This window comes from Oryx dammah, unplaced genomic scaffold (genome assembly GCF_014754425.2).
Source record: "Oryx dammah isolate SB20612 unplaced genomic scaffold, SCBI_Odam_1.1 HiC_scaffold_8, whole genome shotgun sequence".
Taxonomy (NCBI): Eukaryota; Metazoa; Chordata; class Mammalia; order Artiodactyla; family Bovidae; genus Oryx; species Oryx dammah.
The window spans coordinates 12,316,290-12,386,086 of NW_024070192.1; the positions used below are offsets into that span (position 1 = coordinate 12,316,290).

Sequence of the window (69,797 nt, forward strand, 5' to 3'; positions counted from 1 at the left end):
GCCATGGCCCAGGCCTGACGCGCTGCAGGACTTACCCGGGCCCAGGTATTGGAGTGGGGGAAAGAGGGTCTCCAGGGGGAGGCCCACTGTGCAAGTGGCCCAGGGCATGGAGGGTCCTCAGGGAGCCTGGGAAGCAAGTGTGCCTTGGGGTCACGAACAGAAGGATTGTCTCGGGGGCCCTGAGAGGGGACAGAGCTACCCCAAGATGGCCAGAGAAAGAGTATGGGGTCTAAGAAAGCACCACTGCACTTGGGGTTCAGGAACTCGACAAGGAGTGTGGAATATAAGCGTTTGCCAGGTGCCCCCTGGGCAAGGTGCCCCCTAGGCAAGGTACCCAAGTGAGTGGGAGTCTGTGCTGTGTTGGGCTCAGCCAGCCTCCTCAGCTGCCCCGACCTGGGAAGGGACCTCATGCCCCACCTGGAGAGCGGGTGCAGTCGCAGGTTAGCCTGGCCATGTAAGCAGCTGCTGCCAGCACAGGTTGTGTGATTGCCAGCTCTGTTCCAAGCCCCTGGCTGAGACGGCTGTGCCAGACCCACCAGCAGAGGGACCCCCTCCGCCAGCCCCCAGTGGTCTTCCAGCCCCCAGTCCTTCCCTGGCTGGCCACTCCACCGCTCTTAGCCACGCCTCACTCAGGCCCCAGGTCGGAGCAAACAGCAACAGGTGAGGCAGGCGGGGCTACAGGGAGGTGACGTCCCACAGCAGCAACCCCTGAGCCTTCAGGACCCGGAGGGAGGTCTGCAAGCAGCAGATAGAGGAGCTGTCCATCGGGTCCCTGGACTGAGTGGCCTCCAGGAGGAAAGGAGGGAGGAATGGGTAGCGGGGACCAAGGTTGGAAGGGCTGCCTGTGGGGCCTGGAGGGCACAGGTCTGGGAGGACCCAGGGAGAGGGCAGTGTGCGGATACAAGGAGCAAATAGGGAGATGGGGGGGTGGGCTCCAGCCAGTAGGGAGCACAAAGTGACAGTTCCAACCCCAGGACCTAGATTGGCTCCAAGAAGGGCCACAGGGAGCCCTGACCCCCTTCCTGCCCCCAGCCCACAGCCCAGGATGGGGCAGAGATGGCAGAGCCCCAGTGGCTACCTGTGGGACAGGTGGAATGAAGCAAGTGGGAGGAAAAGTGGGGGTGGTGGTGACTGGATCCAAAGGGGTGGGGAAGCAGATGGGGGCAGGGAGAGCGCAAACCCGAGGAGCCATGCCCTACCCAGCCTCCAGACCAAAAGGCTGAACTAAGAGTGGAAGGTTGTACCCCCATCCACTGGTTCCCGATCCCAGGGAGAGATGGGTCTCTCTGACGGCCTTGCCTGACCTGGTCTGTCTTCCCCAGGCTGGATCAGCCCGGCAGAGCCAGTGGCCTTTGCTGTGGTCAAGGCTGCAGACAACCCACACCCTTTATGCCAGGCGGGCTGCTCTTCCCGCAGCACCCAGGTGAGCCTGCCTCCTGCTCCATGCCCATCACTAAGGCCTTCGGCTTGAGGCTGATGATCTGCCCACTGAGGTGCAAGTGCTGGAAGCGACAAAGAACTGGGGCAGGGCTTTACTGCCCCAGGAGTAGGAAGGGGAGACCAGGACAGTCTCTAGACCCAAAGGGATGTCCTTGCTCAGCAATATCTACTCCAGTTTAAACACAAGAGCAGGCTTATTTTTTTTAATCTATTATTGTAATTACGAAAGTAATAGATCAACAAGTGGTGCTGGGACAACTGGATCTTCGTGTACAAAATAATAGTCTAATCCCCATCTCACACCATATACAAAATCCACTCAGCACTCAATAGCCAACACCTAAGAGCTAAAGCCATAAAATTCTTGGAAGAAAACATAGGGGTACATCTTCATAGCAATGAATTATTAGCTATGACACCAAAAACACAACAACCCAAGAAACAAATATAAGACTTCTCTGTATCAAAAGACTATATAAGAGAGTGAAGAGACAACCCGGGAAATAGGAGAAGCATATATATGCTAAGGCTCTAGAACATGTAAAGAATTCTTACGACTCAACCAAAAGAGACAATCCACTTTAAAAAATGGTACAAGACTTGAATAGATGTTTCTCCAAAGAAGATATACAAATGGCTAATAAACTCATGAAAAGTTGTTCACTGTCCTTAGTCATTGTTGTTGTTCAGTGGCCCAGTTGGGTCTGACTCTGTAGCTTCCTGGACTGCAGCACACCAGGCTTCCCTGTCCTTCACCATCTCCCAGAGTTTGCTTGAACTCATGAGTCAGTGATGCCATCCAACCATCTCATCCTCTGTCACCCCCTTCTTATCCTGCCCTCAATCTTTCCCAGCATCAGGGTCTTTTCCAATAAGTTGGCTCTTCAAATCAGGGGGCCAAAATATTGGACATTCAGTTTCAGCATCAGTCCTTCAAATGAATATTCAGGGTTGATTTCCTTTAGGACTGACTGGTTTGATCACCTTGCTGTCTAAAGGACTCTTAAGAGTCTTCTCTAGCCTCACAGTTCAAAAGCATCAATTCTTTGGCCCTCAACCTTCTTTATGGTCCAGCTCTCACATCTGTACATGACTATTGGAAAAACCATAGCTTTGACTATACGAACCTTTGTCAGCAAAGTGATGTCTCTGCTTTGTAATATGCTGTCTAGGTTTGTCATAGCTTTTCTTCCAAGGAGCAAGCATTTTTTAATTTCATGGCTGCAGTCACCATCCATAGTGATTTTGGAGCCCCCCAAAATAAAATCTTTCACTGTTTCCATTTTCCCTCCCATCTATCTGCTGTGAAGTGATGGGACCTGATGCCATGATCTTAGTTTTTTTTAATGTTGAGTTTGAAGCCAGCTTTTTCACCCTCCTCTTTCACTTTCATCAAGAGGCTCTTTAGTTCCTCTTGGTTTTCTGCCATTAGAGTCGTGTCATCTACATATCTGAGGTTATTGACACTTCTCCTGGCAATCTTGATTCTAGCTTGTGTTTCATCCAGCCCAGCATTTCGCATGATGTCTTCAGTCATAGGGAAATGCAAATCAAAACAATATGACACCACTTCCATAAGATACCACTTCACACTTACTAAGATGACTTTGAGTTTTTAAACATGAAAACTAACAAGAGTTGGTAAGGATGTAGAAAAATAAGAACTCTTATATATTGCTGGTGGGAATGTAGAATGGAATGGTTAGAAAACAATTTGGCAGCTCCTTAAATAGTTAAACATAGAATTATCATATGATCCAGCAACTCCACTCCTAGGTATATGCCCAAGAGAAACGAAAACATAGGTCCACACAGAAACTTTATCGGAAAGTTCATAGTGGCATTACTCACAACCTCCAAAGGCTGGAAATGACTCAAATGTCCATTGACAGATGAATGGGCAACCAAATGTAGGTTATTATTCACTCAAAAACGGGAATGAAGTTATAAAGACAACAATGTGGATGGACCTTGAAAACACTGTGCCAAATGAAAGAAACCAGACACAAAGGCCACATACCCTGTGATGCTTTTTACGTAATAGATGTGAAATAGGCAAATTCACAGAGACACAATGCAGGTTAGCAGTTCCCAGAAGATGGAGGAGGAAGAAATAAGAAATGATGACTTAATGAGTACTGGATGGGTTTTTTATGGGATTTTATAGGTTGATGACCCCTAGAGTAGGGAATGGCACCCCACTCCAGTATTCTTGCCTGGAAAATTCCATGGGCAGAGGAGCCTGGCAGGCCACAGTCTATGGGGTTGCAAAGAGTTGGACACGACTGAGCGACTAACACACAGATGAGCCACAGAATTAAAAGATGCCTGCTGCTTGGAAGAAAAGCTATGACCAACCTAGACAGTGTATTAAAAAGTAGAGACATTATTTTGCCAACAAAGATCTGTATAGTCAAAACTGGTTTTTCCAGTAGTCATGTACGGATGTGAGAGTTGGGACTATAAAGAAAGCTGAGTGCCAAAGAATTGATGTCTTTGAACTGTGGGGCTGGAGAAGACTCTTAAGAGTATCCTTGGACAGCGAGGAGATCAAACTAGTTGATCCTAAAGGAAATCAACCCTGAATATTCATTGGAAGGACTAATGTTAAAACTGAATGTCCAAATACTTTGGGCCCTGATTTGAAGAGCCAACTCATTGGAAAAGACCCCGATGCTGGGAAAGATTGAGGGCAGGAGAAGAGGGTAACAGAGGATGAGATGGTTGTATGGCGTCCTCGACTCAGTGGACATGAGTTTGAGCAAACTCCGGGAGACAGTGAAGGACAGGGAAGCCTGGCGTGCTGCAGTCCCTGGGGTCACAAAGAGTCAGATACGACTTAGCAACGGAACAACGACAATAACATCTCTCACCTATGGTATAGAGGGGACCTCAACACCAGGCTCCTTGTCTTCTCTTGTTGAGATCTACCCTGGAGCTGAGTCTCCACATGTATATATATATATAGAGAGAGATGTGGGCAGAGGGAGGCAGGGCATTTTGACACCAGTGTTTTGACAGAGTCCTGCAGAAGGGAAGGCATGGCTAAGTACCCGACGCTTTGAGACAGCTCAGATCTGCCTCCTGTGGCCAGGATCCTCCTGCACTCACCTGGGCCCTGAGCTCTGGCCCCAGTCCCACCTGGGGAGGAGCCACATTCCAGGTAACAGATCCACAGCAGGCTCACTGCTCTCCCCTGGGAAGAGGGCACAGACAGCACACGCAGAGGTACAGAGGCCTGGAGGAGAGCCTGGACAGAAGAGTCCCGGGAGCCTCTCAGTCTGGCAGGCTCGGGGCGGGCGCTGCTCTGCCACATCCCTGGTCTCTACCTCTCACAGACATGCCATCCATACCTGGCCAGGCCAGTGGCCTTGTGCCCACTCCCCATGCCCTGCCTCTGCCTGCGCTGCTTCCTCTCTTCCACATCCGGGCTCAGGTCTGCACTTGAGTCCTTCCTCCCCCAGGGCCAAGCCCGTTTCCTCATCTATGATGGGGGAAGGGGAGAGGAGAGCTCCTGAAAATATCACAGGGTACCACAGGGTGTGACAGTGGCCTCAAGGCTGAGACTACTGTCCTCAGAGCCCATGGCCTTAAGAATTCCCCGTTTGCCCCCTGTGTGTGCCCCAACCTCGATGCCCTCACTGGCTGCCCAAGGCAGAGCTCAGTTGAGACGGGGGTGGGAATCAGGGGTACAGGGTGATGGATAGCTTTGGGAAGAATGGAGGGAGATGCCAGGCTGCGACAGGCCTCGACCTGAAAGCCAGCAGATAGATGTTGGTGCGTGAGGGGGCGGGGCAGGCTTGTCCCCATGGGAGCCCCAGCCTGGACCCAACCAATCCCGCTGCACGACAAGGCAGGAGGGGGATGTCCCTGACAGGTGAACTGGGTGAGCTCTCAAGCCCTGCCAAGAGTGGTCACTTTACAGGCAGGACATGGAGGCCAGAGCGTGTCAGGGTTGACCTGGACCACCTGCATGGCTCCCTCTCTGCTGGGCCCCTTCACCCCACGAGAAGAGTCTTGGGCACCACCTGCCCAGTGGCCCCACTGACCTTGGGTTCTGAATGCTCTGGGAGCAGCATCTACCCCATCTCAGTCCTTTCTCTTAATGGCATGGGCACTGTGGCCACCGAGGAGAGGGGCCATTGGCCTGCCCAAGCCTGCTACCCCTGCCTGGACCCAGCCCCCCACAATGCACTGCTGTTCCTCACCTCTCAGGTGATACCCTCCCTTCAGGGCTGTTGAAGGGTCAGGAGGAGTAGGCAACTGGGGCAGCCCCTCTTGGGACTGAGCTTGGCCCAAGGAACAACAACCAGCCAGGTCTACAGGAGAAAGTCAATGGCTATCAGGGGGATCACCCACCAGGACCCAAGGCAGAGCCCACCTGACCCCCAGTCACAACCCCCAACTCAAATTCCTGCTACGGACACCCAAATTTCCCCATAGAACCCCACTTCAGAAATTCCCACCCCATTTGTTGTGGTTCCGTTGCTAAGTCATGTCCAACTCTTTGCGACCCCATGGACTGCAGCATGCCAGGCTCCCCTGTCCTTCACTATTTCCCAGAGTTTGCCCAAGTTCATGTCCATTGAGTTGGTGATACTATCCAACCATCTCATCCTCTGTTGCCCTCTTCTCCTTTTGCCTTCTGTCTTTTCCAGCATCAGGGTCTTTTCCAGTAAGTTGGCTATTCCCACCCCCACAGACACCTCCAAACCCTACCCATACCCTCACCCCCATGCCCAGCACTGGGTGGGGAGGGCAGATGAATCAGGCTGGACTGGGCAGGGATCTGGCCTCTGTAGCCTGTTTCTATCTCTGCCCACAGCCTGGGTCAGCCAAGTGGTCAACAGGTTAGTTTTTCAGGGCTCTTGTTCTGAGAAAAAGCCGAGGGGCAAGCAAGGAGGAAGGGGAATGGCCGGCCTCAAGGAGGGGCCCATGCACCGCTGGCCTCGAGTCTTCTGGAAAGGTGGGCTCCCCACCCTGCATCGTGGAAGGTGTGGCCCAGGGGCGCTCTGAGTGAGGACGGGCTGTGACAGTCCTGTCTCCAGGTCCCTAAGGACGGTGCGGTACAGGAGTTAGAGCCCACAACAGGGAGCCCTGGCTCAGCCATCAAGCCTGTCCCATGACTTGGCTTTCTTCAACTGAGCCAGCCTACACTGGCCCTGATCCTGACCACAGGGTGGTGGCAGCCAGTGCTGGGTGGCACAGGCAGGCCTGGGGCAGGACGAATGGACTGGGTGGGGCCTGGAGTCGGGTGGGGAGCATCCAGGGCTCAAGGGTGGGCCATCTGTATGGCCCCATCAGGCCCAGGAAGGCTTCCCCTCGCCTACAGTCAGGCTCTGTGTAGGAGCAGGGGGCCTGTCCCACACCCTCCCTGGGGGTGCTGCTGCTAAGACCCTCAGAAGTCTCTCCAGGTTTCAAAGATCATTTTCAGAGATAATGGCACAGTGGAGCCTGGTTCCCACCCACTCAGACTCCGGGATGAGGATGGGCCTGGTGGACTTATTCTCGCCTCGGGGATGGTGGAGCACAGCCCACCCCGCAGGAGCTGCAGCAGCTGGGGAGGGGGTGCAGGCAGCCCTGGATGCTCCTCGGTGCATGTTCCAGGGCCTGATGGGACCTGCAGCTGTGATTTGGAACAACTGGAAGAATCAGAATCCAGGAGACGGGGCAGGTGGGGGCACTGGCAGGGGCGTGGTGGGCCGCGGGGGAGGGCACAGGTTGGGTCATGAGGGAGAGTGTCCCCCCACCTCACCGGAAGCGGCTGCACCTCCCCAGGTCACCTACCCACTTCGCTTTCCACCCACTCCTTTCTCAGAAAGGGGCAGCCTGGTGTGGGGGCTAGCCCAGGGTGACTGTGCGGGGCCAGGTGCTGGAGGAGGCCTGGGGCGGGTTGCCACTGGCCTTTTCTGCTCCTCCACTGCACTGCAGAATGGCACCCACTCCTTCCCTCCTGCGCTTAAGGCTCCTGGTCCCGGAAAGAAGACTGAAGCATGCAGGGGGAGGTTGGGGCTTGGAAGGCCGAGGGTCTCAGGTGGTGGAGGTTCCTGGCCCTCCGTTCCAGGGCCCCGGTCCAAGGGAGGGCCTGGGAGGAGTCTGCTCTGCCCTTCCACTGACTGGCAGCAGGTTGGTTTCCCACGCAGAGCCACACACAGCAGCCATCACTGCTACCCGGCTTTGGTCTTCCTTCACATTCCCTGTCAAAGCTAGGGGGACTTCCAACCTCTGGGCGAGACAATCCCTCTACTTCTAGCGGGTAGGGGGCGGGGGCTGGTAAGCAGGTGCTTGATCAGCCTGCCCCCTCTCGCCCCTCTGGTCTTCCATGTCTGAGGGGCCCTGGGTCTGGGAAACTGTTCTCTCCCTCCTTGGGGCTCCTGCAGGACCACAGTGTCCCTGAATAACCATCCCCAGCCCTCCCAGATGGACCCTTGGGGTCTCTCTCCTTCTGCAGGAGCAAGGGTGGACCCCAGGAACTCTCTCAGAGCACTGGGTGGGGGATCTCCCTGGTCTCAGATTTCAGAGAAGACCCAGCCCTAGTCTAAGGGGCGCTGGGAGCAGTCAGGAGGACCCCAGCCACCCCACATCTGTCTCCCTTCATTGGCCACTCTGAGCTCTTCCATTTGGGGGCAGGAGTCGGGGGTTGGGGGCTGTAGGCCTGGGGCTCTGGTCCCTGTGGTGGTGGTGGGGCATCAGCTCCCAAGTCTTATGAAGATGGGGTAAGGCATACAGGTGATGGCAGGAGGGGCCCACGCAGGGCAGGGTGTGGGTCTAAATGATCTGAGGCAGAGCAGGGAGGTGCCCCACCCCAAAGGTTGGCGTCTCAGTACGGGGGTGGGATTCTCTTCTGTAGCTCTGCCCTGCACCCCACAGATGCCCTCCCAGGTTGGTGTACCTTCTACCTCCAGCTGTGAGGAAGCCAGGGATCGTTGTTGGTTGGCGCAGGCAAGTGGGGGTATCACCTGAGACCCTATGGGGACCCCCTTCCTTCCCAAGGGCCCCTACAGACACCCAGGGTCCAGGCCAACTCAGTGGGGCTTCTCCTGGGAGGGCTAGCAGAGCTGCTGCTGGAGGGCTTGGGCTGGGCTCCCTGCTGTCTTGTATACGCATGCCTATGTGGCAACCTCTCTAGCATGTGGGGGTGAGGGTGGTTGGGCCCCAGGCCAGGGTGGCAGCAACACCTGGCCCAGCCTCTGTGATTGCCAGGGCTCTTTGGACAGGGGATGGTGGTGGGGTGGTCTCCCAGCATTTGGAAAAAAAAAAAAAAAAAAGATCAGAAGTCCTCAGTGGACTTGGTGTCTCCGGAGGAGTGGTTGGATGGTGAACTCTGGGCTAGAAGGCCCACACCACCCTCTGCCCACCCTTCTTTACTGTGCCAAGGGGGGTTAGCCACCCCACTGGCCTCTGGAGGGGGTAATCCTCCAGAGGAAGCATCCAGGGATGCTCACTCTGTCACCCTGTCCAGGATGAACAGGAATCTTTGAGATAAACCCCAGAGACACCATTGCTTGGCCTCCTGAAGTCCCTGAACACTTGGGTGTCTCAGTGGAAAGTGTCCTGTGACTTGAGACCAGTCACCAAGCAGTGTCCTGGGCCCAGGCCACTCTGGTTCCTCTTTAAACCTTAGTTCTTTCCATGTTGCAGATGAGAAAAAGCAGGTTTGAAGCACCTTGCCTAGGACCGGCTGCGATTAAATCTCCCCTTAAGTGAGGGTCTGCGGAGTATGGCAAGGGGGACCACGCCTTGGGGCCCCACCATCCCCCAGCACAGCCAGCTTCTGGGAGCTCGAGAGGAGGAGCAGCGGTTGTATTTGACTCCACAGGGGAAACGGAAGTCAGAGAGGATGACATCTTTGACCAAGATCACTCAGGCGGGGTTGGGGGACGGGCGATGTTCGTCTTCTCCCTCCTCCCCAGCCCAGGAAAAGGGGCGCCGCCCGCCTTGGAGAAAGCAGAGGTTTCGATGGGGGCGCAGATCCCAGGGGGCTTGGCTAGGGTGGGCTGCAAAGTCTCAGAGCTGAGTTGAGAGGTGAGAGTCCCACGGGTTCCGCGTGCTCTTGGTGGCGTGGGGTGTGGCTGGGTGCGCACGCTCACTTGTCAGCGCGGCCCCGGGCTCGGGGGGCGACAGGGGTCGGTGCCTCGGAGAACGCGGGACCCAGTGCGCTCGGTACTAGCCCGGGCAGAGAGAGGCGAGATCGCACAGAGTGGGAGACGAAGGGACGGGAGGGGGCTGCGGGCCAGGGCTCTCAGCTCAGCGCCAGGGGTTGGCGAGGTTGGGGGGCCGGTCTGAGGGCGCGCAGCAGCGGAACTGATCCGGCGAGAAGGCTCGGCCCGCGCTGCTGTCTGCGCCGTCGGGGAGCACTGGGTAGCCCCTCCCGCGGGGTCCCGGCGGGGCGGCGCCAGGCAGCGGTGACGTGCACTGGGGAAGTGCCGCGCGAGCGGCCGGAGCATTGAGTCGCCCCCGGCGCGGCGCCTGGCAGCGAGGCGGGCAGAGGCGCGCGGCGACCGAGCGGCAGCAGGTAGGCATGTCCCGATGCTCCGCGACTCCGGGACCGGGACTCTCCCAGCCGCCCCGGTGCTGAGTCTGCGTCCGGACTGGGGGCGACCTGGGGGTCCGCGCTTTTTGCCTTTCACCCTTCTGGTTCGGGGACACGCCGGGCACATACGAGCTCCCCACCTCTGGCGGGCCTCACTGAGGAGCCCAGGGAGCCAGCCGCACCCCTTTGAGCCCTCGGACCTGGGTTGCACGACCTCGGCTTCTCGGGCTCCTCTGGGCGCCCCTCCGTCGAGCGACCCTCGGGGGCTGGGCACCGCCAGGAGGCGGCTCTGTGGGGCGGACGAGCGGGTTCTGGGTATAAATAGCTCAGTTCGCTGCGTATGGCCTGGGCGCGCCGGCTATATTTGGTGAAGCTAACGCCTGGCCCGGGCCCCCTTCCCGGGGGGGAAACGGGGAGCACGTATTCTCCCGGCCGGGGGGTGGGGTGCGGTGGTAGTACCCGAGGGCTCACCTCCTTCCTGTTCTCACCGCCGCCCTAAACACTCACCAACCCACACCTGCCCTCAGGCAATGGGTTCTGATCGAGACCTGGGTAGAGAAATAGGGAACCCGCTCCGGGATCAGACTGGACTCCCCGAGCTCACTTCACTCCCCTCCCAGGTCCCGAGCTCTGGGAAAACCAGGTGGGGCCTCGGGGCCTTGGTTTATTTATCTGCAAAGTGGGTTGACAGCTCATCCACCTGGATGCTGGCTCAAGCCAGTAGCCGGCAGGCCTGTGAATGGGAGGGAAGCAGTGGGGGTAATGGCCTCCCGGCGCGGCAGGGAGTGCTGCCTGGATTCTGGGTGAGGGCAGGCACAGCCCCTGGGGCCAAAGTGCTTCTCTGTCCCAGAGGCACTAGGCTGTACATCCAGAGGTGTTTGGGACGACAGGATCACTCTGTGTTATGACCATGGCCAGGCTGAGTGGTCCACGGGACAGAGGATGGCAGCCGGACCTATGGCCTTTATGCAAGCCAGGTCAGAGGAGGAGTAGGTGCGGTGAGGGTTAGAGGGTTCTGGGGTCCAGCATCTCATTCTGAAGGCTCAGGAAGTCTTCGGCTGTCAGATGGGTGCTGGGAGGGACGGGCTTATGGAGGAGTGTGTCCTGGAGGATGGACTCAGCCCCTTGACTGATGGACAGAGGCTTGGGCTCAGCTTAAGGAGCTGCTCCCATGGTGTGAGGTCTGCCCCCAAGGGGTTCTGAGGATGGCGGTGGCAGTGCCCAGACAGGTGTGGCACCTTCCTGCCCAGTCTGTGGTATAATCAGTGCTTAGGTTGGACATTGGGAGGCCCGATCCCAAGGCAGGCTCTGTAATGACCCCATGTGACCTTGGGCAGGGCCTGATACCCAGAAGGTAACTCAGCTCTCACTCACTACAGCTGGACACCTCTGCTTGAAGGGCAGCAAGGAGAGGCAGGCGTTCATGCTCCTCAGGAAACTGACCAGGGGGAGCGTGTGGAGCAGGGTCTGTGGGGTCCCACTCACTGGCTGGTGGTGTCTGCAGGACAAGGCTGGCTTGCTCCAGGGCAGGACTCGAAGGGGCCTAGCAGGTGTGGAGGGGGGCAGTGCCGCCCCTTCGAGGTGAGGAGCCCAGTAGAGCGACCCCAGGGCCCCCCCGCGGCCCTTCTGCGAGGAAGCCAGTGGAGAAGACAGCCAGGCAGAACCATCAGTCCATTGGACGCGCCTCCGGATCAGGCGGGATCAGGCGGGATCAGGCCTCCGGCGCTTAGGGCACTGGGCCCGGACGCAGGGGCGGGGCGGGGCGGGAGCGGACAGGGCCTGGGGCTCCTGCCGGCGTCGTCTCGGCGAGCGCAGACCTCCCGGCTTCAGTCTCCATCTGTGCGATGGGCCGTGCGAGGAAGCCGGTCACGGAGACCCAGGGTTCTCAGTCAATGTTTCGAGCGCCGGGCCGCGCCCACTTGGCCCAGCTCCAACGCGGGAACAGTGAAGAGTGCCCCGCCCGGGGGGAACCACGGGGTCCCCTTTGGCGCGCTGGGATGCCCAGTGCGGCTCAGGGGTTCCTTGACCCTGGTGGCCTTACGTGTTAGACCTGCGCTCTGGCCAATACGGTAGCGGACAGGGAGGGCGTCTACTCCAGGCAATACGGCAGCGGCTCCTCCCTTGGCGCGGTCACGTCCCCCACGTCCCGCGCGCTGCCTGGCAGCGGGGCTGGGGCGGGGCGGCCCGGAGCATCCTCTCTTCCCACCCGCACCTGACCCCAGCGACCCCCAGGGTCGGCCGGATTCCCACCTGCCCAGCCGGAAGCTGAAATAGGAAGGATCATCCATCCTGCTCCCTGGGGTGGGGGTGGGGGACGGCCGGGGCTCCACTTCGCCCTCCCTAACCGTTCTGATCTCAGCCAACCCCCCCACCTTCTACTTGCTCCAAAGCCCCCAGGTGGTGGTGGTGGGAGCTAGGAACCCAGTTTTGGTGGAAGGGTCCCTTCCTGGCTGGTGGGGCTTGCTGACACAGAGATCACCTTCTGGGCCTTGGTCTTAGGTGACACTTTAGGGCTGGGGTGGGGGTGTGCTGCAGGAAGTTGAGTGGGACAAGGTGGCCACGTGGATGGGCCGCCCAGGCAGGGCCAGGCTGGGCAGGGTTGGGTCCAGGCCTGAGCGGGGTTAGCTTGGGCCTGCTCAGCTACCTTCAGGACCCTCCCCATTGCCCTCTGAGCTTCCTAGAGGAGGAGGCCCCCCAACAAGGTAAACAAAAAAACATCCCCAGGGCCACTCTCGAATGGCCTTCTTGTCATAACTGGGTGATGGAGGTGGAGAATGACTCAGAGCTAGGGGCTGGCCTGGGCGGCAGTGTCCAGTCTGGTGAATGAGACCATTGTTTCCACCCCACTGGCCCCTACAAGACATGAGCCCACAGGAGAGCTTGTGGGAGCGCTGGGCATGTGCGTGGTCAGAGAAGGTGGGGTGGAGGGCCCAGGCCAGGCTCAGAAGGCCTGGATCAGACTTTCACCCACTGCCCAGCTCCCACCTCCCCAGAAAAAGCCCCAGGCACCTTCCTCCAGTCACAGCTCCAAACACCAACAAGGGAAACACTGAGACGCATCCTGTCCCCACTCTTGGAAAGGAGACAGGCACTCTGATCAGAGTGTCCTGAATCCTCTGGTTACCTGTGCACAACAGGGACTGCAGGCAAAAGAAGGGGAGCCCCTCCCTCCTCCTGAGGGTACAGCCACCCCCATGGGCTTCAGGGGCCTTGAGGCCTGAGGAGCCAGGAGCTAGCCTCACTGGGCTGTTTCCCTGTTGCTCAGGCATGCCTTCCAAGCCTCCTGGTGTGGGAAGAGTCAGGAAGGAATGTAATTGCCCCTTTCTTGCCCCGCCCACCTGGAGCTGGTCTCCAAGGACTAGAGGTCCAGTTAGGTAACTGGCCAGGCTGGAAAGTGCACCGATGAAGCACGTGGGACAGGCCACAGGCTCTGGGGCTGGAGGCCCCCTACACTGAATGCCCCTTTCCTGGTTCATGGCCTGCCCTGGAGGCTGACAGGCCACAGACCCAGGGCCCCAGGTGGGTGAGGGAATTGCCAGTATAGAGGCCTAAGGGGCAGCAAGCCTGTGGCTGGAATGGAGTGGCAGAAGGGGCCCAGGAGGTGGTGAGGCCACCAGGACATGGTCAGGGCTGGCTCTGAGGTGGGAGCGTGGGGTCAGGTTGGGAACGCGCTGGTATGAGGTTTGCACTAGCTCTTTGGGTGGAGATGTAGGGGTGGGGGTGAGGCTGGGCACCCTCGCCACCAAGGACATTCAAAACTGGTGAATGTAGTCAGAGAAGGGGGCCGTGGGAAGAGGGGTGATGCAGAAGTTTGGAGCCTCACCCCAGCTAGGACCTTCACCCCGAGAGCCAGTGGGTCCCTGAGGCAGCAGCTGGCAGGGGCCCCTGATGTAGGAGGGCACGAGGGATGGGTCATTCAGAGGGATCTCTGTACACGTGCCTCTTTGGGCCAGGACCTGGGGGCAGCCCCTGGAGCCTCACCTGACCCAGAAGTGGGCACACATACCCACCTGGGAGATCAGCTTTCCGAGGCCTGGAGGGCGGGTTATTTCTGGGCTGGGAACATGGTTTGCGTGCTTCCCTGTGAGAGTAAATGTCACTGAAAGGACAGCCAGCCGGCACGCGCCAACAGGTGTGCTGCCGCCACCTCCCTCTGTGCTGTGCTGAGGGTCCCCGACTAGTCCCCGAGGGGGCCGCTCCTCCCACCCTAGGTTTCCCTTGGAGTGTCAGCCAGCCTGTGCCCCAGCCTGCCTCCTTCACAGGATAGGCTGGGCTGATCAGGCCATTTTGCTCTTGGAAATCTTAGCTGCCCCCACCTCCCGCCATAAATACACAGAGCACTTCTGGGAGAAATCCCTTTGCCCCCAACCTAGAGACCCCTGCTCTCCATCATCTTCCCCTGCTTGCACACCCTCCCCCACTGCAAATTGAAGTTCACTAGAAATCTCCCTTCGAGAACCATCTGGTGTAGGGAACAGGGTGGGGGTCATCTCAGTGTGGCTGCAATCTGGGCTGGGGGCTTAGCTGGGAGAAAGCAGTGTCTCTGGGGTGTTCAGGGGATGGTGGGAGAGATGACCATACAGGACCTTGATCCAGGCGTGCAAGATGGCCCCCTCCTTGTGTGAGCCTTGGCCTGGAACACGCTGTACCCTCCTGCCTCTGGGCCTTGGCACCTGTCCCTCTGTCTCCTCACCCTCCCCAATGCTCTTTCTCCTCAAGATCCGGGAGGACCCAGCCCTGGTGGGCAGAGAATAGGGCTTCAAAGGTTGTGGTGCCCATGATTCCCCTGGTGCCCCAGGTCTGGCTGATGGAACCAGGGAGATCTTAGAGGGAGGCCCTGTCTTATAACCGTGGGTTTATAAGTGTCTGGCTATTCCTAATTGCTCACCCCAGACACACTCTCCTCTTTGGCCTCCACATGATCCATTTGATTTACTTTACAAAGCTCGTAACCCCAAACAAACCAGGATACTGAGGACAACCAATCCCTCAGTGTCCCCGTGACCACAGTCACGACCACTGTCCAGAGTCCTCGGTCAGGGATTCCTATGTTTTCTGCCTTAGTGTCATTGCATCGCAGAGCATTCACATTCCTAAGAATATACTTCGTTGTTTTTTGTTTGTTTTAATATCACTCAGCTGCACATACCTTAGAGACCCTTTAAACTTAATGCTCACAAGGGGAAGGGCAGAGGTTCAGTGCCCCCACGGCACCCAGTGAGTTTGGGATGACATCTGTCCACTTGTCCCATACCAGGCTCAGGCATGTGGCCATGTGATCCAAGGCAGGGCTCTGGAGAACCTGGGATGGGCCACTCTGAAGCTGTGCTCAGACTGTCCGGGCGCAGAGGCCCTTGTCTTTCCTCCAGTCCTGTCCCGGGTTCTATGTGGCCAGATGCGGAGGTGGCCACTCAGGGGGCTGCACCGGGTCACGGGGCTGTGCCTGCATTTGCGGGAGGATGAGGGCCCCCTTTACTGGGGTGCCCCCGTGTACCTTTTGGCTGTGTCCCCAGATGGCTGCATGCCTCTTGGCCTCAGACACACCCTCCATCCTGCTCACTGAAGTCCAGGTGTCTTCCGAGCACCGGGGTCTGAGTGCAGGGAGAGGTGAGGGCTTCTCTTGGGTTTCCCAGTGGCGCCTGTGGCACTGGCCCAGCTGAGAACCAGCGCAGGCTCTGAAGGTGGACCTCTGGCCCAGTCGGGGTGACGGCAGGGCTGCTGTTCTGCTCCAGTGGGCTGTATCTGCCTTGTCATCACCCTGATAGCCAGCTGGCTCCTGGGGTCCAACCATCAAAGGGTGGTGCTCAGACAGCAGCTCCTGCTTGCAATCATCTACAAAGCCCCTAACCCCACCCCCGCTCAGACACCCTCTGAATCAAAGCCCAGGATCCCCCCACTCCACTGCTGGATCACAACCTGGATACCCCTTCCCCATACTGAATCAGAGTCCGGATCCCTCCAGACTACTGAATCAGGGGCCCCGGAGGGCACAGCCCCTGTGGCCAGGGTGCTGGGGGGCAGGCTGGAGGTTGGGGGGGTGGGTCTTATCCCCCACATTCCTTTGCTCTGCACATTGAAGCCGTGCTCAGACAGGCTGGGCACAGAGGCCCTTGTCCTCACTCCAGAGTCCTGTCCCAGGTTCTGTGGAGCCTCCGATGCAGGACTGGCCACCTGGAGGGCTGTGCCAGGTCAACAAGGATCCGAGGAAAAGGGGCAAGGGGTGGAGCCAGGACAGATTACGAAACCCAGGCGGGCGGGCTGATGGGAGGGCAGCGGTGCTGCTGTGCAGCTGCCCTGGTCAGGAGGTCCCTGGGCATCACGCAGGTGGAGTGTTTACACCACGGAATCGGCAGATACTACCTATCAGGGCTTCCTCCACCAGGGAGCTGGCTTATAGCTCACCGCGGGTGGGGAGACACGGAGCTTCAGTGGACAGCGAGTGGCTGGAACCAGCAAGCCCTCCCTTGCCCACGCCTGCAGCAAAGAGGCCTACTCTGTCCTTGGAACAGCTTCTGTAAGGTGAGGCTGATTTCTGGGATTTGGGGATTTATGGAGCGAGGATCAGGGACGGGTCGGGGATGAAAATGGGCGGGGAGGGGAGGATCTCCAGGTGGAAATCAAGTTCCTGGGCCTCAAATGAGTTAAGTTCCTGGGGTTTAAAAGAGGGAAGTTGAGCCCAGGCTTCCGCGGGTTTGGGGCTGACAGTGGGTGTGGCCAGCTTCCACTGGGCAGCCTGGGGGCTGCAATGGTTTGCTTTGGTGGGCTGGATGGAAGCTGTTCTTCCCACCGTTCCCTCACCAGAAGAGTTAAATTCAGCGGCCAGACAGAGGTAGGTGGGTGGTAACAGGACGGGACAAGTCGGGGCCAGCACAGTGACCCCCAGCCTCCCCGTCTGCTCCCCCCTCAGTCCCTGCACAGCACTGCCTTGCGTGTGCCTCCTCAGACTCTCACTTCTGGTGCAGTGTGATCAGAGTGGGAAGGACAGGGAAGCCCTGTCCTCCTGGGAGTGGGAGAGCAAGGCTGGCCACATCTAGACTGAGGTCTCGAGGCATAGCACTGCAGACCAAGCCCCAGGCCCCCACCAGGCCTGGCTTCACTGCCCGAGGCGCTGGCGGCTAGAACCACGCGGCTTCCCGACACAAGGTCAGGCAGGAGGCCAGAGCACGGCTGATTTCCCCACTGGGGTCTGCCCTCCTCAAGAGGTAACCTGAGACCTGGCTGAGCCCAAAAAAGCCACTGCCCTTTAGAGCTAGTTGTGTGGGAGCAGGCCAGGCCTGCGCAGGGGAGGGAGGAGGAGCCGCAGCTCTGGTCACCCCACACCCTGCTGCCCTGCACCCAGTGCACGTGAGGGGCAGAGGCAGGGTTCTCAGGTAACATCAGGTGGCTGGCCCGGCCCAGAGCTGAGCTCCTACTGGGGGCTAGGGCCTGAAGGGAGGGGCGGCCTGTCGGGTGCCCGCCCTCAGCTACACCTGTGTCCCCATGCTGCTGGGCTGCAGCTGGGTGACTGACAACTGAGTCAGCCTGGCTTCCTCTTTCTCAGGGACGCGGAATCAGCCCTCCTGGCCATGGGAGGGGCAGTGATCGACGACGGCCCGACCGGCATCAAGGCCCCGGATGGGGGCTGGGGGTGGGCCATCCTTTGGGGCTGTTTCGTTATCACGGGCTTCTCCTACGCCTTCCCCAAGGCGGTCAGTGTCTTCTTCAAGGAACTCATGCGGGAGTTTGGGATAGGCTACAGTGACACGGCCTGGATCTCCTCCATCCTGCTGGCCATGCTCTACGGGACAGGTGAGCAGGGGCTGTTATGCCAGGTGACCACCTCTGCAAGTTCACCAGGTTCACTTCTGGGCAAAAAGCCCTGAGGGCTGGGGGCTGGGGGCTGGGTGGTGCATCCAAGTGTCCGCAGCCCTGGTCCCCAGAGGCAGCTGGTGGGAAGCCCTTGAGGGTGCCATGGTCTCCAGAGGGCAGGTTGGCATAGCCAAAGCTGTCTGAGACCCTGTCCAGAGGGCCGTATCCGCACAGCTGTGCTGGATCCCAGAGCCGTCCTCGCTGCCTGCCCAGACCAGTCAGGAGAGATGCCCCCAGTGGGGACCGTTCCTTGTGAGCCATGCTTTACTTAGGAACTGACACGCGACTGTGGTGCCCCTGTGTCTCCTGCGCCGGGCTGAAGGGGCCTCGGGGAGGGGCAGGTCTCCCTGGGCATGGACAGCCTTGGGCCCACACCGTAGCTGCTATCCCTCACCCTCCAGGCCCACTCTGCAGCGTGTGTGTGAATCGCTTTGGCTGCCGGCCAGTCATGCTTGCGGGCGGCCTCTTGGCGTCCCTGGGCATGGTGTCTGCGTCCTTCTGTGGAAGCATCATCCAGCTCTACCTCACCACAGGGGTCCTTACTGGTGAGTGAGGCCCCGCCAGGAGTGGAGTGGCCGGGTGGCAGTGGTTCCTGTTGACAGAAGAGATAGGGCCTCCTGGGGGAGGCCAGCTGTGGGGTGTCCCTGCCAGGCGCCCATCTGTCCCTTGTTCCCCGTCTTTCCCGGACACGTGGGCTGGTGTCGGGGGCTCTGAACACACACCGAGTCCCCTCACTTGGATGCCTCAGGTCCACACATGAATCATTCAGGCGGGTGCCCGTGCCTGGGAGAACCTGGGCTGGGACACCTGACTCACCTGCCTGCTCCCCTCCAGGCTTGGGTTTGGCGCTCAACTTCCAGCCCTCACTCATCATGCTCAACCGCTACTTCAACAAGCGGCGCCCCATGGCCAACGGGCTGGCGGCAGCAGGCAGCCCGGTGTTCCTGTGCGCCCTGTCCCCGCTGGGGCAGGTGCTGCAGGACCACTATGGCTGGCGGGGCGGCTTCCTCATCCTGGGTGGCCTGCTGCTCAATTGCTGCGTGTGTGCCGCACTCATGCGGCCCCTGGAGGCGCCCCGGCAGAGTTCGGGTTCGGGGCCTGCACCCCAGCGGCCACCCCGGCGGCTGTTGGACCTGAGCGTCTTCAGGGACCGTGGCTTCGTCATCTATGCCCTGGCCGCCTCCATCATGGTGCTGGGGCTCTTTGTACCACCTGTGTTTGTGGTGAGCTACGCCAAGGACCTGGGCGTGCCCGACACCCAGGCAGCCTTCCTGCTCACCATCCTGGGCTTTGTCGACATTTTCGCTAGGCCCACCGCTGGCTTCATCACAGGGCTCAAGAAGGTGCGGCCCTACTCTGTCTACCTCTTCAGCTTCGCCATGTTCTTCAACGGCTTCGCCGACCTCACAGGGTCCACGGCCAGCAACTACGGTGGGCTGGTGGTCTTCTGCATCTTCTTTGGCATCTCCTACGGCATGGTGGGGGCCCTGCAGTTCGAGGTGCTCATGGCCATTGTGGGCACCCAGAAGTTCTCCAGCGCCATTGGCCTCGTGCTGCTGCTGGAGGCCATAGCTGTGCTCATTGGGCCGCCGTCCGGAGGTGAGTGCTGGTGGGGGGTGCGGGGGGTGGGGGTGGCGGGCGCGAGCGGCCTCCCCTCCCTGGGCCTGGCTAGGCCCTTGGGCAGTTTCCACACCTGCTCTTCCTGGGGAGGGGACTCACCCTGGGGAGCTCTTAGCTGGAAAGGCCTCCACCACCGCTCCCAGCCCTGTCTAGCCAGGTCACCACGTACCTCTGCACATGGGCAGCTGACCTCAGTGGGGGAACACAGCTTCTTGCACATCCCAGGACCCGCCTGGTTTCATTGTGGGAAGAAGCCCATGGGCCTGAGCCGTGACGATGGCTCTAGGGTGGAGTCCTGGTCCTCCTTTTTGGCTGTCCCCACACCCCGGGGACACTCAGAGCTGAGGCCAGGGTTGGCTTTTGTTACCCTGGACTTTTGCTTTATTTTTTGATAGCTGAGAAGATAGGGGTGGGGATGTGGGAGCAGCGTGGCCAAGGCCCTGCCAAGTCTCTGCACCTGGGTTTGGGTCTCTCCAGCCAACCCTCTAGGCCTTCTACCTCCCACTTGACCTTGGGCCTTTCGCTCTTCCTGCCTGGGGTGGGTGGGGGGCAGGGTTCTGGTGTGAGGAGGTGCCTGAACTGGGGTCCCAGGGTCCTTCTGGGGTCCAGGTGGTTCCTGTGAGGGCCACCGCGACAACAGGCAGCAGGTTCAGACCCTTCAAGTGGCCTTGAATGAGGTCCCTACTCAAGGCTCTGCTCTAGACCCTTGTCAGATCCGCTCTGCTTTAGCCTCTGGGTCTCTGCTGCCTTGGGGCAGGGTTGGGGGGTGGTAGGCAGTGAGGGTGGCTGCCTTAAGGGTCCCAGGCTATCCTGGTGACTGTGGGTGGGGTTTTGGTGGAAGCTTCAGCCCTGGGCTGACCCTGTCTCCCTGCACTGCAGGCAAGCTCCTGGACGCGACGCACGTCTACCAGTACGTGTTTATCCTGGCGGGGGCTGAGGTGCTGGCCTCCTCCCTCGTGCTGGTGCTGGGTAACTTCTTCTGCATTAGGAAGAGGCCTGAGACGGCCATGGAGGAGGAGCGCCACAAGCCCCCGGAGGATGTGAGGGTGGACTCCCGGGAGGTGGAACAGTTCCTGAAGACGGAGCCTGAGAAGAACGGGGAGGTGGTTCACACCCCGGAAACGAGCGTCTGAGCCTGGGGAGGACGGCAGGGGTGCAGGGAACCGGACAGAGACCGTCAACGCTCGTATTTATTTCACAAACAGGACCAGCTTGGGCGGGGCCTTCGGCTCCGCGCCGGCTGCCCGGGCAGTGGATCATCACCCGATCAGTGTTTTTCAGGGGAGGTGGCAGGGTGGGAACGTGTCATTCCGAGGCGGATCTGCGGTGAAGCCAAGCCGCGAGGTTATGAGCCGTCTGCACCAGGGACCCCACCTGCTGACCCCAGGGAGCCCAGTGCCCACCGCTGGGCTCAAGGACCCAGAGACCCAACGCTTTGGAGACAACACGACTTTAATGAGGGGGCGGGGCCGGGGACGGCTACAGAGTGGGCACTGCCACAACAGGCCTCCCCACGTGCCCATGAGCGCCCTGTCCTACCGGGTCTCCCGTGTGCCCCAGCCCACCCCTTTTATGAGCATCTTAGTGGACAAAGCTCCCTCCTTCACCTCTGAAAGGTTTGAGATAAACCTGCTCTTACTTAGGGACAGCGGTCTAACTGTTGACCCCAAATGTCTTTCTCAAAAGACAGCCTGCTTATTTTTACAAAGTGGTTTCGGTCCTCGTCAGCCACGTCAGCCTTCTAAGTACTGCTTGTTCTGGACCCTGTCCTGTTGGACCTCAAACGGCTCAGTGTGTTCACACAGCACCCTGGTGGTCGGCAGGGAAGGGGCCACACTGCGGGGATGTGGACACCTAGGCTGGGATGTACATGTGGTTTCTGTTCACTGGTGTGTGTTTGAAGAAAATGGTCTGCCTGCTTTTGTTTATTCACCCCTTGGTTAGCTGACAGTCATCCCACGTGGTCAGCGCCCAGGGCTGGTGTCTGGTCCCTGTCCTTTTCGAACAGCCCTGCTCAGCCTTGCCCTGGGTACCTCACACCCACCTGCCCTCGTGGCCAGCGGCGGCCTGTGTGGCTGGGAGCCTGGTCAGAGGCCGCTGGGGCCGCCTCAGTAGGTGGTGCGTCGAGGGCGCTGGGGACGGCAGCGGGCACCCTGGCGGGCCGCGTGCAGCCGGAGAGATGCCACATCCCTGCTCCTCTGAAACGAAAAGCAAGCAAAAGCTCACGTCCTGGGCCCCCTTCCCCAAGAAGTGTTGCCCTAAGGGGGCTGCTGGCTCCCTCCTCCATCTGCCCCTTGAGCTCTATGAGGGAGCTGGGCGCCTGCCTACAGCACCCTGCCCCATCTCATCCTTTCTGTCCTTCCCCTCTGCCAGGGGCCTGGGCTGTGGGCAGTGCTAGCAGCTGCAGGGGTCAGGTGGTAGCCCTGCATCCACTGACCTCACCCTGTGCAAGGTGGGCCAGACAGGGGCCAGCCCCTGGGAAAGCTGAGCCACGAGCACCCAACTTGTCAGCCCCACCTGTGGTCTCTGAACTGGAGTGGGGCAGGGAAAAGGGCACGAGTGGGTGGCCTGCTTGTGCCCTTCCCCCAACTGCCCCCAGCCCTCATCACGACACCCCCTTCTCTCCTGGCAAGAGCTTGGCCTGGCTGTTGTGTCATTCAGTTTTCTTGAGTCTCTTGGGACCAGCTGTGGGGGTGACCAGGGCCCCTATATTCCACACCACCACCCCTTCACTCTCACTCGAAGCTGCCTCACTCGTCCCCACTCCCATCTAGGACCCTCTACAGCCACACTGGGTATACCGTTCAGTGACTGAGATGGTGTGGGAGTCCCTGGGGGTGGGACCCACGGCTGGTCTGGTGCTGGATCCATGCACCCCAGGGTGCACCTGAGGCCCCCTGCCCCCACGTTAGCTGGTTAAAGCATGCAGGGGCTCTGCCCAGATTGGAGACTGACCTGCAGTCTAACCCTAACCCTGGGGAGAGGGTGACCAGATAGTTCGGTCTGCCTGGTTTTCTGGTTCCAGACGTTTCCAGCTGTGCCCAAGACACAGAGAAAGAAAACTTCCTGTCCTCAGGAAGCTGTGGTTGCCAAGGGCCAATGGCCCTAAAAGCAGTTAGGAGAGTGGTTAGTGCTCTGGAATGGACAGGGTTCTCCCTAGTCCTTCAGACGTCCCACCGGAGGCGGCTCACACCCAGCTTCCCATGAAGACACAGATGCGTGTGCTAAGCCCACTCTCACAGGCCCTTAGCAGCTCCTTGGAGGACACATACACATCCGCCTAAATCAGAAATGGGGGGTACATGAGCCAGGTGCCCTGCCAGAACTTGGGGCACCTGCCACCCTGTGTGGAGAACATCCTGGTACACATGTGCAGGCCCACACTGGGAGAGCCTGGCAAGAAGACAGACCCCGCTGTCAGTGGCTGCCCAAGGGTTCTGCCAGTGGCAGTCTGGGAGGCAGCTGCCTAGACCTGCAGGGCCCCCTCATGGCTCCCCAAAGGACACTCCCCTGTAACCCTAAACATCCTTGCAAACAGTGGTGCCAAGGGGTGTGCTGCTTTCATAGCTCCCAGCCAATGGGGGTGGGCATGGTCCCTAGGAGGAGCTCCACACACCCCATTCAGAGGTGACAGGGCCTGGGGGCAGGGAGGAGGTGGAGGCTTGGACCCAGAGCTTGCTCTCCCGAGCACGGAGCCTGCCAGGCAGGTCATGGGGTAGTTCTCCATGTTGGGAAGACAGAGGTGGTGAGGGGGCTGGGGAACAGGGCAGGCAGGCTCTGAGTGAAAGGGGCCAGAGTCCCTGTTCTGCCTGTGACCTCCCTCCTGGCAGGAGAACAAGAGGTGGTTCAGGGTTCACCTCATCACCATTTCAGCTGAGTCCAAGTGTCAGCAAGCTTAAGGGAGGAGGGGGAACCCATAAAGAAGAGCTCAGGCTCTTTCACATCCTCAGGGACCATCTGGCACAAGCCTGGCACACCTGGCTTGTGAGCAGTAAACACAAACCAGTGGCCGGTAGGAGATCCACCTGCCCCACCTGTTTCCCATGCATGCGGGTGGTATCACCAACTTTCCCTGTAGTACATGCAAGGCTGGCATACTCCACTCCAGGACAAGCGGGTGTGGACCAGAAGGTGCTTAGTTACTACACATCTTTGGGAACACATCTGTGGTCCCAGTTCAATAGGGAAGGACTTTCCTGCGGGGCCACATCTTCTCACTTGGCTCCACCTGGAGCTCCCAGGGGTAGGGGTGTCTTGGTCTCCAACAACTCCAGGGGCAGAGGGAAGCGGAGGCCACAAGCCCAACAGCTGGAGAGATGATGCCCCCTTCCAGCACTGCCTGACTAGAGGGGACAGCACCTGGGGCGTGAGGGATGCAGGCTGGTGCTCACACTGGTATGACGACAGCCGGGCCCAAGCCTCTGGGTCCCAGCAGGGGCCCCTTCATGGGTACCATGAGCACCCCCCACGGGCAGTAGGAACACGGCTACGGGCCAACAACCATGCTCTTCACTCCCCAGAGAACACAAGGTGAGTGGCAGCACATCCTTCCCACAGAGGTGGTTAAAGCAGGGGACGGGTGTGTGCTCACAGCCTACACCCGCAGCAACTCAGCCACATCCCTGCCACACCCCAGGGGCTCATCCCACCTGCTCCCGATCAGCTTATGAAAGTACACCAACAGGCTTCCAAAGGACAGACACGAATGCCCAGTCTCAGAAAATTAGTTTCACAAAGTTAATCTACACAAATCAAAACTCAAAACTGATGAAATAAAGACCACATGGCAGGGGCAGGGAAGAAAGGCAGAAGTCGTCATGAATTTATTATTTACATGGTGGTTAAGGACACAAATACAGTGGTCATACAAAAGCGCAGTTCAGAGACTGGCCACTGATACACAGGTTGATACAGACATTCCAACTAGGTTTCCTGCAAGTCAGGATGGGGAGTTAAATATGGGGGGATGGGGGGGGACACAACTGTCCACAACCACACTGCTGAAGACTCAGGGTTGGAGTCCACTTCTAAAATGCCACCTGGCAATTTCAGGTGAAAACCTGGATGCAGAATATCGGGGCCGCAGCTGCTAACAGCTCTCCAGGAGGGGGACGCCCACCTCTGAGGAAGGCACTGGGCCACGATGAAAGCCCCCAACTCACTCCAACCAACCCAAGCTCCCTCTACACTCCCAGAAACACAGCCCCACCTGGCCAAGTGTCCACACCCGGAAACACTTACAGAGTAGCCAGCTCAGGATTCAGAAAGAAGCAACCAGCTGCGTTCTGCGCCATCAACACAGCAGTCAGGGCATCCTAGGACCAGCGTCCCTGTGCTGGGACTTTGGGGGCAGGAAGGGAAAACACAGACATGGACACCTTTCAGGTCCCTAGCTTCCTCCCAGTGCCTGTTTCTAAACAGAACACACTGCAGGGCAATGATGGGAAGAAATGTGAAAGTACCTATGAACATATATATTGCACCTCACTTCCAGAGACGGAGGCTCCTGTCTACCGGCCGCCACTACCAGCTGGTGCCTCTGCTGCTGCTGCTGCTGCTGCAAAGCGAGGGAGGGTGTCTCAGGAACCCACCTGGAGCCTGGTTGCCCCGGAGGGTCTTTCTGGGGAGACTCAGCCCTGCTCTACCTCTTGGCCTCTGTGGGGTCACTATGTCTCAGGGAGGTCACAAAAGCATGTTATCTTTTACTCTCCTGGACATCAAGTCGTCAGAGTCACCTGTTTCTTGGCACTTCAGAGTGGATTCCCTTGGGCCCGCTGGCCTTTCTGGGCAATGCTGGCACACAAGGCAGACACCACGGCCCTTGGTTTTGAGCAGAGATGTTAACCCAGACTGGGGGCCAACCTGCACTGGTAGTATCGACAGCCTATTTAGAAAATCTCCCAAGTTCGAAAGCACTGGGGCAACCACCACCAACATAACCAAACATGACTCCAGGGAGGACCCCAAGTCTCTGAAATCCTCTCCCGAGGGATCAGCAACATGACGCGAAGCCGTGGCTTCTGCAGTCTTCAGGCTCGGCTTCCTTCTCGTCGCGTCTAGGAAGGTCAGATCCATGGGCTGCTCTGTCGGGAAGCACCCGCTGCGCCTGTGCGTGTGGCCAGCACTTTCTAACTGCCCTGATGATTCAAGAATCCCAGCGGGTCTGCAGTGAGCGGGCATTTCAGTTTACAGTGGGGAAGGGAGCGTGACAGCCAAAACTAGATTAATGAAGTCACGAGACACACGGCACACGGACACACACGTTACTTACACACGCGTATATACGTGATAGAATTTCTGATGAGAAAATCCCTTCTCCACAGTGGACCACATAACAAACCACGAGACGCAGACCACAGAAACCCACGTGTGCTCTGCTCCCTGCCTCACTCCTACACAAACTCCACACCAGCACCTGCTTCAGAATTCTTTAAGTCAGCATCTTTAAGACCGCAAAAACAGACATGAAAGAAACAATAAAAAGACAGATTTCTTTACACAGATTTAAGCCAATAATTTTTAGCAAAATGATACAAAACTGTCTTAACCAAGTAGAAGATTGGTAGTTACAGTAGACTCGGCAGGGACACGGGTGCGCCACCACGGAGGGGACTGAAAGGCTCTTGGATGGGAGTTTGATTCTCTCTGCAACCGTCTCACTGCTTTCTTCCCAGCCCCGCTAGAACCGAGTTCATGGGGGCTCAGTGCAGCCCCTGGCGATGGCAGCGCTTGGAGTCTGTCCGGTTGGGTTTGTGTTTTGTTTCCCCCATGGGCGTCGCTGGGTGGGTGGCCTGGAGAGCTCCCGGTGTTAACATTTCGGTTCTAGACCGGGGGCGTGTCACTAGTAACAGAGTAGATCAGCCATGCATTGTCTGCCCTCAGCAAAAAGGAGAGTTCTCATCGGTGCACGACAGACTGCAGACCACTGGACGCCACCCGACCGGGAATCTGTCGGAGCCAAAGCACATGAGAAGGTCAGCGTGAAGCCAGAGGAGTGGAGCCTGTCAGGCTTGAGCACAAAACACCAGTGACAGCGCCCGGGGAGGAGGAAGGGACAGATGCCACCTATCCCCTTTGGACAGGTGCCCCCCAGCCACTCTGGAAGGTCCCTCGAGGCCAGGACACGTGCAGCAGAAAGAGTGACAGGAAGATGGGGAAGGAAGAAGAGCCATGCAGGCAAGGAGGCCGCGGGGCCGTGAGCTCATGATCAGTCAGACCGGACGGAGTCCAAGCGGGCAAGAGATGCCCAGCGCCCCCTTCCTAGAAAGTAGCCTGGTGTTCTGAAATAGAGGACCAGGCCCCGAGTGGGCACTGGGACTCCACTTGGGGGAAGACGTGAAAAGCACACTTCCCATCAAGATGTCCCCCAAGAGTGCAGTCACGTTACAACTACAGCCGGTCTGCCTCGCGGTGCCGAGTGGACAGAAGCTGCAAGCCCTCAGCTGGGAGGAGCCACAAGAGTCGCCACCAAGAGGGGAGCTGGGCTTGGGAGGCCCAGCCATGCACCAACGGCAGGGAGCAGGCGGCTGTGGCTGATGGGTTAATACAGACGAGAGCGTGGACAAGATGCTGGGCAGAGACCAAGTTCGAAAAGAAAAGCAAACGAGGAGGACAGAAATCAATGCTAAAGGAAGAGAGATGACAAAGCCAGGACAGCAGAGACCATCAGGAGTGTCTCACGCAGCAAGAGCGCAAGAGCCCCCACCAAGCGCGGCCCCCACAGCCAGCACAATACAATACACATCCGGCGACCAACCTGGGGCCACAAGGCCCCGAGCCTTCTGGGGCCACTGGAGCCAAGACTGGGCTCCTGCTCCCCATGCCAGCTCCTGACTAGAGATCACAGCGAGGGCCAAAGGCCAACGGAAAGGATTCTGGGGTCACCCCAGACTGGAGAGCCCACCGTAGCTGCTCCGGAATCCACGTAAGGAGAAGACCTGGGCCGGGGCCTGGCTCTACCTGGGGCACCTGGCATGCAAGCCCGACCCCCTGCGTGCTCCCTCAGGCCGGCGAGTGGGTGGCAGCTCCCACCCGGCCCGGCACCTGCCGAGGAGCCCCGCCGTGAGCACACTCACCCAGTGCTGCCTTCCGACGGGGAGACGTGCAGCTACTTGCCGTGATGTTCGAAAGGAATGCTATTCTGAGGTGGGGGGAAAAGACAGCTGTTGGTAAGGGTTCCACTGGCTGGACCAGCACGTAAGGCCCTCCTGTTTCCACAAGTGCTGCCTTGCCTCAACCAGGTCCCGGACACCTGGCTGGGGCTGCTCGAGGGGATCCCAGGACCACACAAGGAACTGGGTCCCACCTTTCCAGAGTGGCCCCTGCTCCTCGAGGATGGATCCATCAGGGAGGCCAATGAGGGCGATCCTTCCCAACTCCTCAAGCAGTAAGAGAACTGGATGCCCAGACAGCAGCCCCCCACAGGGTCTTGGCATCAGGGGCTCCTGAGGCTTGTGCTCGGGAGGTGGAGAGGACACCACCTCCCCGTGACACAAGAACTGGATGTATTTTCTCACTGACACACAGAAAAGGACAGGGCTGTGGACCTTACTTGGCGAGCCAGAATTAAAACAAGTCAGCCCACCTGAAGGAAAAACTGGCACCACGGGTCAGTATTATGTTCTATTAACAGCACTGGATGAAAAAGACACTTCTCACAAAGAGAAACACCACACACAGGTTCAGCCACCAGAAGCCTTTCAGTCTCCACGACATCTCAGCAACAGAGGCCAGATTCGCAGGCTGGGGTCTGGGGTCTGGGGACTATAGTCCCTGGAGAAGGACAAGGGGGTGAGGAGTGGTGGCTAGGGCAAGGAGTGTGTCACGTCCTCCCACCCCCAGGTGGAGGGGTCAGCAGGGCCGTCCCCCAAGCCGCCGGGTGGCCACCTCCTTGGCCTAGGTACACTGGCGCAGGATGCGGCCTCTCCTTGAGGAAAGGAAGCTGCTGAGAGGAGGCCGGGCCCGGTGCACCCATGGTGCTGGCCCCTGGATCCCTGTGTCACTGGCCCTATTCCTGCTTGCGTCTTCTGGTGGGGGTTGAGGGTGGGGTGTGTGAATGGAGGCCACAGTCATCAAAGCTGGAGCAACTCTGATCACACCCTTGGTGGACAGCAGTCTTCCAGAGTCTCTTAAGGAAGAGCACCTGGGGGATGATCAGGAAAACCTGAAGGAGAGCGCTGTCCAGCTGCCCTCAACACGAAGAGCATAAGGAAACTCCCAGGGTAACTAGGGTGCTTCTTTTGGAAGGGACACACACAAATTTCATCTCTTCAGAGACCGGCTCCCCCCACCCCACTGTTCAGGCCCGCTTCTTCGTATGGAAAGCAGAGAGAACCAGAGGGCAAAGACATACAATTGTGATGGAAAGACTTTACAGGAAAGGTCTTGAAGCTGTGTGTTGTCAACGTTCAGGGGTCATGGGCTGAATGAAGATGGACACAAGGTGGCGAAGAGGCTGGATTAAAACCCATAACTGCCTGGCACTCTCAGGACTCTCAGCCTCTTCCACTTCCCTCAATGATCCGCAAAGCAAAACACGTTTTCTTGTGTTAAAATTTAAGAAGTTAGCCTGCCCCTTCCTCATCCTTGCTGGCTGAGGTGTTCTGGAGCCCTCTACCAGGCCTGCTTGGCCAGGCATGGTGAACACCTCCAGGGACCTGCTTCCAACTGCTAGCTCATGCATTCCAGGGCTTGTGGGAAGAAACCTGTTAAGCCCCTTCTGTGCTCTGTGGTGACAGAGGATGATTGTGGGGCTGGGAGTCCTAAGAGGCCCAATCTCATTACTGACCCACTGAGCCGCATAATTTGAACTACCTGCATCTTCAGTCTCTTAGAGAAAGTTACCATATTAAGAAAAACCCGTTTCTAGTAGACTTGCTAGTAAATTACTAGTAAATTTGGCAGAAACATCATTTCACTTGATTAAAGTGTGCCTGGGCACACCTTGTTCCTCTGCCACAAGATCGGCTGGATGCCATAGGACTGAGGTTCTGGGAGTTCTCACAAAATGCTCGACCCACCAAATTCACCAACGTTCTACGCCCACTGCCCAGAAAGCACCGAGGAGGGCAGGATGCAAAGTGTAAACGTGAGGCATCATGGTGAAGCACAGGGCTGCTGCCCCAGCACATGGCCGGGACCTGGGCTTCGGACATTCCTCAACCTGCCACCTGCCCACCAAATAGACACTAGGGAGTAGTCCCAGTCCCCACAGGACACTGGCTGAAGCAGGAGAGAAATGGTTCACTTGGGTTGTTCCTGACCCCTGTCCGCCCCTACTGCCCTGACTGCAGGAGACCCTGAAGCGACTTGAGGAAAAACGTCCGCATGTGGGCAAAGAGCTGCTCTGCTGAGGGAAGCACGGTAGCAAGCACGGAAGGACAGCGAGGAAAGCCACAGTGGGAAGAGGACATGGGGGGAGGGGGGCCCTGGGACCAGGCCCTGCACCTCTGAGCACACTTGCCGCGCCAGACAGAAGACAGACATCAGAAGGGGCACCAGAAGACAGGGGCCCTCGCCCCGAAGCACACTGCCAAACGCTGGGCTCTAGAAGGCCTCTGCCCACGGCACTGCAGTGACGGCCGGCAACACGCCACCCCTGCCACCCCCTGCCCTGGCACTCTGCTGGGGGAACAGCTGGTCAACAAGATCGAGGACAGAGTCTCCAAGGCTGAATGTGCCCACAACAAATGGTGTGAGCAGGCTGGAAGCACCAGCCTGCATAGGGAAGATGGCCAAGGCTCCAAGGCTGCCCGGGAGCTGGGAGCCACGTGGAGGGCAGCAGGAGAGAGAGGGCCCTGTGGCACGTCCCAGCACAGCCTGAGGGGAGGGGTGTAGAGCCCTTACCTCACACAGCTCATCAAGGAGGCTCTCAACCAAGGGGCCAAGCTGCATTGAGGGGTACAACGTTACCCCATCAGTTAAAACACCCGAATATGGGAAGAAAGGGAAGGAAGGAAAGAAGGAATGCCTCTGAAACTATGACCTCACTCTGCTTGGAGCCCATAAGACCAGACCAAACGTGGAGAAGTCAGAGGCCCACAGCACCCGACCTGGGAGAGCTCAGGTGCTGGCCCACGGGGCGCGTACCTGTGAGGTGGACATGCGGGAGGTATCTTGCCGGCCCGTGAGGTCAGATGAGGAGATGTTGACCGGGGCACCGCGGTGCAGCCGCATACTCACTTTCCGCTCTCTTTCCATGCCAGACACGGGCCTAGGAGAGGTGTTCGCTGGAGGAGAGGGAGACAGGGGCAAGTGTGAGGCCTTGGAATGCAGCCCCACACTCCAGCACAGGGTCTCTCCTTGAAAACCATGTCTAACAAGGACCCTCAGCTGCCTCAGTTTCAGGCACAGGACAGCTTACTGCACCCTAAGATTAGGCCGGCACCACGGGTTGATCCCTGGAAGTAAAGCACCAGGAGTCGGGCCACTGCCTACAATGCCTGTCTTGACAGGCAAGGAAGAGGCTAAATGTTGTGTCATGAGAACAAGAGGCAAAGCAACAGAGCTCACAGGGAACATAATCCTTCAACAGGCCAACTTCTGAGAAATAGATATTATGGAAGGCACTATCCCACGTGGTTCCCTGGCGTGTCTAATTTCGGAAGCAAGAAATGAACAGAACGAGGACGCACACGCTTCACCCACGAGGCACACTGCCCAGACCCCATGAGGTCACACACTGGCGTGTCCAGAGCAAGCAACACACAAAACAGAACCCTTACTGCCTGCAGCGCGGGGCCCACTCACCAGTGTGTGAGGTAGGGGTGAGGGGGGTGGGAGGAGCCACCTCCTGTGTCCCCCTCAGCCGGCCCGAGGCCGTGGAAGGGAGGCCGCGGGTGGCTGGATTTCGGGAGTGTCTCAATCGCTCCTCTCGGTCCCGGCGTTCCCGCTCAGCATCGTCAGCTGCCCGGCTGGCTCCCTATGGAGGAAAGAGGGCGACACCAGAACTGAGCTGGGTTTGGTGAAAAACCACCTGAGGCCCTTTGCCACCACTCGAAAAAACACGGGGGCCTGTGTAACAGTCCCCCCTGAAGTCTGCAGCCTCTGACAAGTCAGGCGTTCCTCCCTCCAGGGGCGCGCTTGACCCGTCCCACGACCGAGGGCGAGCGGAACCGGGCTTGTCTCCTTTCCCAGCAGAGGAAACCTCCACCCAGTCGCCTTATCACTCCTCAGAACCCAACCACCAACAGCATCTGGCAGCCCTCTTCTCTGCGATTATTCATGTGGGGATGGGAACCAGCCTAGGTCAGAGGTGGCCCAATGTGGCAACAGCTGGGGGAAGGCGCCCATGCGACAGGCAGAAAGAAAGGACAGCATTTGGTCAGCTGAAGAGTCCAACCACAGCCCAGATGCCTGGCTCGAGCCGATGTCCTGCTAGTGTGCATCAGACGAGAATAGCAGCCAGGTTCGTCCCAGGTGGCGAGGCAGTGGGCACCACCTCAGCTAAACTAGCTGCTCCCAGAACAGCTAGTCAACACTTTCAGGGAGAAGCACAGGGACACTGGATTTTAAGTGGTGACGCCAGGGTACCTGTCCTAGTAAAGGGTATGTCCTAATCACCAGCACCGTAAGGCAAGAATCTGCAAACTGCAGCCCATGGGCCAAATGCAGCCACACTCATTTGTGCAAATAGTTTTCTTGGCACAGTCATGCCTGCTCACTGACGCACTGCTTTGGCGGCTGTCCAGTTACACACAACACAGAGTTGAGCGGTCACAATGCCATACAGATGGCAGAGATAAAACCATTTATTGTCTGGCCCTTTATAGAAGAGGTTTGCTGAATCCCTCTGAGGGGTGACTATGTAAGAACAAAAAATTTGTTACAGTGGCTCTGGCAGAAAGTGCACCCTGATGTGCAGACTCCAAGGAACCTGCAGCACTGCCCCCAAAGGTTGTCCTTCGAAGGCCATCCTAATAAAAAGGTCTGGCAGGATGGCACGGGCCAGGTCCAGGGCACGCTGGCTCTGTGGGCTGGCACCAGCTCGAGGAGGCTGTGGTTCCCTGCCCTGACCTGGTCCGTGTGAGCACCCATGCACCCGTGAGGCCACAGGATAAGGCTTCCTGTTTTGCACTCTGAGGAGGAGGTTCTGTTCCTCCATCAGATTTTGTCACCCTAGAAACATGCCAATTTTTGTTTTAAGCTCACAGAACACATTTTTAATGAAAGAGGAAGTGCAAATTAAAACAAAAAACTGGGATTCTGGCTGTAGTGTCAAAGATTAAACAAACTCCTACAACAGACTCAGAGACAGGTGGCCTGTTTTAGAGGAAACAAACTGAAGCCCAAGCTCCCACTCTATCCCACCCCGAGTCCCGACAGTGCGCATGCACGCAAACACAGGCTCATACTTAATGAACAAACTGGGTGACAAAGGAAATCAAATATTAAGTCTAGCTCCTCACAAGGCCAAACGGAGACCTAACACACAGCACCTCCCAGGCCACCCAACCCTTGGGAGGCTGGGCCTCAGCACAGCCAGGTGAGGGGAGGAGGGGAAAGTCTTCACGCCACCTGGTGGGAGTCACATCCCCTTGACAAGGAATTCACAAACCAGCACAGTCACAACATCCTGAGGACCACAGAGTTCAAATGAGGGCCCTGGTCTGGGCAGACCTGCACTGTGGACTCCATCGTGGCCCTGAGGTGCCTCCTTGGCTTGCCCTCTGGCATTTTGCTTCTCAGAACCCCTTGTGCTCCCCATGTGGCAGCCACGCCTCCTGAAGCCCCACTCTGTATAGCTCCCAGAAAGGGATGGCAGCAGCTGACAGCCTTCTGCTGACAGGCAAGCCCCTTCCACGCTGAGTGGTCAGTGAGCTGGGGGCACACTTACAAATTTGAGCATGTTCCAGTCGAACACGTAGTCATAGGAGAAACCCTGGCGATGGAACAAGTTCCTGAAGAGCTGTCTCAGGTATGAGTAGTCAGGCTTATCGTCAAAACGCAAGGAACGGCAGAAATTTAGGTATGTGGCGAATTCAGCTGTAAACACCAGAAGATTCAGAGGTAACCAGCAGTATTCCTGACTGAGAGCCAGAACGGTGTCTGTCCACAGAACCTCTGACCACCCACGGCCACACACAGGCTGTGAACACTGGAGCCTGAAACATCAGGCATGCTTTGAGGAAAGAGGATGAGAAAACTGAGCACCACAGAGCATAACAGTTTCATCTGAGACATTTATCCCAGGAGAAGTCTCACAAAAACAAAAGGAAAACTCCCTGAGTTACGGCTCAGGAAGGCAGAGGAGCACTAGGGACAGAGGCTGTGGCCACTCGAAGGGGAGGTGCGCTGCCAGTCTTTAGCTCCCTAACTATGCAGGACGCTGAGGGGGCTTTGGACAGCCAGCCTCTGGGGGGCTTCCCTGATCCTTCTCCAGACCTCACAGGCCCCTGCCCTCCCACAGAACTACAACTGGCTCACTGTCCACCAGACACTCACAAGGGTAGCCTTTGCACAACACCTCGATGGGAGTGGACATCTTCTTCTCACTGATCCTCTCATACTTCTGCCTCTTGGTAGCAGCCTTCAGGCCCTGCCACGGCAGTGAGCCCAGGTTGAAGTACATGAGCACGTAGCCCAGAGACTCCAGGTCATCCCTTCGAGATTGTTCTGGATAGAGAGGACAGCAGGTCAGGGCGGTGTGCCTGGGCATGCACAGCAACACCCCACAAGTGCTGCCTGGGGGTAAACTCAGAGCCTCAGAGAAGGACACGTGGAGTCTTTGCTTCTGCAGAAGCAACCCTGCTGTGCCGTTAGGAGATGCACTGCCACCCGTTAGGAAGCCCCAGCACATGCGGTCCCCCACGCCTCAGAAGGTCTGCAGGCCCAGATGCCAGCCTTTGCTATGAAGGTTTGATGCTAGCCTCCATACCCAATGTGCCACAACCAACCCTCAGGGGCCCCAAGAGGCTGCAGGCCAGCCAGGGCAGGAGGGCTCACCGATGCCAAGGTGTGTGTTGATGGAGGCGTACCGCGCCGTCCCAGTGAGGTTCTTGTTCTCGCGGTAGGGGATGTGCTGGTGGGTGCGGGCGTCCCGGTACTTCTTAGCCAGCCCGAAGTCAATGATATAGACCAGGTTGCCCTTCTTACCCAGCCCCATGAGGAAGTTGTCCGGCTTCACGTCTCGGTGAATGAAGTTCTTCGAGTGTATGTATTCAATACGACTAATCTGCAGGTGGAGAAGCAGGGATGACAGGTTGAACCCCAGGCTGCAGCCTGGCAGAAGGAACCAAGGGGCACCCTGGCCCACTTGGAAACATGGCCTGCCCTCCACAGGTCACTATCTCTTGCACCATTAACAAGCCTCTGTTTTCACTGTATGCACGCATGGCACAAAAAGGACGCGAACAACCCTGAAGGCCTCACCAGACTGATCAATCAAACCAACCCTGTGCTGAGCACATGGCCTGCCCGTCAGTGGAGAAAAATGAAGTCTTACCATTTGGTCAGCAAGGAGCAGGACGGTTTTGAGACTGAACTTCCTAGAGCAAAAGTTGAAGAGGTCCTCCAGGCTGGGTCCCAGCAGCTCCATCACCATGACGTTGTAGTCCCCCTCAGCCCCGCACCACCGGATGGTGGGGATGCCCACTGCAAGAGAGTCTGCGTCAGTCCGCCTCCCGAGCATCTGCACTGAGGATGCCCGTGCCTGTGATGCTGATGGGGGAGCGGCTGGGCAGGAGCAGTGAGAAGTGACGTGGGGAGAGGCTGGAAGGCCAATTTCACAGTGGGGGTGGAGTGAGGGGCTCAGGAGGAAGAGCCCCAGTGGCTCCCACAACCGGGTCCCAGTCTCCCTACGACTGACATCCTGCACCAGTATGGTAAAGCTGTCACAGCTAATGACCCAATGCCGATACACTGTCATTAACTGAAGTATATACTACTCAGGCTTCCTCAGGTTTAACCTCATGCCCTCCTCTAGTACCTGTCCCAACCTCACATGATGAGTAGTCGTCATGTCTCCTTCAGCTGCTCTTGGCCAGGAGGGTCTCTCAGACTTTCCTGGTTTGAACGACCCCGACGGTTTGGAGGAGGGCTGGGCAGTGATGCACAGACTGTCCCTCTACTGGCCTGTCTGTTTTTCTCGTTGTTAGTCTGGGCTTGTGGGTTTGGGGAGGAAGACCACAGAGGGGAAGTGCCCTTCTCATCACGTCCCGCCAGGGCTGTGCTGTTGACATGACTCCTCACCATGGCTGTACCCTTGGTCCCCTGGCTGAGGTGTGTCTGTCATGTGTCTCCACTGGGGAGTTCCTCTTTCCTCCCCTGCCCATGCCGTTCTCCCTGCGGAGATGTCATTACACGTGGCCCACACTTAAGAGGGCTTTTGGGCTCCGTTCCCAGAGGGGAGAGCATTTATATACACGACTTGGAATGCTTCCACACAGGTGTGTCTCTTCTCATCTACTTACTTGCTATTTTTTCCCATCAGTATGAGCCCACGAGTGTCTGTGTTACATTTTGGTCTGTACTCCAACACTGGATCACTTAATTCTGTCGCTCCGAGCATCCCAGCCTTGCCTGCTTCTCAGTGAGCAGCTCCTGGGGCCCTTTAATACCCCACCACTGCAGGCCGTTTTGAGCACTGCATTCCTTTCTGGCACTGTAAGATGCTAAATACTTTTGATTTTGATATCAACAGGGCAACTTTTCATTTTTACAAATAAATATTTTAAAAATACATTTTACACATGACATGAGAACAAACTTAACAAAGTCCATAGGTTATAAGGCATAATGTGACAAAAGCTTGTGGCCTACCCTGAACACAGAAGCTCAACAGGCCCCGAGCACAAGACCCATAAGGAACACAACACTGACATACGCGACAGTCAAACTGCTCACTAGTGATAAACGGAACACCTTGAAGGCAGCCAGAGGAAAAGCAGAGTGGAGGAACACCTTCCAAGAACTGAGAAGAGAACTGACAATCTGCTGGAAAAAACCTCAGCAGAGACAAAAGGAAGATATTTTCAGATATACAAAGGGTGATGAATCAATCACCAGCACTGTGACATGTTAACAGGATGTCCTTCAGGCAGGAGGCAAACGATGCCACATGGAAGTGTGGGGCTACAGAAGGAATGAAAAGCACTGGAAATAACAAAAGTACATAAAAACTTTTTTAAATGTAAAAAGTATGACTGTTCATGGGACTTCCTTGGTTGCACAGTGGTTAAGAACCTGCCTGCCGATGCAGGGGACACAGGTTCTATCTCTGCTCCAGGAAGGTTCCACCTGCCATGCAGCAACTAAGCCCGCGCGCCACAACCTCTGAGCCCATGCTCCAGGGCCCGGAGTCGCAACTATTGAGCCTGTATGCCCTGACTCCTGAAGCTCAAGTGCCCTAGAACCCACACGCCATAACCACTGAGCCCAAAATTCTGTAACCGCTACTGACGCCTGTATGCCTAGAGCCTGTGCTCCACGACAAGAGAAGCACCACAGTGAGAAGCCCACGCATGGCAATGAAGAGCAGCTCCCGCTCACCTTGACTAGAGAAAGCCCATGCAAAGCAACGCAGAACCAGAGCAGTAAAAAATAAAAAATTAAGGCATGACTGCTTAAACAAAAATAACAACGCATTGCAGCGTTTACAACATGTAAATAAAACACATGACACTATCACACAGGCAGGCAAGGCAGTAGTGCACAAGGGCAGCATCCTGCCGGAGATGACAGACCCTAACTGAACCACTAGAGTAACACCACAGAGACAGTGAAAAAATTCAACAGAGGAGGTCATCACAAGAAAAATCATTCAGAAATGTTTAAAAAAAAAAAACCCATAAAAAACTTAATTCAAAATAAGGTTAAAAAGGAAGGAAACTGAAGCAAAGACCAGATGACACAAAAATAACAGCAAAGCCAATCCTGTCATTAATCACACTGAATGCAAACCCCACAGGTTAAGGCAGACTTTCTCAGATTAGACGGAAAAGAAAGGATCCACACCAAACACTCTTCAGGTACAACTAGGTCACAAGTAGGACAGTGCATCACACCAGCATCAGACGAGAAGGGCTGTGTCAGCATCAGCCCTGGCAGACTTGTGCAGAAGAGTCTGTCCAGGGATACTACCAGTCATCTCAGTGATAAAGGCATCAGCTGATCAAGAAAACATATATTCTAAGTGTTCACACAGCTAACAACAGAGCTTCAAAATACATGAAGCAATACTGCAAGGAGAGAGACAAATCCACAACCTGACTAGAGATGTCAATCACCCCTCACAGCAGCAGAACAAGCTTTTTTCCCCCCAGGTATTACAGGGCATTTATCAAGACACATCACATTCTTGTCAGAAAACAAGCTTCAATAAAGCTAAAAGGATTCAAGTTATACAACAATTTTCTCAGAAAACAGTGGAATTCATTTAGAAATAAATAACAGTTCTATGGAAAAAAATCCTCAAATATCTGGAAGCTAAATAACAGTTCAAAATAATTTATGGATCAAAAGGGGAATTAGCATTTTGAACTACAGGAAAAAGAAAACTCATCAGGATTTGAGATGTTGCTATGGTAGGGGGAAAACTTTATAGCCACTAAATGCCTATATTATAGAAAACACATCAATGATGTCAGCTTCCATCTTAGGAAACAGTTAAACCCTAAGCAATCAGAAGTGAAATAAAAGATCACAGCAGAAATGAATGAAACAGAAAACTGGGAAACAAGAGAAAATGACTGAGACCAAAGCTGGTCTTTTGAGCAGACTGTTGATAAGTCTCTAATGAGACTGCAGGAGAAACCAGAGAAGACACAAATTACCAACAACAAGGAGGGAATTCCCTGGAGGTTCACTGGTTGGCACTCCATGCTTTCACTGTTGAGGGGCCAGGTTCTATCCCTGGTCTGGGACCTAAGATCTCATAAGCTGCATGGCATAACCAAAAACACAACAAAATGAAAAACAAATACAACAAAACAAACAGGAATGAGAGGCAACATCACTAGATTCAGGCTTCCCAGGTGGCTCAATGGTAAAGATTCCACCTGCCAATGCAGGAGACGTGGGTTCAATCCTTGGGTTGGGAAGATCTCCTGGAGTAGGAAATGGCAACCCACTCTAGAATTCTTGCTAGGGTTTTGAAAACCCCAGGGACAGAGGAGCCTGGGGGGCTACAGTCAGTGGGGTCACAAAGAGTCAGAAATGACTGAGCAATTGAACACGCACAAACATGGGGCAATATAAACAGCTTTATGCCAATACATTCAGTAACTTAGGTGAAACAAACAAGTTATTTGAAAGATATGAACCAACAAAGCCCTTGTATGCTGCTGGTGGGAACATAAGTACAAGCGGTCTGGCAGTTTCTTCAAAGAGAAAAAACATTCACTACTTTTGGTTCAGCCATTCCATTCCTAGTCACTTAACCAGGAGGAAAAGGATATGAATGTCCATATTTACACGAAAGTTCACAGCAGCTTTGTTTGGAATGCCTGACACCTGGAACAAATCCAAGTGCCCATGAACAGGTGCAGGGATAAAGAAACTAGGCATCCAAGGGAATAACTCTCAGCAATAAAAAGGAGTAACCATTGACACACAAATTCTCAAAAGGAAGTACACACAGTACTACTCCTTGCACAGGAAGCTCTAGAAAATGCAAACCAACCTATAGCGACAGAAGCAGATGACAAAAGGCAGGGGTAGAGGAAGCACAAAAGGACCCAACAAGCTTTGAAGAGCAACGGGTATGTTTGTCACCTTGACTATGGCAATGGTTTCTCGAGAGGACACACGCGGTAAAATTCTCAAACCACCACACTCAAAACACATGCAGTTTGATTCCTCTCAATAACGCTGATTTAAAAAAAAAAAACAAAACCCAGAATGTTTTCATTTCTCTTCACGCTAAAGTCACCTGAGCCATCTGAAATGGATTTTGGGGTGAGGGGAGACAGGACTTTCAGCAACCTCAGCCACGTGTGTTCACAAGGCCTCCCTCATTGGCCATTACACCTCCTCCACTGAAGTCAGAATCCTGTGCCCACAAGGGTCTTCCTGCAGCTGAGTGTGGCGGCACGGCACTGCAGGCGACACGCGTGACGCAGCGCAGACAGACACAGTCCACACCACACCGGCCCACCTGCCTGTCCCAGTACTGTCCTTCACAGCAGTCCCCCTGCCTAGGGCACAATCTAGAACCATGCACTGCCACACAGTCGTCATGGTTAAGTCTACAACAGTTTTTTAATCTTCCATCAAAGAGAAATTTTTGAAGAGTTCAGGTCAATTCTGAATGGTCCTCAATTTTGGATTTGCCTGATTGCTGGTTCTGATCACCTGACAGATGGAAATCTGCCAGATTTCTCCAACAAAAAGTACTTTTTCTTTGTTACTGTAAGTTATTTTGGCTGTGCTACAGGGCATGTGGGATCTTAGTTCCCTCACCAGGTTCTGGACCTGGGTCCTAGGCAGTGAAAGCACGGAGTCTTAACCAGTGGACCACCAGGGAATTCCCCTGTTTATTATTAATACATAATCTGCAACTGATCCTGAAGCTGAAACTCCAATACTTTGGCCACCTCATGCAGAGCTGACTCACTGGAAAAGACCCTGATGCTGGGGTGGGGGTTGGGGGCAGGAGGAGAAGGGGATGACAGAGGATGAGATGGTTGGATGGCACCACCGACTCGATGGACATGAGTTTGAGTGAACTCCAGGAGTTGGTGATGGACAGGGAGGCCTGGCGTGTTGCGATTCATGGGGTCGCAAAGGGTTGGACACGACTGAGCGACTGAACTGAATCTGTGAGGGAAAAAAAAGTAATCTGTGGATGAAGCTTTGAGGGCAGTGTCAATACTTGAACTTGTATCAGGCTGGTGTAAAAGTAACTGTGGTTTTGCATTGTTGAACATTGCTGTTTAATATTGGAATATATTCTTCAATGTGGTTATGCTACACATCATTTTAATGTCCATTTCTCACTTTATGTTTTTTTGCTAATGTATTACTTGCTGTTTATTTTACATTTATTTTAGACCATGGAAATGATGCTAGACAAAAAGCAAATTCAAGCAATCTTATTTGAGTACAAAATAGGTCGGAAAGCAGCAGAGACAACATTTGACCCAGGAACTGCTAATGAATGTATGTGAAGTTCTGCAAAGGAGATGAGAGCCTTGAAGATAAGCGTAGTGGCTGGCCACCAGAAGTTGACAGTGACAAACTCAGAACATCATCAAAGCTGATCCTCTTAAAAGTACATGAGAAACTGCCAAAGAACTCAATGTCAACCATTCTATGGTTGTTTGGCATTTGAAGCAAATAGGAAAGGTGAAAAGGCTTGCTAAGTAGGTGCCTCAAGAGCTGACCGAAAATTTTTAAAAACTGTTGTTCTCAAGTGTCATCTTCTCTTATTCTACATAACAATGAATCATTTTCAATCAGATTATGACATGCAATGCAAAGTGGATTTTATACCACAACCAGCAACAACTAGCTCAGTGGCTGGACTGAGAAGAAACAGAAGTTCCAGAGCTCTTCCCAAAGCCAAAACTGTACCAAACACAAGGTCATGGTCACTGTTTGGTGGTCTGCTGCCCGTCTAATCCACTACAACTTCCTGAATTCCAGTGAAACCATTACATCTGAGAAGTATGCTCAGCAAATCGATGAGTTGCACCGAAAACGGCACGGCTGTGTTGGGCAACAGAACGGGTCCAGTTCTCCACAACACACCCAACTGTATCTCGTGTAACCAATTCTTCAAAAGTTGAACAAATTGGGCTACAAAGTTTTGCCTCATCCACCATATTCACCTGATCTCTTGTCTACCAACTACCACTTCTTCAAGCATCTCAACAACCTTCTTTTGCAAGCAAAATGCTCCACAACCAGCAAGAGGCAGAAAACGCTTCCCAAAAGTTGGTCTAATCCTGAAGCACAGATTTTTATGCTACAGATTTGAATAAACAAACTTATTTCTTGTTTGCAACAATGTGTTCATAGCAATGGTTCCTGTTTTGATCAATAAAGATGTCTTTGAGCCTAGTTAAAACGATTTAAAATTCAGGGTTGGCAGTAATTTACTTTTGTACCAACCTGGTATGTTTGTATCCATCTAATTACCCTTTAAACCAATCAAGTAACAAAACAGTGTCCACAAAGTAGCGAGTTTCCATTTGATTGTTCCTTCTGCCCCTCTGTGGAGCTTAACTTTGTGCATGCGCCTCTGTATAGAACACTGTAGACTCATGAATTGTGTGTGTGGAGAGCACTGTGGACTCATGAACTCGCCCCTCTTCCATGCGTCATAAATTTTAGGATTGTGTGTGTGTGTGTGTGTGCAGAGCATTGTGGATGCATGAATTCTCCCCTCTTCCACGTCCCACATAAATTCTAGGACTATTTGTTCTGGTTCTGTGAAGCATGTCTTGGGTAATTTGATAGGGGTCATATCCACTCTGTAGATTGCTTTAAGTAGTATGGCCATTTAAATGCTATTCATTTATCCAATCCAAAAGCACGGTGTATCTTTCCATTTCTTTAACTCATCCTCAATTTCCTTTATCAACGTTCTGTCGTTCTCAGCATATGTCTTTCACCCTCCTCACTTAGGCTTATTCCTAAGTATTTTATACTACTTGGTATAATTCTTAAAGGACTGTCTTTTCACCTCCCCTTTGTGTGATTCCACTGTTAGTGTAAAGAAACGACACAGACTCCTGTATGTTGCGCTTGTGCCCTGCTGCCTTGATGAACCCATTATCAGTTCTGGTAGTTTGTGTGTGAAGTCAGTACACAGGGTTTTCTATACGCCTATCTGCACATAAAGACAGTTTTACCTCTTCCTTACCAATTTGGATACCTTTTTTTTTTTTTGTCCAAAAGAACTATGTTGAATAGAAGTGTTGAGAATCTCTTCCACATATTATAATCCGTTATTCATGATGAGGCTTTAATTGAAGCCACTTCAAGCGTGTTCCTGTGTCCTCGGGACTCCTGCCAGAGTACCTGTTAGAGGCTAAGCACGTCTTTCCCTTTAGCCACATGCTTCAAACTCACCGTCCCTCTTCCCACCTCATCCTGGAGTCTGGGCTCCTCTTGGTGGGGAGTGATACTAGAAGCTGCCATCTGCGTGCCGGCTGAGTGTGTGGCATTTACGTCTTGGGCAACCTGGCCCTTCACTGCTCTTCAAATCTGTCAGCCTGTCCCGTGGGAGGAGGGCCCTGCTGGTCTGTGAGTAGAATCCCCTGAGCCCTCTCTCTGAGCAGCTCTGGGACACAACATCTTGCTGAGTCGTCCTCTCAGTGAACAGAATGTCTCCGCTTGCTTGAGTCCTCATCAGTATCCTCCAATGCATTTTCTACATACAGGTCACACCTGGCTTAGGATTTATTCCTCTGTACCTTATGGTTTGTCTTTCACTACTGTAAACAGTATTATAAGAACAACACTTTGGCCTCTGGACTTCTCTGGGGCCAACAGCCACCTGACCAGGGATCTAGGTTCTTTGTCCAACAAGATGTTTGCAGGTGGCTGTGCCAAGGTGCCAGTGGAGCTGCTGTGCAGTAACTGGCACCTGAAAGTGGGTCACTATGCGCCAGGTTCAGCTTCCCACCCATGACCCCTGGGGTCATACCTGACCTCCAAGTGGATGTCTCTAAGCCCTAGAGTGAGCTGTACACAGAGGGCTTATGGAACTTGAAGGAGGGCAGAGCAGTGGAGCTGCCCTTTGAGAAGTCCCCCAAGGGCATGGAGTCTCTCCAGTCACCAGTCCTGGTAGGCGTTCTGTAGGTGGAGTGAGAGGCACCAGGGGGCTGAAAGCAGCCACAGTAGGGGCTATCTTTTTGCAATCTAAGGTTTGAGGAGCACAGTGGCAAAAGCAGGGAAAGAGTGGGTAGGGGCACTGCCATGGATCTCAGGCAGGGTCCATGGCATCCCCCCACTTCCTTCTTGGCAAGGGGAGGGGTGAGACAAAGGAAGAAGGCTCTGGGCAAGTGCTTGCAGGCGGGGTGGGGAGGGGAAATACCTCCGAACCTGCATACCTCTTGGTCTCCACTCCCAAATTTCCAGCTTTTGCAAGTGGCCAGGACACGGAAGTATTTTCCTGTGGAAGGCTATGTAGTAATCACACTTCCTGCGTCAGACAAGGCTGAGCACAAGACCACAGGACACGACACTGCTCTCTGGGACCCCCCCCCCAGGGCTGAGGCAGGCCTCCTCCGCCAGCCTCCTCCTGACCTGTTCTTGGGATAGGACACGGGACTGAGGACAGGCAGAGACGGCTGGCAACAGCTACAGACCTGCTAGCCCTCTCCCTCCACCGAAACCAGCACCACTTGTTTATTGCTCCCCAGGGCCCACCTTCTCAGGATGCCAAGCTGCACTAGCTGTGTGCAAATGAACCATCTTCATTTTAACTTTTTCCTTCATAGAAATGCTCCATTGTGTATTTCAGTCTCGAGCAGTGCATTCTCTACCATCAATGCTCCACTGGAGACAAGGTTTTAACTGTTGCCCATGACTTGATGATCTCCTACTGGAAGGATGGAACTCAGTTTGAGCAGGAAATGTGGTGTAGACAGGTCAGGAGAGGCAGGACCAGGTGACAGCACCAAGAGGAAGCCATGGTTGGGTAAGGGCTGTCTATATGTGTGATGAGGGATTCCCGTTTCGGACCTCCGATCCCAGGCAAAGACTTGCTTCACCTCCCTGAGCCTTCACCAGGGTTCCTGTGTGTCTGTAAAAAGTGGGTTCAAAGGGTACCTTTATACCCAGCTCGAGCTTCCAGGTGAAGATGAAGCAAAATCCTTAGGCTTTAATAACGCTGAGCTTTCCTGCCCTGGCTTCTCAAGACCACAGGCAAGGGCTTCTTCCTAGTGTCCGGCGTCAGCAACCTGCCCCCAGCAGCAGTGGTCAGTGTTGTGGCAGCTGAAGGACAAAGGGCTCAGTTCCCGAGCCGGGACCCTCCGTGCTGGAACGGGGTGGCTGCACTAGAGCACGTGGAGGGGTGCGCGTCTGAGGCTGGGCTCTGTCGTCCCAGTGTCTGCCCCTCCACTCACTCTCTGTCGGGGCTTCACAGGAGTTCATGAGCCACTGATCTGGAAATAGCACGAGGTAGCTCAGTTGGTGTAGATATAAGGCAGTGGCCTTTTCCCATGTTCTTCTGGGGTTTTGTTGTTTGCGAGCTTCCTACTGTATTCAAAGAAAAGCCAGATAAAAGGCTGTGTACCAGGCAAAGGATCTGAGACACAAATCTAGGGGTGCCCCACCACCCATCTCAAAACGGGTCTTAAGACCTTCTTTCATGTTCCCTTCCCCCAGTTCAGACCAAATCTTCTGTACTAAATACTTGACTCTTACTTCCTTCTCCATCCTCACCAACACACCTGTACCTTTAGTCTGTGGGGGTATCTCTACAACTCACAACGTTTGTCTAGAAGTATTGAAGCAGCCAGAAACATTCCATCCCTTGTTCCTAACTCCAAGTCAAGGCTGTTACTTAACATGATTCATGACAAACACACTGCTGAATTTGCATGGATCAAACCTACTTTAATTTCAAATCCTAGGCAAGGGAGAAGCAAGGTGGGTGGGGGGGCTTCTTTGTAGAAAGTGAGGTTGGGAGACCACTCAGGGGAAGATGTATGTATCTCCAGGTCACGCAAGAGCTTTTGTGTAAGTGTAAGAAACGTCTATCCGAGTGGCCACATGACTGTCTCAGTTCAGTTCAGTTCAGTCACTCAGTCGTGTCCAACTCTTTGCGACCCCTTGAATCGCAGCACGCCAGGCCTCCCTGTCCATCACCAACTCCCAGAGTTCACTCAGATTCACGTCCATTGAGTCAGTGATGCCATCCAGCCATCTCATCCTCCGTCGTCCCCTTCTCCTCCTGCCCCCAATCCCTCCCAGCATCAGAGTCTTTTCCAATGAGTCAACTCTTCGCATGAGGTGGCCAAAGTACTGGAGTTTCAGCTTTAGCATCATTCTTTCCAAAGAAATCCCAGGGCTGATCTCCTTCCGAATGGACTGGTTGGATCTCCTTGCAATCCAAGGGACTCTCAAGAGTCTTCTCCAACACCACACTTCAAAAGCATCAATTCTTCGGCGCTCAGCCTTCTTCACAGTTCAACTCTCACATCCATACATGACCACTGAAAAAACCATAGCCTTGACTAGATGGACCTTTGTTGGCAAAGTAATGTCTCTGCTTTTCAGTATGACTGTTTAAGAGGAAACAAATATAACTCCATGTTCTCTGTTAGACACCAAAGCTTTGTTTGAAATCTTGAATTTATGAGGAAGGAGTAGTTTGTCCTCTCCTGGTTCCCCTTCCCCTTGCTCTCCAACTACAGGAGACTTCAGCCTTGGGGCTGCAGGGACTTCACCCCCAGAAAGCAAAGACTCAGTGGCTGACTCTGCTGTGCCCCGACTTCCCTTCTCACTCGCCATGTCCTGTCACATGGGCTGGCTCTTTTCCTCTTTTCCCTGTCAAATGTAAAGAATAAAGACTCGCTTGCATTGAGGGGAAGAAGAATTATATTTCCTATCTGACTGTTGTTGGTGTAATAAGAGAACTAATTTTATACTTTGATCTGAAGTGTCTGGCTCACCACTCTAACTTGTCTTGCTCGTTCCCTACGTAGGAAGTCTGATCATGCACAAGTAAATTTTCTTTCTTTCTTCTCCATCCTTAGTCTTTGAAACTTCCCCCTTCTCTGCTAGTTGAGACATGCCAAGTCACACTGGAGAAGAATGATTAATGGCAAGGTTGAAGATGATGTGGATCTAACAGGAGCCCCCTGAGACTGTCCAGGTGAAGGCAAACGTGGGTAACCACCTGGGAACACATCCCTGTGGCTGGGGTGCCACCCTACAGGCCGAGCACCTGCCTGCTTCACAGAATGCCTTTCCACCAACAGGCTCTGCACCAGCGGGTATGGGCGAGGGAGTCACTGTGGCTCCATGCTTAAGAGCAAAACCCTAGAAGCCAGCCAGGGCTCCTCCTCAACACAGGGAGGTCTGTTTATGGAGACACAAGAGCCTATAAACTGCAACGAAATCCATCAAACCACAACTGTGTCAATGTTGAAGAACCTCAGGAACACAACAGGTCAAAGAGGAAAATTGTAGAATACACACAGTAAGACTGTATTACTCATGTTCAGAAGCATGTGAACCAGGGAGGCGTGGGGGCATGGACCTGCCACTCATCTGCTCTGAGGGTCTGTTTCACTGGCAGCACCGTCTCTTACTGGCGACACCAACACACCTTATCACCCTAGGATAAGACACAGTAGAAGCGGGCTGCTCCTCTTCTCCGTTCCCTGGCCAGAGAGGAAGATGCTATGTAGCCTGCTTCACCCTTAGCAGACTGTCTTGCCAACTAAACACTGAGGTCCAGGCAGCAATCAACTCTAAAGCCACTCACAAGAATAACCCCGCTCCCTGTGCACAGACAGCTGCTCCATGACCTCAGAGGTGTGATGCAGTAAGACCAGAAAGCTGAAACGCACCCGGGATGCCAGAGTGCCACTCCTGGGGCTGGGGCAGGACATGTGAGGCTGCAGGTGAGAGACACAGCCACCAGAGTGCTACCTGCTGACCAGCCATGCCAGGGACACTCAGCTGCCCCTGCTCACTCACCCTTAACATGGGAAATGGGTCACTTGGACTGTTATGTGCAGGTCTGGACACTTAATACTTTTTCCCTCATTCAGTTCAAAGATAACCAAAACATATGCCTGGGGATGAAAAAGGAGGGATACCACCAGGTAAATGCTTTCCACTGGATTTGTGGAAAGTTTCAATGTAAACATAGGGACTCAGTATTAATGCAAATACAACTGTTCATGAAGTGTCTGGCAATTCAACCTTGAAACAACTGTAAATACAATGGCCAAATGTTTCTGGGCAATGTTATTATATTTAAAAAAAACTAACTTCTTGCAGGATAATGGAGAAAAAAAAATAGAAACAAACTAAGCAAGGGCAGACAGCCTTTGGGCAGCTGTAGAGAAGTCCTGGGGTGGGCACAAAGGTGCCGAAGGCCTTCCTGCTCTCTCTCTCAAGCACATGGGAGTTCTGGGGGTTCATTTTAGTATTCCAATAGCCACGAGCTCTCCATGTTCTTAGGTACTGTAAAACCTTTCCTAATATATAACTATCTTAAATATACTGTGGGAACTGACCAGGCATGTAAAATGAGAGCGAATTTGGGTGAGAGGCCACCTGTTTCTACTACCATGTCACTGGTGGCATTCACCCACCATCAGCGCAGCGCTCCCACCCTTCACTCCTGGCCCGAATTCTCATACAAAGGGCCCACCCTCTCCTCCCAACCCGCCACAAGCCTCGACCAGAAGTAGCTGTGAACTAAACAAAAGATCTCCACTCGAAGGTTTCCCAAGGAGAATGTGGTCTAAAGATACTTTGTGGGGTTATTAGGACTGGAAAGTGCAGTCAGCCTCTAGGTTCTGCCTGGCAGGCCACTTTGTTTTGATAAAAACTGGGTGTCCACCCAAGTCCTTCACCAACATCATTAACTTAAAATTATTTCTGCTATTTCAAGTTTTTTAATCTATTGCACCAACTAGATCTGGGGCTCGTTCCTGATTGCTGACCCTCATGGAGGGCTGCTCTGCAGGAGTGGTCTGGGAGCTACAGTGCTCATGTTCAAATCTGTGTTCTTTAGAAACAGCCTCAGTTTCTTCAATCATTATATGAGAGTGATGATACCTACTGCACAGGACTGTGGTGGAGAATGTGCCAGCTGTAAAAACACTTTTAACAATACCTGACACTAGTGTGTCTTTTTTTTTGCTTTTGCTTTTATTGAAGTAAAATTGGTGTAAAACATATTAGTTTCAAGTGTACAATTTCATCTTTGTATACACTAATAAAAGATGATCACCACTGTAAATCTGGTTACCAAATGCTACCATACAACTGAAACTTTTCACCTATCTCATAATACCCCAAAACATGTTGTTGTTGTTTTTAAATGTCAACCCCTCCCCTAGGTGGCCTGAGTGAGCCAGCACAGCAGCTCTCTCTAGTGGACTACTGCAAGGCCACTGTTACCAGGCAGCAACCCAGGCAACACTGTATGACGAGCTAGAGAGGGCAAAGCAAGCCCTGGGCTACAAGTTTTCTCCTATGATGCTGTCAATTTATCAACTGTCTGCAAAGAAGCCCAGAGCTCAGCATAAAAAGAGAAAAAACCATGATCAGAGATGCACCACCGAAGATGGATACAGAAGGCTGGCCAACAGCAGAGCTATGAGGTTTCCAGGCAGAGGCCTCTATCTCCTTTGCCATCCCAGCTTCATCCCAGCTAGGACAAGCTCACAAAACAGTACCAACATGGAGCTCTCTGCTCCCGGACACAATCAGTTTTCTAAAACAAACACTTACATCTTGATAGAATTCACCAAGTGTATATCTGAAGCAAGAGTAAAACCCGATCTACGTGTGGCTAGGGTCAGACAGGAGAATATCTTTTCCAGAATTCTGGTGGGTTTCCATGATCCTACGGGAAGGGCATGGGAAGACTAACGTAAGTGATCTTTTGCATTCTAAAATAGGGGGTCTAAGCGGAAAGTACACGCAGGGGCATTTAGCAGCATCTGCAGACATTTCTGATCACCCCAACTTGGGGGAGGGGGTGAGGGCCTACTGGTACCTAGGATGCTGCTCTCTGTCCTCCATGCAGGAGACAGCTTCCACTATAAACAGTAACGCTTCAGAGGAGAGATCCTGTTCTAACCCAAATAAACTCTTTTCTGTTGAGGCAGGATCTTAGTTCTCTGACCAGAGATTGAACCTGCGCCCTCAGTGGAGAAAGCAGAGTCCTAACCACTGGGCCTCCAGGGAACCCCCTTTGTTGAGTCTTAATCTACTCCATATTAGCTCTTCCCTGGCATCAGTTCTTCTCCTTCCCTCTGTCCCTGGGCACCTGGCTTCTGAGTTCCCAGAGATGCTGCTCCTCAAATGCACAGGCTTTTCAGTCAGGTTTCATCCAATCCCCGTCACCAAGCTCCTTCCACCATGAAGGCCATATCTCAAGTCACCTGTTCCTATTCAGCACCACCTTAAAAGCTGTGAAGACCACACCTGGTGCTTGAGAAGCTCATTGAGGGCCTCCAGAGGGTAGACACACCGGCAGGGTCCTCTGTCAACTTCTCCTGGGCACTGGAGGGGCCAGGGAGTCTCCTGTCTATGTGCCATCCGAGAACCTACAGCTTTTTCTGGTCTCTTAATACCAGGGACAAGAGGCACTGGACACCCCCTCTGCAATCATCTCACAGGACTCTGAATGTTGTTTAAGATGTATCTGCTGCTAGAGAGACATCTTGTGCTATGTCAACAGAGATATGGTGGTTTCTGGTAGTAGTAGCACAGATTAAACTGCTTTGTGAAGCAAAGATGCCAAGAAGTCACCTCACCAGTCTTCCCTTTCCACTCGACAAAAGTGCCAACACAGACTCTGAAGACAAGCTTTGCTTTGGCAAAGTCCCAGGAGCCTACCCCCATCCCCAACTCTGAAAGTATCATGGGGGCTTCTGTCTTGAAGGGTTTCCAAGAGGGAATAACACAGCTATTCTTCACACACAAAGCCCTGTCCCCAGAGAAATTCAAGACACTCAGAGTTGTGCCAAGGCTTTCCAAGCTCCTTGGGGAGCAGCACAGGCACACCCTTCAAAATGCTGCAGTGTCTTCAGGACTGAGACCCCCAGTAAGACCCCTTCCTGCTCTATTAGCCAAACCACCTCAAAGTCTAGAGAATTCTAAAAGGGAGACTCTGAAATCAGGATGGGTGCTCTCTGACATCAGATACCCTCAGGCCCAAGGAGAGGTTTCACAGAAGTGAGACAGTAAGTGAGCTGGAAGGGGTCTCACTCAGGAGGAAGAGTCTGTGGCCCGTCCCAAAGCTGCCAACATGACAGAGGCAGCACAGGAGGATCAGCAGGAAGCTTCATGTCAGTGCTGACATAAGCTCGTGTTCAAAGACACCAGTACCTAACAAAGCCCAAGAAAGGTAAGATTCATGCAAAGAGCATTAAATGATGTTGGTCGAGTAAGGCCCTTTGCAGGCCTCTCAGATAGTATCTGAAGGAAGCCACAGGATGGGGTCAAGGGTATGAACGTTCCTGCCCCCTTTCCAAATCAATCAGACTGTGATTCATGACATCTGCCATCTCCCTTATCAAACACCACCTTGGTTTTCTTAATAGGTAAAAATCATTACCTCCTCCCTGCATCATTTTGTAGATTTTGCTTTCAATGTGGAGCTGAGGGTGTTTGGTTTTGACACATTCAAGCTTGATGGCAACTTCTTCTCCTGCAGCAATGTCCGTACCTTGGCAAAGAAAAAAAACCACAAATGTTAATCATCTGGTATCTCCCACCTAACCCGATGTTACAACACACTGGAGAAACCAGTGCTATGAGAATCTTCTGAGGACGACCAGCTGATGGATGTACTCCACTTTCTACTACAAAATGGTGGAGGCAGTAGATAAATCCTTGTGGGAAAATAACCTTATTTTCACTTTTTAAAACAGGAGTATGTAATATGTATAGAAAAATCTTACATGGCATTATATCACCTACTTCCATATGGCCCTCCTCTGATCACCAGGAGACCCAGAGACAGGCTGTACAGTTCTCTCCACAGGACCCCTACTTGGTCTGAACCTTCTCATCCAGTCTGCTGGTCAGCCTTGCATTCACCCACCCTAGGCTCGACCATAGGGAGTCCCAGGGCAACACATTCCATGTTGACCCCATTTCTCCATGCTTCCTTGATAGGCCTCAAGGGTGTACAATCCTCTCTCCAAAGGGAAAGCTGGGTTTCCACTGAATAACCACATGGTCTAAGCCCATCTCAGTCCATGCGGCCCAAGTACCAAGCCACAAACAGCAGGGTGGTTCTCAAGGGGGCTTGGTTCCCACGACATGGCAGGAGCCATCATTCGCCCAACACAGGTCAGGCCCAGGGAGACCCAGCACATCCCTTCCCTCCCAGGGACCAGGACATTGCTCTGCGTCTCCTACGGACACTGGATCAGGACTGGGTTTTGTCCTCAAAGCCCAAATCACACCAATGCAACACGTACTTGTCACTCATCTTTTGCCAATTTTGTGCTAAAACTAGCAACATATCTGCTCACACCTGCTGATCACCAGCCCATGACTGAAGATCAGAGGTTTGACCTCACGATGCCATTCTCTTCTTTACTACAATGTGGACTTACATACGTGACAACCACTACCCATGCAGGCTTATCACACAAATGTTCCTGAGTGCCAGGCTGACTCAAAGCTATGCTACAAGACCCCCCTCGCCCTCCCAAGGCACATTCACTAGAGAGAATAGGAAAAGCAGTCTTAGAAAGCACATACCTAGGTCTCCCCTTGCTTTCCTCACCAGTTCTAAGTTAAAGCACTTTAATTCTTCCCAGAAGTATGGTTGTTTGTGAAGGAATTAACACTGGCTCCAGCAGCCCAGACGAAATCTAGACCCACACTGGGCAAAGCAATGTTGCCCGCCCCTGGCAACTCAAGTTTCTCTCACCATCTGAGTTCAGAGGGGAGACCAGGAGTCTGTTTCTTGGAGTTGTGGGGATGAATGGGTTGCTGGTTACAAAGCACACTGAGACTCCCGGACAAAAGGCAGAGTAAGGTCAGCAAGCACTAGAACAATGAAGACCTGCAGGAGAGTTGTCTGCTTGATATTCACAAACCCAGTAAATGCCCAAGAAAGAGAAACTTTCTCCTCTAGTCTGCTCAGACAGGTGCTTGAAATGTATCCATTTCTAGTGGCCCTAGGTACAAAGTTGTCACCAATGCTTGGGTTCCATGGGAATAACCACCATTTGATCACTGTTAGTGACCACCTTGAATTGAAAAACTCCATTTAACATGCCACAAAAACTCCTGGGCACTCGGAAGAAAGATAGGTAATACATTTTGTCCTTTCTGCCTCAGACTGGGATAATTTACATAATCACAAGAGAAATGACTTCATTTTAAAATGTACTGTGTAAATGGAAAATGAACTCTGAGTTCCTGTGAGGACCTGGAACTCTGAACTGAACTTGCCAGCCCATGAGGAACGGATGACTCATGTTTCTACTTACCTCAGCTACTCCCCCACCCCAAAGAAGGAGCATCAAAAAGTCTCTGATTATAGCACTCTTGCACTTTCAACTATGTCTGTTCTGTCAACCTTGCCAAGAGGCATCTCAGTGACAACACAGCCTGAGGCTGCACAGGCTACCTACTGAACTTGCACCTTCAAGAAGGCTGAGAACACTTTTAGCTCCACTGTATCATGGTTGATAAAGCTAACATCTGAGTCACCCTGTAATACTGACAGTCTTGGGGACAAATGACCACAGGCAACTCTGAAACATAACTGAATTCCAGCCTCCCCTAACATCACACCAGCAACAAAGCCAGCCTCCCGCAAGACCACACAGAGCAAAAGTCAGCTTCACCTAAGATTACACCAGGAAACAGCTCACCTCCTCCATGATTACACCAGCAAACAGAGTCAGCCTGCCCTAGGATTACACCAGGACAGAGTCCACCCTCTCCACGATCATATCAGCAACAGAGTCAGCCCTCTACAGCGTCACAGATGTGAAGGGTGCCCTGAGTCTGATGACTGAAAGAGGAAAGGCTGGACATGGGTTCTCTGCCAAACAGACTTGAGGGCAGCACCCACTCCAGGCTGTCTCCTCTCAAAGGTCTTCACCGCGGGGTGAAGAAGCAGAGCTTCAAGTTCTGTATGTTCCATGGGAACTAAACGTGAGAGACCCCTGAGCAAAACTGAGGTGCACCACCCTGGAGCCCTGTAGTCCTGTCCCAACCCCCCTGGCTGACAGCAGCCCCTATGCTCCACCGCCAGTGCTGGGCCACGTCTTGTCCTCAAACTGCCACGAATCCACAAAGGGAAAATACAGGATAGTGAGGAAGCACCCGAGAGCTCTGATGGCAACATGACATTGCTGCATTTTAATCTTATTTAACAAAAGTGCTGGTCTGCCACAACTGGAAATGACAAAACTTGGTCCTTCACAACAGGTAACTTTTAGAAGTACTTCTAGATGGGGAACAAAAAAATCTGAAAGGTATTACTGAGCTCTGGGTTCTAGATTCAGAGCAAGTCAAAACCAAATGGCACATCATGATTACTCTTAGTGTTTGTTTATAGTGAGATGTTTTCTCCCCCAACAACCTCAGCTCTTTTGCGCAGTTCCACTGCCGGTCAGACAAGAGTTCCCTCTCACTAGTCTATGTTTAGACACAGGTTAATGCTGGTCCTAGGAAAACAAAATTATGTCCCTCAAGTTGAGAGCAAAGGCAGAGGATGTAACTCTAAGCTTGGCCCTTTCCTGGAAGAGAAAGGTTAACTCCCATTGATGGCTGTCTTATCTTAAGAAATAGGGAGAGGCCTCTCAACAGCAGGTCAAAAGTTACTCTTGCAGGACAACCACTGACAAAGCAGCTGACCTGGTATCTAGAAACACTCAAGCCACCACTGTAAAGGACACAGGCGTATGACTACAAGAGCTGCATACTGGCAACTGCTTTCCTCTCCTGGCCAGTCAGCCACCATTTTGGAACCTCTACTGCGTGCCAGACACCCACTGAAGAAAAATGAAAGTCAGAGAAGGGAAAAACATGAAAACCAAGTATGAAGAGGTTACTAAGCTTTGGCTCCCCCAAAGCGTTTGTGTATATGATAAAGTCAAACCGCAAAGTCCACCTGGGTTGAAGACTGGACAGATGAAGCCATCCTCTGACAAACTGATTGTCAGGATCAAGTACAAATGCCAACAGCTGGTAGGAAGAAAACCTCCTCCATTCCACCAATCACGAAGCGGGGTGGGTCCAAGGTACTGTAACCACCTCTACAAGCCAAACATGGACAAGAATAGAGCTCCATGAGAACAGGGGGCTCACAGTTTGGGAAAGACTAGAACAAACTGCAGGGCACAGTGCCGAGTGCGCATGTCAGCACAGTAGGCTGCTGGGAAGGGAGGCCAGCTCTGGGCCTTCTTGGTTCATAAGGCATTTAGCAAGCTGAAGGACAGCTCTTAACCCTCAGCTTCAAACATCTGAAAGCGCTATGAAGTCCAAGAAGACCCCAAACCCCACACTCAAAGCAAGGTGGAGGAGGAGTCATCCAGAGTGATCTGACCTACAGCAAAGTGACAGCAACTGGAACAACTTTTAATTGTCATCATACTATAATTTGTAGGACATAATTTTAAGATGAGAACCAAATTCCTCATTCCTCAACTAATGACTAATTGCCTAAAAAATGGAAAACAAACAAACAAACAAACAAAAAACCAGAAACAGTCGTACAGATGACTCAATACATCCCATGGTCCTTGGACCATAAAAAAGACTGAGAGCTGAAGAACTGATGCTTTCAAATGGTGGTGCTAGAGAAGACTCTTGAGAGTCCCTTGGACTGCAAGGAGTTTAAACCAGTCAATCCTAAAGGAAATCAACCCTGAACGAAATCAACCCTGAATATTCATTGGAAGGACTGATGCTGAAGCTCCAATACTTCGGCCACCTGATGTGAAGACCCAACTCACTGGAAAACACCCTGATGCTGGGAAAGACTAAAGGCAAAAGAACGGGGTGCAGCAGAGGATAAGATGGTTGGATGGCATCACCAATTCAATAGACACGATTCTGAGCAAACTCTGGGATATAGTGGAGGACAGAGAGCCTGGTGCTGCAATCCACAGGGTCACAAAGAGTCAGACACAACTTAGTGACTGAACCACCTCTGACCCACTTTTCCAGTCACATCTCAATCTAACAAGACCATGTCACATTTTTCTCAGTGAGGGAGCATGTAGCCTGAAGCCACCACTACATGGGCCAAGAGCCAAGGCTGATGAAAATAACTGGTTGTATTCAACCGCACACAAGTAACTCTAAGTGTACTCCAAAGGCTGGGCCATGTGGGTAGCCATAAGGAGTGCTCAAGAGCCACAGTTAATCCATCTTAGGATAAATGTGAAGGAGAAAACGGAAGACAGATCCCTCTGGGACCAGTCAGCATGATGATCTGTATCAAGCACCACTGGTGTGCCCAGAACAAGGTGAGGCCCAAAGGACACACTTGAGAATAAGCCTACAGGGTCTCCTGCAAACTCTCAACTTCTTTGTGAATGACCTGGTGACAGTGTTCCACACTCTGACTGAACAAAGTTTTGGAAAGCAGAGAGCTGTCTGGCAAGGTTTCAGACCAGAGAACACAAAGTTTCAAAACACTGACTTTTTCCTATCAGCGTAAAGGTGGCTAATGGATTGGCTTTTCAGTACGGCTCCTAGATCCTAGGTTAAAACTTTTGCCAAAATCTATTGTTCTATAAATAAGGCAAACAGCATGCATTTACCCAGCACTTTGCCTCCCAAAACACTGCTGAGAAGGCAACTGCTGACTACCGGACATAAATATTTAAACAGCAAAACTCAAGTGTCTCCAAAGTGTATTCTACTCAGCAGGGCAGTTAAAGCACACACGGATGTGACAGGTTTCCCTGTAGGGTAAGGGTACCAAAAACAGCTATGAACTCCCCTAAGAGCGGATTCCTCTTACACTGTCAGCCCAGGAGGTCGTGCATCCTTTTGGGAACTATAGCCAAGGATGGGGCGGTGAGCACACGGACTTGGGACCATCTGAAAGGCATAACCAGAAGCATTACTGACAAACGAAGCTATTCCTGACCCTCCCTGACACCAGCCAAACAAAAACACCAGAGCGGGCTGCGCAAGCACAGAGCATGTTTACCCCCAAACTTGCGCAATGAGAGTCCTTCTGCACACGCACCGCGTGCCAGGCTGGACGTCCCCAAATGTGGGGGTAGGAGTAACTTATATACAATTATTCCTTTGGGAAAACCCAATAAGGTATTTTTAAACTTTCAACTGTAAGACTCAAGACAACCTTTTATTACACACGTGTATATGCGCTTTCTTTCACTGGAAATCTGAAGCCATCCGGAACGTTCTTATCTTTCCCCTCGTCTACCTGGAAGAATTTTCATAGCAAAAGGGTAAGCTAATGAGTAGAGCTTTGCCACTTTATTTGCGCCTAAGTCTGCCAACACCCTAACGCTGACTTTGTCCAGAATCACCTGAATGTCATTCTCCTTTAAGCCGAGGTACCTAGTACGGAACTTGGATGCGCAACACGTTCTCAACGACCACTCGACTGGCCCCCAGGCGACCCTGTGCGCCACCTGCGGTCTACGACCCAGGCTCCGAGCCAGAGGGGCTGGTCAGCTGAGGCTGCACCGTCACGAGGAGCGCCGAGGAAGCCTCGGCCAGCCCCGGACTCTTCTCGTGCCCGCCGCACGGGCGTAGGACGTGGGAGCCGCACTAGCCGACGGCCTTTGTCTGCATGGGGGGGCCACTGGGAGCGGACACCAGGCGGGGCAGGCAGAGCGGGCAGCGAGGGCCTCACCGAGGCTCCCGGCCGCTGCTCAGAGGCCGCGAGCTCAGGTTAAGCAGGTGCCCTCGGAGTGGGGTGGTGGGGTGGAGGGGCGCGGGTCAAAAAGGCCAAAAGTTCCTGCCTGGGGAGCTGGGAGATCCGAACCAGCGGGGACCCGGCTCACCGCCCGCGGCGAAGAGCGTCGGGCCTGGGGTTCGAATCGCCGGGGGCGGGGTCGCCGGGGCGGAGGCCGGAGCGGAACCGGGGCCGGCGGACGCCGGTTTGGGGTGGCCCGCGCCGGGGGGAGGGGCGCCTCACCGAGATAGATGTCTCCGAAGGAGCCGCTGCCGATCTTCCGGCCCAGCCGGTACCTGTTCCCCACTCTAAGCTCCATGACGGCGGCGACGGGACCGGTTTACTCCTGCCCTCCCGGCCGCTTCCTGGGTCTGAGCTCGGGGAGGCGGCGCCGCTGCTGCCGCTACTGCGGGTCCGGCTGCCGGCTCCGCCCCCCTCACGGCCCCGCTTTCACCATCGCTTTCCGGTCGCCCCGCCGCCCCCAGCGCCTCAATACGGGGCGGATGGGACAGTTCGAGCGCCGCCGCCCCTGTCCCGGCCCCCGCCGGCCCCGCTTGCCCTCTCCCCGCCGCGGATGGACTCGGATCTCCCGGGCCTAAATCTCCCTTCAGCTGCCTGAAGGAGCCGCCGCCATCGCGCTGTGACGTCACTTCCCCTAGCAACCCAGTGGGGCGGGGCTGCGCTGGCCGAGGGGCGGGGCCGCGGCTTCGGGCGGAGGGCAGGCGGCGAGACCGCGCAGCCTAGGGGCAGGGCTAGGGGCGGGGTTAGGGGCGCGGCCGGGGCCTCGGGAGAGAGCCTGGGTGAGGGCTGGGCCTGGGGCCAGTGCCGTGTCGCGTAGTCGCGACCCACGGGTGTCTCGGCCAGTCCTCCCCTTTCCTTGCCCCCTGCCCACCCCCGCCCAGCAGTCCCTGGCCGAGAGCCCCCTGCCTGGTCCCTTTCCGCATGCAGGATCCACGTGCTCTCGCAGGGACTTCGTTTGTCCCCGCAGCTGTCTGGGAAGCCAGCGTCTCCTCGCGACAGGCATGGTACAAGGCTTCCAGGTAGTGCCCTTTGCCGGAGGGAGAGAGGGGACAGCCTGTCTCTCCAGGCCCCAGACCCACGCCTTCGGGACTCTCGGCGGCGGGGGTGGTGGGAGTGGGGACGCCCTTCCCTGCACAGGTGCCTGCAGGAAGTGACACAGGCTGGGACACAAGTGTGCACAGGTTTCTTGGGCTGGCCAGGGCGTGCACTGTGCAGTTCCCCTCCCACCCTATGAGCCAAGCCCCGGGCCTACAGCAGGCTCAAAGGCCTACAGCAAGCTCAAGCCTCTGTCGGAAGGAGGAGCAGTCCTAGGACCTCTGGCGTCAGACTGAAAGGTGAGGCTGACATTACCGTGGTTCAGAGGATGAGACCTGCATCGTCTGCCTCTCCAGTTCTGTCTCCTGGAAACTGGATCTCCGTTTTCATTTAATCTGCTTTGGCTCTTCAGAGAGGCCCCTGAACCAAAAGGAAATGAGTTTCACCTGGATTCTTCTCTCGGCCTATCTCCTACCCCAGCCAAAAAGAAGGAACCATGAACAAGCTCTTAATGCATATTTTTGGATGGCCAACAGACATACTACTCTGAGCACAGGGGTTACATAGAGGTGTGAATGAGATAGCTGCACAGGCTGTTGATTCTGGATCATCATCTCTAGTTGCAACGGAGGAAACTGCCTGGTCTCTCCATTCACAAGTCTTCCCTCTCCACCACTCCGCCACAGTAGTGCAGCCCCTGTTTGAACACTATTGGTGGTCAGGTTGGAGGAGCAAGCATCAGTTCCTGAATGTTACATAGTAGTGCCGGAAGACAGTATGAAAGGCTTCAAGGCAAACTGGGGTCAACCACTAACGAGTGGTGGGCAATCAGGACCATGTCATATCCATGCACAGTGGTGAACCTAGTTTCTCAGTCTTAGGGGGTTGGGAAGATTTTTGGCAAACTAGTGAAAAATAGCCTTGCTGGCAGAATATGCTGTTGAGGTGCCCAGTCCCCCGATCAGAGAAACCATGAGTGCAGGCTAGAAACAGAAAGGGGCCTGGCCCCAGCTTCCTGGAAATACTGGACTGGCCACTCCCTTAGCTGGCCTGTGGCTGATTGCTGGTCAGCAGTCCCCTGCTGGGGCCTCAGTGTCCTTTCTCAACAAGAAGCTGCAGCTCTTTGGGCTCCTCTCATGCCCCAGGATTCTGCCTGTTTCTCCTTTCCCCTCCGCCCCCAGAATTGCTCAGGGCAATCCCATGGCCATCTGCTGTGTGTGCCTCAGTTTCCCATTTGTGAAGCACCCTTCCAAGGGCCAGGGCTTGCAGAGGCTGTGCAGTGAGAGCTGCTTCCCCACTTCTGGCCTCCTGGGACGGGGCCTAATACACCTTTGGGGATCACAATGCTCTCTGTACTCATGTTCTGCCCTCTATCCCTGCTCTTGTGTGACCCTGAGAAGGTCAAAGTCAGTGCCCTAGACCCTCCCTTGGGGCACGGTATCAGGACCAGGAATAACATGGCCAGAAGGCTGGCATGTGGCCTGGAGTCTGCCACATAGGTGAGTGTTCTTTTTGTTGGAAATGGCCTCATTAGCATCCCAGCTTAGGCTGATTCCAAGCTGACACCCAGGTAGCACCTGGCATATAGTAGGCACTCAGTAAACCCTGACTTCATGAATGACTTGTATGGATGAACTTCCAGCTCCTAGGCCAGGCCATTTCCAAGCAGAACTGCCAGGTTCAGACCCCACTTTCACAGCCAGGGTGGGTTTCAGTGCCCCCCCTCCAAGACTCATGATTCTGCTTCCAGCAGGGACACTGACTTTACCAGCACTCCCCCGCAAAAACTCACTCACACTCAGGTTGCCCCAGGTGTGTTCCCCAAGGGGCTGGGGGCCCACCTGCCTCTGCCTAGGGTCTTTTTATTTCAATCTAAAACTGCAGAAGGAAAGTCTTATCCAAAAGGCTGGGGAGTGGGGGCTGGAGGGCTGGAGGCCTTTCACCCGATCCTCTACCTCCTGGCCCCTCTCCGCTGCCCAGATTTCCCCATGGGTCCCTGACACCGCTTTCCATCCCCTGCGTGTCGCTGTCAGAGCCCTGTGTCTCTCTCTGCAGACCATCCCTGCTCCACCCGGTACTGCAGTTTTAATGCACTTCCAAACACATGGTCCCCTTTGCTTTAACCCAAACTCTCTGTGACTTCCTGGGTAGGTGAGGAAGCTTCTGAGGGAGGGGGCTGCCCAGCCTGTCCTCTGCCCTCATGTGAAAGCAGAGCTCGAAGGAAGCAAGCTGAGGCCTTGTGTGTCCTGGTATGCAGAGGGTTCCTGGGCTTCTGCTGGGTACGACTGTGTGCCTCTGTGAGTGGCTTTATCAAGATCGAGTTGATAAACCGCATTTCACCCTTTCAGAGTATACAATTCGTGTACAGTCCAATGGTCTTTAATATATAGCAACCATCATCACAGTCAATTTTACATTTTCATCACCCCCAAAAGAAGCCCATACCCCACACCTACTCCTGCATGTCCCATGCATGAATGAAGCCATTGTGTTCTCTGAGGTCAGACCAGGGCTGACATCAGGCTGCAAAGGTCTGCATTTTCCTATCCCCTGAGAGCACACACCTCCCTTATCCCATCCTGGCATCATGCTATGTGTTGTCAGACCCTTTTGCGGGAGAGGGATAGATACACACTCCAGTCTCCAGAGACACAAGGCATATGAATGTGCCTATGTCCTTGGAAGGACACCTGACCTGGGCCCGGGCAGGATCTGGGAGATGCTCTGGGTCCTCTGGCTGCTGTATCTCACTGTAGCCCCATACCTCCCAGCCACTGCCTCTGTTCTCCTTCCTCCTCTGGCTAGCTGCTCTGGCTTCAGGTAATTTCTGTCCCTGAGCTCCCCTGACCTCCCTGCTGTGCCATCTTCAGCTGACTGACTGGTCTTAGTCTTTGGTTCTTTTTCTGCCCCAGGTCACGGGTCACTGGCAAGAGTCAATTAATGGGTTAGGTGAGAGAGTCAATTCCTAGGTAGGTTGATAAGAAGTGCAGGGTCCCCAAGGAGGAGAAAAGGGTCTGGGGCTCTCAAGGAGAAAAAGACAAATGTTTTATTCTACATTGCTTTGTTTTCAGTTCAGTCGCTCAGTCATGTCCAACTCTTTGCGACCCCATGGACTGTAGCACACCAGGCTTCCCTGTCCATCACCAACTCCTGGAGCTTGCTCAAACTCATGTCCATCAAATTGGTGATGCCATCCAACCATCTCATCCTCTGTCATCCCCTTCTCCTGTCTTCAATCTTGCCCAGCATCAGGGTCTTTTCTAATGAGTCAGTTCTTCGCATCAGGTGGCCAAAGTATTGGAGTTTCAGCTTTAGCATCAGTCCTTCCAATAAATTTCCTTTAGGATGGACTGCTTGGATCTCCTTGCAGTCCAAGGGACTCTCAAGAGTCTTCTCCAACACCACAGTTCAAAAGCATCAATTCTTTGGCCCTCAGCTTTCTTTACAGTCCAACTCTCACATACATACATGACTACTGGAAAAAATATAGCTTTGACTAGATGGACCTTTATTGGCAAAGTAATGTCTCTGTTTTTTAATATGCCGTCTAGGTTGGTCATAGTTTTTCTTCCAAGGAGCAAGTGTCTTTTAATCTCATGGCTGCAGTCACCATCTGCAGTGATTTTGGAGCCCCCAAAGTAAAGTCACTGTTCCCATTGTTTCCTTATCTATTTGCCATGAAGTGATAGGACCGGATGCCATGATCTTCGTTTTTTGAATGTTGAGTTTTAAGCCAACTTTTTCACTCTTCTCTTTTACTTCAACAAGAGGCTCTTTAGTTCTTCTTTGCTTTCTGCCATAAGGGTGGTGTCATCTACATATCTGAGGTTATTGATATTTGTCCCAGCAATCTTGATTCAGCTTGTGTTTCTTCCAGCCCAGGGTTTCTCATGATGTACTCTGCATATAAGTTAAATAAGCAGGGTTATTTAAATATATAGCCTTGACGTACTCCTTTCTTGATTTGGAACCAGTCTGTTGTTCCATGTCCAGTTCTAACTGTTGCTTCTTGACCTGCATACAAATTGCTCAGGAGGCAGGTCAGGTGGTCTGGTATTCCCATCTCTTTTTGAATTTTCCACAGTTTGTTGTGATCCGCACAGTCAAAGGCTTTGGCATAGTCAATTTTCTGGAACTCTCTTGCTTTCTTGATGATCCAATGGATGTTGGCAATTTGATCTCTGGTTCCTCTGCCCTTTCTAAATCCAGCTTGAACATCTGAAAGTTCATGGTTTACGTACTGTTGAAGCCTGGCTTGGAGAATTTTGGGCATTACTTTACTAGCATGTGAGATGAGTACAATTGTGTGGTAGTTTGAGCATTCTTTGGCATTGAATTTGTTTGGGATTGGAATGAAAACTGACCTTTTCCAGTCCTGTGGCCACTGCTGAGTTTTCCAAATTTGCTGACATATTAAAGCAGCACTTTAACAGCATCCTCTAGGATTTGAGATAGCTCAACTGGAATTCCATCACCTCCACCAGATTTGTTCATAGTGATGCTTCCTAAGGCCCACTTGACTTCCCATTCCAGGATGTCTGGCTCTATCTAGCCCAGTAATCACACCATGGTGGTTATCTGGGTCATGAAGATAAAAGTTTTTTTTTCTACTTTGCTTTGTTTTAGTCAATATAACAATGTATCTTTCTCAAGGACATGTTTCTCCTTAACAAGTTTTTCTGACTAATCTTGTTATCTTAAGACATAAGTTGTGGGAGTGGGTCTGGTAAGACCTTTCTGTTGTTAGTTCTAATCTTGTTAAGATGTATCTTGTGGGAGTGGGTCTGGTAAAAGTATATAAGGCCTTGGTAAGACTAGTGAGTGGAAGCACTTTCTGTCGTCAGAAGCTTTCTCTGTCCCTTTTTCACTTTAATAAAACTCTGCTACACAAAAGTTTTTGAGTGATCAAGCCTGGTCCCTGGTCCTGAAGCTAAATCTTCTTTAGAGATCACAAATCCGACTTTGTTCACCATAAGCTATCATAGGGGCCAAGGCTATTTGCAAATTGTATCCACCTGTGGTTTCCCCTTGGCCAGAGCTTGGGGCAGCCCAGGGTCACCAAGGAGGGGTTTTGTGGCCCAGGCTCACAACCTGGAGGGACGGCTGACCTGATGGCCACCTTCCTTGACTGGCTCCTACTGGAGCACCAGGAGTGACTCTCCTCCTTTCTGCTGCATGTCAACAAACCATAGGAATGCTGATTCATGTTGTTCCCTTAGAGATCATCATTACATCATTACAAGATGCAGTAACAGGCCCAGAGAGGCCATCTGACTAAAATTCCGAGATTTTCCAGGGCACCTGCAATTTCGACTTCTCTGTGATTTTAACAAACGCCAACAAAAAGAGAGATTCAAGAGAGGATGGGATAACCAAAAGATGAAAGCAACCCAAAATGGATAAAGGATAAACAAAATGTAGCATAGATAGGCAGGACACCTGGGAGATATTTCAGGTTCAGGTCCAGGCTATCAAAACAAAACAAATATCACAGTAAAGTCAGTCACCTGAATTTTGGGGTTTCCTACTGCATTTGAAGAAGGCTGAGTGCCAAAGAATTGATACTTTTGAACTATGGTGGTGGAGAAGACTCTTGAGAGTCCCTTGGACAGCAGGGAGATCTAATCAGTCAATCCTGAAGGAAATCAACCCTGAATATTCATTGGAAGGACTGGGGCTGAAACTGAAGCTCCGATACTTTCGCCACCTTGTGTAAGGAGCCAACACATTGGAAAAGATCCTGATGCTGGGAAAGATTGAGGGCAGGATGAGATGGTTATATGGCATCACTGACTCATTGGTCATGAGTTTGAGCAAACTCCGGGAGATAGTGAAGGACAGGGAAGCCTGGGATCCTGCAGTCAATGGGGTTGCAAAGAGTCAGACATGACTTAGCAACTGAACAACAGCAGTGCATATGAAAGCTGTGTTTACACTTTTTCCAGAGAGGAAATGTAGATGGCCAACAAGCAAGTGAGAAGATGTTCAACGTCACTAATCATCAGGGACATGCAAGCAAAACCGCAACAAGATATCACCTCACATCTGTCAGAATGGCTGTCATCAAAAAGAATACAAATAACAAATGTTGGTGAGGATGTGGAGAAAAGGGAACCCCGGTTCACTGTTGATGGGAATATAAATTGGTGCAATCACTGTAGAAAACGGTATGGAAGTTTCTCTAAAATCTAAAAATAGAGCTACCATGTGACCCAGCAATTTCACTTCTGGGTGTAGAATATAAAGAATATAAAAACACAAATTCAAAAAAATACATGGACCCCAATGTTCATAGCATTATTTACAGTGGCCAAGATATGGAAGCAACCTAAGCATCCATCAACAGATGAATGGGTAAAGAAGATGTGTATACAATGGAATATTACCCAGCCATTAAAAAGAATACATTTGAGTCAGTTCTAATGAGGTGGATGAAACTGGAGCCTATTATACAGAGTGAAGTAAGCCAGAAAGAAAAACACCAATACAGTATACTAACACATATGTATGGAATTTAGAAAGATGGTAATGATAACCCTGTATGTGAGACAGCAAAAGAGACACAGATGTATAGAACAGTCTTTTGGACTCTGTGGGAGAGGGCAAGGGTGATATGATATGGGAGAATGGCATTGAAACATGTAAATTATCGCATGTGAAACGAATCGCCAGTCCAGGTTCAATGCATGATACAGGGTGCTCGGGGCTGGTACACTGGGATGACCCAGAGGGATGGGATGGGGAGGGAGGTGGGAGGAGGGTTCAGGATAGGGAACACATGTACACCCATGATGGATTCATGTCAATGTAGGGCAAAACCAATACAATATTGTAAAGTAAAATAAATAAATAAAACTGGGGGAAAAAAAGAAGACGTATATATATATATATATATATATATATATATATATGTATATAACGAACTATTGGTGGCTCAGAGGGTAAAGCATCTGCCTGCAATGCAGGAGACCTAGGTTCAATCCCTGGGTCAGGAAGATCCCCTGGAGGAGGAAATGGCAACCCACTCCAGTACTCTTGCCTGGAAAATCCCATGGACAGAGAAGCCTGGTAGACTACAGTCCATGGGATTGCAAAGAGTCAGACATGACTGAGCGACTTAAAAAAAAAAAAAAAGAAAGAAAGAATTAAATCTTGCCATTTGTAACAACATGGATGACTTGGAGGATATTATGCTAAGTGAAATAAGTTAGACAGAGAAAGACAAATACTGTATGATATCACCTATATGTGGAATCTAGAAAATATAACAAACTAGTGAATATAACAAAAAAGAAACAGACCCACAGAGATAGAGAACAAACTAGTGATTACCAGTGGGGAGAGGAAAGGGAGAAGAAAAATATAGGGGTAGGGGACTAAGCAGTACAAACTATTATGTATAAAGTAAGAAATATGGATATATTGCACAACACAGGGAATGTAGCCAACTATTTTATAATGTAAAATAATAGCCATTTATTTTATAATAGCTACAGATGGGGTATAACTTTTAAAAATTGTCAAACATTGTATTGTACACCTGTAGCATATAATAATGTTGTACAACTATACTTCAGTAAAAATTATGTTTACACTATTCTATAGTCTATTAATTGTACAAAAGCATTATGGCTAAAAATAGCCCAATTTTATTTTAAATTTTACTTATCTTTTGGCCACACCACACAGCATGTGGGATCTTAGTTTGCAGACCAGAGATGAAACCAGCGCTCCCTGGATTGGAAGCGCAAGGGGAAGTGCGAGGTCTTAACCACTGATGGCCAGGGAAGTCCCTATACCTTAATTTTAAAACAATGCTGTTGAAAAATTGTGTCCATAGACTTGCTCGACACAGAGCACAAATGTTCAAATTTGTAAAAAAAAAAAAATGCAGGACTTCCCTGGTGGCACTGTGGATAAGAATCTGCCTGCCAGTGCCGGGGGCATGGGTTCAATACCTGGTCTGGAAGGATTCCACATGCTGTGGAGCAATTAAGCCTCTGTGCCACAGCTACTGAGCCCATGCTCTAGAACCTGCAAGCTGCAACTACTGACCCCACCTGCTGCAGCTACTGAAGCCCTTGAGCCTAGAGCCTGTGTTCGGCAACAAGAGAAGCCTCTCAACAGTGAGAAGCCCGCACACCACAAGGAGAGTAGCCCCTACTCACCACAACTAGAGAAAGCCTGCACAAAACAACAAAGACCCAATGCAGCCAAAAATAAAAATAAATTTTAAAAACACACTATCTGCAAAGCACAGTAAAATGAGGTGTGCCTGTACATACAATAGAATATCATTCAGCCTTTAAAAAGGGAGGAAATTCCAACAAGTGCTTAACGTGGATGAACCTTGAAGACATTATACTGAATGAGATCAGCCAGTCACAAAAGGCCAAGGACAGTCTGATTCCATGTACATGAGGTCCCTAGAGCAGGCAAATTCATAGCGACAGTCAAGTAGAAGTTCCCAGAGGAGGGAGAGGGGAAGTTAGTGTTTAATGGAGACAAAGTCTCAGTTTAGGAAGGTGAAAAAGAGTCTGGAGATGGACGGTGGTAATGGTTACACAACAGCATGAATGTATTTATTGTACTTAATGCCACTGAACTGTACACTTAGTGGTTTAAATGGTGAGTGTATGTTATGTATATTTAACACATAAAAATCCATAGATTGAAAAAGAGACAGAGGGGAAGAGGGGCAGAGGAGGTTCCAGGGGACTTGGGACCCTTCCTCCTAGAAGACTTGCCCCCTTCAGCACCGCTCTTTCTTACCCCTTCCCTGCACACAGCCCCGCCCACCTTCCCCGCCCGCCGTAACTCTGATGGCTCCAGTCTTTCTTGCTTTCCTCACTTGGGTGCCAAGAGCTTCACACAGCTGCAACAGTATTGTGCTGTGTGCTCGAGTCTTGCTTGTTTGTGTTTTAACTCTGTAACCGAGACTGTGGATGAGGCCACAGGTGCCGTGGAGATGGTGCCAGGAAGGGGGCAAGTGGGCCAGCCCAGGGCAGCCAGCCCAGGGCAGCCACCAGTCCAGGACACGATGGTGGCTTCGTCCTCTTCGCTGGTGGGACCACAGATGCTGAGATCAGCATCCCCTCCCTTCAGTGCAACCAGGAGCACTGGATAGATAATAGAACATATCCCAGAAGATCCAAGGCTGTAGGCATGCTAGCCCGGGCGAGCTCCGGGCAGGAGGCCAAGGTAGGCCCCACCCAGCCACATCCCGGTTAAACTCCTAAACCCCACGGGTAAAGAGATTTTCAAAGCTTCATTGAGAAAGAGGTTGCTGACAAAGGAAAGACAGTCAGATTGGCATTGGGCTCCTTATGTGACCGGAAACCTGCAGAGGCGGGGGAAGAGCATCTTTGAACAGCTCCCAGAACTCATGTGCCGGCACCTGACAACCTGAGCCCAACCAGAAAGGGGCCCAGAGAGGCCTCCTGGTAAACAAGAATGAGACAGAGCCAGATCTCCAGGCAGAGACATAAAGGAACCACAAGAGCTGTGCTGAACTGTCTTTCCCCTAGCCCCGTATCTGTACATATGCATGCCCGCACAGACAGACGCATTGTGCCTGCCTGCATGTGTGCACCTGTACATAGGTGTGTGTGTATATGCACACCACAATCATGGATGCATGTGTGCTTTTGGAGTTCATGTGTATACCTGCATGCACACACGTGCACAGACATACATGCAGATGTGTGCCTAGATACACATGTGCCCATACATGTGGTTGCATACATATACTCGCATGCATGCTGGCATATAGTGGAAAACAGGTAGTGGTCATATCTGGGGAACTGGGGGAAGTAAGTGTTAAAAATAAAGATCCTTGATACATAGAGGTGGCTGCCAAGAAGTCTATCAGCAGACTGAAAGTGAAGGTTAGTCACTCAGTCATGTCTGACTGAGTGTATGACCCCAGGGACTGTAGCCCACCAGGCTCCTCTGTCCATGGAATTCTCCAGGCAAGAATACTGGAGTGGGTAGCCCTTCCCTTCTCCAGGGGATCTTCTTGACCCAGGATTGAACCCAGGCCTCCCATATTGCAGGCAGACTCTACCAACTTAGCCACCGGGGAAGCCACTATCAGTAGGCTAGCACTACCAGATCTGAAATTGAGGGGAAGGGGTCAGGGAATAGGCTCCTCCCCAGGTCTCATGATAGGTGATCAAGAGCGGGAAATAGGAAAGATTATTCCACAGATTTCATCTTGTTATGGGGTGTAGGGTGAGGAGTAGAGCGTCTTGGTGAGAAAAATAGTTGGTGTCTTCCTTTCAAATAACAGCAGAAAAAAAAAAAAAACTGTGCTTATTAACATCAGGAAGGGGAAGGAACATCATGGATGAATGGAAAGTAATGCAGGGCTTCCAGGGCAGCAGCAGAGCACGGGAGAGCCCATGTGGGGAGAGGAAGGAGCAAGGAGGGCCAGGAATGGCTGGGCAGCCTGAATCTGGGGGCCCGAGCAGGGAGCAGCTACGACTTCCTCCCCACTGTCCCGAGGCTCCTCTGAGAAAACTGCTTTTCCAGGCCTGATGGGTTTTCTGGGCAGATCCGTGGTTTCTGGCTTCTTCATTTATCAAAACCCAAGTCCCAGGGGGCTTCCATGGTAAAGAATCTGCCTGCCAATGCAGGAGACACGTGTTTGATCCCTGGTCCGGGAAGATCCCGCAGGCCTCTGAGCAACTAGGCCCATGTGCCACAATTACTAAGCCTGTGCTCTGGAGGCTGCAATTACTGAAGTCCTTAAGCTCTAGAGTCCGTGCTCCCCAACAAGAGAAGCCACTACAGTAAGAAGCCTGGGCACCACAACTAGAACGTAGCACTTGTTCGCCACAACTAGAGAAAGGCCCAAGCAGAGACGAAGACCCAGCACAGCCAAAAAGAAAAAATAAATAAAAAACAACAACCCCAAGGTAGTTAGCCTTCCAGAGATCCCAGGTCCAGTCTCTCGCTGGCCCAGGTCACCTACAGCTCTGGGTACTGGAGGGGACAGTTCCTTCATCTCCTGTGTCTGCTTTTTTACCCTGGTGGTTGGAGCTGGAGAATTGATGCTTTCAAACTGCGGTGTTGGAGAAGACTCTTGAGAGTCCCTCGGACTGCAAGGAGATCAAATCAGTCCATCCTACAGGAAATCAGTCCTGAATATTCATTGGAAGGATTGATGCTGAAGCTGAAGCTCCAGTACTTTGGCCACCTGATGCGAAGAACTGACTCATTGGAAAAGACCCTGATGCTGGGCAGATTGAGGGCAGGAGGAGAAGGGGATGACAGAGGATGAGATGGGTTGGATGGCATCACCGACTCGATGGACATGAGTTTGAGCAAGCTCCGGGAGTTGGTGATGGACAGGGAAGCCTGGTGTGCTGCAGTCCATGGGGTCATAAAGAGTAGGACACAATTGAGCAACTGAACTGAACTGAACTGGAGCTGGAGGAAGAACAAGGAAAGTGGGCAAAGTTCTGGACCTTCAGTGCTCTCTGTGGGGCGGGGTATGTCACCCACCAACACCTGCTCTCTGACCGACCTTCTCCTGAGTCCCCACAATGGACCAGTGTTTCTTGCCTGAGTCGGGGAGGGGGGCGTGCTCCTAAGTCCCCAGCCCCTTCCAGGTAGCCACCTTCCAGTCCCCAGCCCTGAATACTTTGAGATCAAATAGGTACAGACTGTCTCAGTCAGGCCTGGATGGATAAGCTGAGTAACAAAGAGCCCCCAGACCTCAGGGACAAAAAGCAAGAGTTTCTTGCTTATCCCCCATCATAGCTGGGAGGAGACTCTGCTTGTCAGTCATTCACAGGC

General features: G+C 53.1%; 2 protein-coding genes across 7 annotated transcripts; one reads left to right on the forward strand and one right to left on the reverse strand.

The window, feature by feature from the left end:
* Window positions 1-9,857: 9,857 nt before the first annotated feature.
* Window positions 9,858-21,373, forward strand: SLC16A3 (solute carrier family 16 member 3). Of its 4 annotated transcripts, none has more exons than XM_040244891.1 (6): window positions 9,867-9,955; window positions 16,356-16,492; window positions 17,514-17,761; window positions 18,223-18,366; window positions 18,656-19,420; window positions 20,321-21,373. In XM_040244891.1, exons 3-6 carry the CDS (start codon window positions 17,539-17,541, stop codon window positions 20,572-20,574), a joined length of 1,386 nt encoding a protein of 461 aa, XP_040100825.1. In that variant the 5' UTR covers window positions 9,867-9,955; window positions 16,356-16,492; window positions 17,514-17,538; the 3' UTR covers window positions 20,575-21,373. The 4 variants fall into 4 exon arrangements, with proteins under 4 accessions (XP_040100827.1, XP_040100825.1, XP_040100826.1 ...); XM_040244892.1 differs by lacking the exon at window positions 9,867-9,955 and adding an exon at window positions 12,730-13,492; XM_040244893.1 differs by lacking the exon at window positions 16,356-16,492 and having other exon boundaries at window positions 9,858-9,955.
* Window positions 21,374-24,242: 2,869 nt separating this feature from the next.
* Window positions 24,243-57,579, reverse strand: CSNK1D (casein kinase 1 delta). 3 transcript variants are annotated; one of them, XM_040244897.1, is made up of 10 exons: window positions 57,183-57,579; window positions 50,643-50,753; window positions 34,884-35,032; window positions 34,385-34,613; window positions 33,884-34,054; window positions 33,276-33,424; window positions 31,190-31,361; window positions 30,530-30,669; window positions 27,517-27,581; window positions 24,243-26,389 (listed from the first exon to the last, which is right to left on the reverse strand). In XM_040244897.1, the coding sequence occupies exons 1-9, from the start codon at window positions 57,256-57,258 to the stop codon at window positions 27,549-27,551; spliced, it is 1,230 nt and encodes a 409-aa protein (XP_040100831.1). In that variant the 5' UTR covers window positions 57,259-57,579; the 3' UTR covers window positions 24,243-26,389; window positions 27,517-27,548. The 3 variants fall into 3 exon arrangements, with proteins under 3 accessions (XP_040100831.1, XP_040100830.1, XP_040100832.1); XM_040244896.1 differs by lacking the exon at window positions 27,517-27,581; XM_040244898.1 differs by lacking the exons at window positions 27,517-27,581; window positions 50,643-50,753; window positions 57,183-57,579 and adding an exon at window positions 35,851-36,590.
* Between the last annotated feature and the right edge of the window lie 12,218 nt (window positions 57,580-69,797).

Excerpts from the sequence above, each read along its gene's own strand:
- SLC16A3 (XM_040244893.1), top strand. The coding sequence starts at position 17,539 with ATGGGAGGGGCAGTGATCGACGACGGCCCGACCGGCATCAAGGCCCCG. Across the intron at positions 17,762-18,222 it reads GGCCATGCTCTACGGGACAG|GCCCACTCTGCAGCGTGTGT; the intron begins GTGAGCAGGGGC and ends CTCACCCTCCAG. Across the intron at positions 18,367-18,655 it reads CACCACAGGGGTCCTTACTG|GCTTGGGTTTGGCGCTCAAC; the intron begins GTGAGTGAGGCC and ends GCTCCCCTCCAG.
- CSNK1D (XM_040244896.1), bottom strand. The coding sequence starts at position 57,258 with ATGGAGCTTAGAGTGGGGAACAGGTACCGGCTGGGCCGGAAGATCGGC. Across the intron at positions 31,362-33,275 it reads ACTGGAACATGCTCAAATTT|GGAGCCAGCCGGGCAGCTGA; the intron begins GTAAGTGTGCCC and ends TTTCCTCCATAG. Across the intron at positions 26,390-30,529 it reads CCCGCATGTCCACCTCACAG|ATTCCCGGTCGGGTGGCGTC; the intron begins GTACGCGCCCCG and ends TGGCTCCGACAG.